The sequence below is a fragment of the Nicotiana tomentosiformis genome, chromosome 2 (genome assembly GCF_000390325.3).
Source record: "Nicotiana tomentosiformis chromosome 2, ASM39032v3, whole genome shotgun sequence".
NCBI classification, from domain to species: domain Eukaryota; kingdom Viridiplantae; phylum Streptophyta; class Magnoliopsida; order Solanales; family Solanaceae; genus Nicotiana; species Nicotiana tomentosiformis.
In genome coordinates, this window is record NC_090813.1 from 122,339,681 (window position 1) to 122,411,769 (window position 72,089).

Here is a 72,089-nt window from a genome sequence, read left to right on the forward strand (position 1 = left end):
ACCTCTTGTAAGACTCCAACCACATGAAGGCAGCCCCAGAAAACTAAAAAGTAGTGAATGAGACCCCACTGGTCTCTAGAATACCCGCTGTCCGAAGCATCCGCTGACACTTATCCAGAAAACCATGGGCATCCTCTAACTCAGCACCGCTAAATGGTGGAGGTCGAAGCCTCTCAAATCTCTCAACTCTCCTCTGCTCATCATCTACCATAACAGGAACTACAGGGGCCTAAGCAGCTGCAACCGGCTGGGCTGGTTGTGCCCCCGGTATCTGAAGTCCCTGTACTACCTGGTTTGGAGTACGTGCAACAGGGGTATGAGTACCTCCCCCAGCATGAGAAGTGGCAGGTGCGGCCTGAGCCGAAACCACCTGAGCCAGACCAGTGCAGGCTGCCAATATCTGGGCCAAAGTCTCTTGAAGGCCTGGAATCTCAATGGGCACAGCTAGTGCCTGAGCTGATCCTGTCGGCTCAGCTATATCCGAAATCTGCTCCTGAGCTGGAGTAACTGGTGGTACTACAGGTGCTGGTCCAACTGTGGTACGAGCTACACCTCGAACTCTACCTCTGCCCCGGCCCCTACCACGACCCTAAACTCTCGTGGCCCTAACTGGTGGAACTGGTGGCTGACCCTCCGATCTGATAGTACGTATCCTCACCATCTGTGAGAGAATAGAATAGCAAAAATTTAGTTTCTAGAATCAACAAATTCGCACGACACAATGCAAGAAAGTGAAATTTTCCTAAGGGTTCTGCAACCTCTCGAAGATAAGTATAGACGTCTCCGTACCGATCCGCAAGACTCTACTAAAACCTGCTCATGATTCGCGAGACCTATGTAACCTAGGCTCTGATACCAACTTGTCACGACCCAAAATCTCACCTGTCGTGATGGCACTTATCTCAATACTAGGCAAGCCGCCACTCTCAATAAACTCCCATATCTTTTGAGTTTGAAAACATAATATCTAAATTTAGCGAGAGAAAACTCAAAAATACATATATAAACACTCACAAAACCCGGTGTCACTGAGTACATGAGCATCTAATATAAATAAAAGTCTTGAAAATACAATCTATATTAGTCTGAGACCAAATACAGTAAAACAAGGAGATAGGGAAGGAGAGCCAAGGTCTGCGGAATACAGCAGCTACCTCAAAATCTTCTGAAAATCAACTACCCTAAATGATCAACACCCGCTATGTCCGGGAACACCTGGATCTGCACACGAAGTGCAGGGTATAGTATGAGTACAACCAACTCAGCAAGTAAAAATAATAATTAAGGAACTGAAGATAATGATGAGCTACACAGTTACAGTTCACTTTCAGTAATTCCAACAAAGAATAGACATGATTTCAAATTCGGCTGTTTAAGTCAATTCAATTTTTATACAGTTCAATTTCATGTAATCCGGATATAAAATCTTTTAGAGATTTCACAACAATGATAGATAGCAATCAAGTGCAATAACAAATGCAAAGCAAGTACAGCTTCTCACGCAACAATCACTCAACTCATCACTCGGCTTTCAGCCCTCAGCACTCACACTCAATGGGTACCCGCTCTCATTGGGGGTGTACAGACTCTGGAGGGGCTCCTACAGCCCAAGCGCCATAATCCGCACGGACAACTCACGTGCTGCACGGATAACTCACGTGCTATAATATCCTGCACGGACAACTCACGTGCCATATATCCTTACCTCATCGACAGGCCCTTGGCCTTACTCAGTCCTCAACCTCTCTAGTCTCTCGGCTCTCGAAAATCACAAAGATCAGCCCAAACAAAGATAACATAGTAAATCAACAAATATCAAGAAAGACTGAGGTATGATACACAAGTAAAATCATGACTGAGTACAAGACAGCAATTAGCAAATAATTCAACAAGTACGCGACATCTGAGGGTCCCAACAGTACTATCACATAGCCTTAGCATGATTTTTAACATGATTTACAAACAAATTTCTTCAACACAAAGAGAGCTTATAGCTAACAACAGGTTATTCAACTTTACAGTATCACGGGATGGACCAAGTCACAATATCTTCGGTGCATGCCCACACACCCGTCATCTAGCATGTGCGTCACCTCCAAAATAATCACAGGACACAAAAAAATCCGGGGTTTTATACCCTTAGGACCAGATTTAAAACTGTTACTTACCTCAAAACATGAAATTCTTTACTCTTCTATGCCTTTGCCTCGAAAATCGGCCTCCGAATGCCTCGAATCTAGTCACAAATAATTCTTTTCAGTCAATAAAATTTATTGGAATTAATTCCATAAGAAAATACTAATTTTCCATAAAAATCCAAAATTTAGCTCAAAAATCGCCCGTGGGGCCCACATCTTGGAACTCGACAAAGGTTACAAAATCCGAAAGCCCATTCAACCACGAGTCTAACCATACCAATTTTATCAAAATCCGACCCCAACTCGACCCTCAAATCTACAAATCTTATTTCCAAATTTCTAAGTTCCAATCTCCGATTTACACCTCAAAATCATGTAATCTAGTCGGATTATTCGATAATAACACAATATTATGGAGTAGAAATAATTACAAGGGACTTACCTCAAGTTTTTCTTGAAAATCTATCAAAAATCGCCTCTCCTCAAGCTCTAATTTGTCAAAAATGGCGAATGGGACGAAGTCCCTATTTTTATAATTCTGCCCAGTCAGCCTCGGTTCTGCCTTGATCTTGGCCTTCGATCGAGGTCCTCGATCCTGGGCCTCAATTCTGACCCTCGATCCTGGCCCTCGATCATGGCCCTCGACCCTGGCCTTCGATCATGTCTTCGACCCTGGTCTTTAACCCTGCCTTCGATCGTGGCCCTCGATCCTGGGCTCGATCGTGGCTCTCGACCCTGGGCTCGATCGTGGCTTCGATCCTGATCCCCGACCCTGCCTTCGATCGTGGCCCTCGACCCTAAGATCAATCGTGGCCCTCGACCCTGGGCTCGATCGTGGCTTCGATCCTGGGCTCGATTTTCTGGCAGAAGAAATTTCCAACAAAAGAAAATTGCAGCAGCTGTTGTAGTTCAATTTTTGATCTGTTCACCATCCGAAACTCACTCGAGGCCCTCGGGACATCAACCAAATATAATAACAAGTCCTAAAACATCATAGGAACTTAGTCGAATCGTCAAATCACCTCAAAAAATGCTAAAACCATGAATTACGCCCCAATTCAAGCCTATTGAACTTTGAAACTTTTCATTTCTACAAACAACGCCGAAACCTATCAAATCACGTCCGATTGACCTCAAATTTAGCACACAAGTCATAAATGACATAACAGACCTATTAAAATTTTCAGTATCAGATTTCGACCCCGATATCAAAAAGTCAACCCCCGGTCAAACTTCCCAAAAATTAAACTTTCGGCATTTCAAGCCTAATTCCTCTACGAACCTCTAAATAATATTCCGGACACGCTCCTAAGTCGAAAATCACCATACGGATCTATTGGAATAATAAAAATTCAGATCTGAGGTCGTTTACATATAGGTCCATATCCGGTCTACTTTTCTAACTTAAATTTTCAGTTATGGCACTAAGTGTCTCATTTCACTCAGACTCCCTGCCGGACCCGAACCAACTAACTCGGTAAGTCATAAAATAACTATAAAGAATAAATTGAGCGGTAAATGGGAGAACGGGGTTATAATACTCAAAACGACCGGCCGGGTCGTTACAGTTTGTGACTTTCTGAGTTCCACCCTTAAAAGTAGTGGTCAATGTCAAATTAATATGCTTTTGGTTTATTTGATTAGTTTTGTTAATTTACTTTTATCGTATAGGATGTCTATGAATAATGGTGATAAAAGTTGGATGAATCTTCTGAGATGGACAGATGAGTATATCCGTGGAGTGAATGATTTTCTTGATAAGGCATTTGAACGAGCCGCCCAAGGAAATGAAATATTATGCCCTTACAAAAAGTGCATGAATCGCTATTGGTATTATAAAAATGTGGTGGAGGATCATTTGGTTGTTCATGGATTTGTTGATGGTTATACCAAATGGGTTTTTCACGTGGAAGGATTTTTCTCGAGAGTTAACTCTTACTCTGCTATGCAATGAGTAAGAGTTAGCACTGTTTTAATTAATTCTCATCTTGTAAGGTTCTCTTATCAACAGTTCTGTTCTTGCTTTCTTTTGAAGTTTGAGAGCTAGATTTGGTGCAAATAAACTAAGCTAAACAACAATTACCAACTGTGTTTCTCCTTCTTTTTTTTGAGCTTATACTCTTTAAACAAAAGTTGTACACTTGTTTATACTCTTTGCAAAAGTTAACTGGAGTTAATTGTTGCTAATATTATGCACTGTTACCGTCAGTTCTGCCTTGTTTGAGCTACCATGTTTGTGCTGTATAAGCTGATTGTCTGCATTGTTTTGAACTTCAGAGTTGTGATCATTGTTTGAGCTGCAACTTAACAGCAGAATTGTAGCAACTAAAAGTTGAAATTTAGGTTGCTTCTGATCAGTTTTATGCAGCAATTTTGGCAGCAAATCTGCACAGGTGAGCTCTCAAGTTAGCTGTTGTTTGGTTTAAGTGTTCTGCACAACTGAGCCACAAAGTTTCTGTGCTGTTTGTTCCTCTGTTATCTGCTAAGAATCTGCAGAATTTTGGACTGATGAGGGTAAGATTAAATTTAACTAATATAGAGAAGAGAACAAATGGATATGGACTTTTATTTCTTTTCAACTAAAGAATCCTCTTCTCTTTTAATTTCCATATGAGACATCTTGGGAATTTGAAAGGGAAAATGTCTTGACGATTAGTTCATTACCTATTTTTTTGTTGTTGCTTTTGCTAACCTATATTGTGTTTGCTTTTCAGAATCTGAAAAATATTTGAATAGTCATGAATCAAGAAGGGTGCTCAAGCAAAAATAAGAAAATATCCAACCGCATTCCAGCCGGATCACTTGCATCTTTGCGAAATCAAAGGGTTTCGTCGTTGACAACAAAAAGAACCTTCCAAGCTACAAGGTCAAATGAAAATGAAGAACGACAATCAGAAGGTGGATTACCTTCATCTTTGCGAAACCAAAAGGTTTCATCGTTGTCAACAAAAACAGTCTTGAAAGCTATAAGGTCAAATGCAAATGGAGAATGGCAATCTAAAGGTGGATCTCAATTGCAAGAACAAGTGCAACAAGTTCCACAAAATTCCACCTCTTTAGCAACACAAGGAGTACATGAACAAGTGCAACAAGAGAATATGGATTCCATCACTCCTGCATCACAGAGAGTACATGAACGATCTGATGATTCTACCAATCATGAAACAATTGAACAATTTGAGGAACAAGGCAAATATATATAAATTTTAATCATAAGATTAACTAAAAATAGAGATTGATGGTTATCCTTGCTTGTACTATTGCAGGCCCCTCCTCGCCAAAAAGAAAAAGAGGTTGCACTCAAATGCCAAATGTTCATAGTAGAAAGGAGCGTAAAATAATCATTCTAAATGAGTATAATCAACCCGTTGGTCCTACTAAAGAAGTAGTAAAAGAGTTGGGTAGCTTCCTCGGCACATTGGCAATGAGTGGGACTTTTTGTCCTCTTAATGTATTTAATTGGAGAAAACTAGACACAAAAGATGATGTGTGGAAATATATCAAGGTATGAAGTTCCCAATGTCAAATAAACGTGGAAGATATTTCTTATTTCTTACATAACCCAATTGCACTAAATTTTTAGGAAACATATGACATTCCTGACGAGGCGAAATAATGTATTTTTGAATCAGTTTGTACTTCTTGGAGAAAGTATAAGAATCAATTGAAGATAAACCACTTTAAAGCCTATGAGAATGATGCGTTTCGAATGGAGAATACGCCAGTAGATGTTCCGAAATCTCACTTTAAGGATCTTCTTAAATATTGAAACTCTACTCCTTACAAGGTAATTACATCCATTTTTTCTGTGACCTATTCTCTATTTGTTTCTTGTTTTACCTTATGTGAAGGAATGTAGGTTGTCACCCAACTTCTCCCTTAGCTAGGTAGTCTCTATATCAATTTAGAAGATCACTATATGAAGTTTACTCAATCTATAAGTCGCCTTTTCTTTCTCTGTGGCATTAAATTTATAAGTTGACTATTTGCAGAAAATGTCTGAAACCAATACAGATAATCAAAATAAGTTGAAGTGTCCGCACAGTGCTGGCAGAACAAGCTTTGCTCTAATTCGCGAGGTTTGATGTTTTCTCTTCTTCTATTTTTTTTTAAATTATTAACTTGCTAACTTTACATGAAAAGATTCTTATACCTGTTTTCATGTAACTAGGAAAAAAAGAAGGAAATCTCTGATACTTCAGATACTCTATCAAGTAAGGACATCTTTGTGGCTACAAGAAAAAGAAAACTTGGCTGAGTATACAAAAGCTCATATGACAATACGATTAGTAAAATTGTACGAAATTTCTAATTTAAAGTTTGTCGTGATTATTTATTTGTTCTTAATTATTGATTCAATTTTATTTACTTAAACTCTTTTCTCTCGCATTTGGGTTGTACACTGAAAAGGAGAGAATACAATCAACTCAAGAATGTGAAGATGCCAGTCATTTAGTTGACGCTTTTGCATCAGTCATGGGACCTGAACATCCAGGTCACGTGATATTGTATGGACGAGGGGTTACCAAGACTGTATTAAAAGGGTAAAAAGGGAATCTTGGATCTTCTTTAGATGCTACTGATGAGAGGATGCAGCAGAAAATAGAGAAAATGAAAGAGAGGATGCAACAAAGAATGCAGGAAAAGTTGAACGAATAAAAGGATACTATGGAACAAAATATTATAATGAACGTCGTCGCACGACTTCAGCATCTGAACCCAGATTTGTGACTTGATCCTAACATGCTAAGGTTCAGTGCACGTTCACCTATAGAAGCTTCCTCCACACAACAAGCTGATGTTCAACTAAACAATCGACCATCTGCTGGTAGTAACAATCAAGGTCAGTACGTACCAAATATTATAAATCTTCTTCTATTTTTTGCTTCTTCTCCTCCTTCCTTGTGCTGCTTATTCTACCACTTCTCTCTTTCTCTCTCTCGCAAAGTCTGAATAGTCTAGTAATTTTTTACTTTGCCTATGGCACTTAGTCGCTGCGTAATTCTGTGGTTGCCTAGCTAGTGTCATTACTATGATGCATATTTTTTTATGTTACCTTGCTGGCTCTTTGTTGTTGTACAGTCGCTGTGTAATTCTGTGCTAATTGGTAAAGTTGTTGCATGAGGGAGAAGATATTCTGGGTAAAAAGTCTGATTTATATTCAGTTATTACTATAAAGTTAATTGATTTTAGAATATCCAATTTACTATGGTGGAAAGTTCGATTGGGGGAGTGGTATGCATCAACATAGTTGCTTCGGATTCCTTGAACATTTTAGCTAATTCTGGACTCGAGAATTGCAGTGTTGGTGTGGCTTCAGTAGCTACCACTGTCTTGGTAACACCAACTGGAATATGACTTTTGACACATCTACTGGAACACCAGAATTGTTCACGATTTGCTAGGTATTTGCACTGCCTGAAAAGCTCTCTTGCCTATTTTTTGAACTTGCACTTACCTCCTTCTACTGCAAAATCCCCACAACATCTTCCTGCTAATTGTTCAATGTTTAAAAAGAGCATCTGATTTATTCGAATCATCATATTGTGTAGCTGTTGAACTTGCTGCACCAATCTGATTTCTATTCCCTAGGGTCTTTGCTGTGCTAGGTGGTGTATGAGAATGATTAACCACTGTCCAATCTCGACCTTTGAGTTGTTGTACCTGTTGGGACATTGATGCTACTGTATCAGTGGCCCCTTATCAACCACATTTATAGTAGAAATTTTCAAAACCTTGTCGCGACTAGCAGAATTTAGTGTTGCATTAGTCTTTTTACAAGCTAATGTGGTCCAGCCTTCCTCCATATTATTCTCCTTATTGTTGCCCAATTTATAGGCATTCAATCTAGGTACAGATGCATCAAGATTCCCAACAGAATTGCTACTGGAATTTGTAGCAATTTGAACACTTTCATGTCCAGCGTTTTTAAAAAATCAATTGCTTCAGCTGTAATTGCACCAGATTGCAAGAATTAGTAAACATCAATTAGTTGAATGCTTGAAAGAATTAGGAAGTAAAGTAAAGGACTCAGCAAGAAAGACTGCATTTTTAAGTTCCTCATAAAAAAGACTACATTTTTAAGTTAACACCTCCCACCTCACTTATTATTTTAACATGAAGTTATTGTTTTATTGGTTTTGTCTTAATATACAATCTTTGTGGTGGTTGCCGATTGGTATAACAACTGCTTATGCAGAGTTTCTGGAAGCATCTATAATGAGATTATCTGCATTAGTGTAACTTTGTCATAAATTTGGATTTTATATTTCAATAGCGATCAATATCTGAATGTGATTTTGGGAACCATCCTATTACTTGGTGAGGCTTCACTGCTGGTAGTGGGTTGGTTTTAATCAAAAAGATTTTGGAACTCTCAGATGTTATTCACGTGTGTTTTTAACATTTGGTTTCTCTTATGGGTTGGTCATGTGATAACAAATCATATAGGAGGTTGATTCTTATACTTCTCCAAGCATTCTGAATTTTTTATGTTACCTTTTCATGTTTTTTTCTTTTTTCATGGTAATTTGTGCTATGAGTATTCTTAGACCGGATTCTCTTGAAGGGTAATGACTTTATTTATCCTCTTTTGTAGGTGGAGTAGATCAAGAAATGGATGATGAAGGCAGTGAAGAACTAGACCTTACTTGAGATGAATTTTGAATTGTTATAGATGAATGTTCTAGGAATCTTTTGTTATCAATATTTTTGAAACTTACTATCTTGAAATGTACTAAACTTATGCACTTGGGGTAGAACATTTGCTTTATGGATATTATTTGCTTGATGGATAGTTTTATATTATTAATAGTTTCATTTTATGATGTATTTAAATTTTAGTGTTATTATAATTTATTATATATATAAATATTTATTTATAACAGGTGCTATATTTTGATTTTAACTGAACTGATACAATAGCCTACCAGAACCGTTGCAATAGGACACAAATGATGTTCCATTAGACAATGTAAACCGTTGCAATAGGTCCTATAAACTGTTCCAAAATGATCTATAAATCGTTCTAAATACAAATATAACCGTTACAATAGCTTAAAGAAACCATTGTTATATCCATACATAAACGTAACAATAGCTTACATAAGTGTTGCATTAAATAATAACGATTAAGAACCGTTGTATAAATAATATAATAACGGTATTAAACCGTTCCAATTGGAAATAATAATGATTCCAACAGAGAAAGGGAAAACCGCTGCGATAGACGTATCTATAGTCACGACGATGCAAACCGTTGCAAGAATCGTTCCTATAGATCTATGGGCACGCGGGTTGATGGAACGAGCTGTAAAGAGTTCCAATATCGCTATGGCAATGGTTTAACAGTCTGTGGGAACGGTTTTTCACACGTTACCGTAGACCAATTTTTCAGTAGTGTATGTGAATAGTTTCAAAATTCGAGTCCAAATCCACTTTCAAAACTCAATTTCTTATTTTGCAAAAACTTAGCAAAGTTTCACAAATTTGTACTTTGATTCACATGATTTTGATGTAAAAATATAAGATAAATTGATAGAATATGATTAGAAATATATTAGAATTACTTACCCAAGGTTGGTAGGTAAATATTTCCTCTCCAAATCGCCTCATATCAAGTCTAGCATTCAAAAATGTGAGAATGAGTTCAAAAATCCCGTCTCCCAACACTTTAACCAGCTGCATATGTCACATTTGCGACACAGGGTTCGCATTTGCGAACCAGGGCATGCATTTGCGAACCCTGACAGGCTCAACATACATCGCAATTGCAATAAAGCCTTCCCAGTTGCGAACTGGAGAAACATCGCAAAAGCGGACAATTGTTCGCAATTGCGAACTCTGTACAGTTCCTACTGGCTTCTCAAATGCGAAGGTGAGGTCGCATTTATGACAACTGCCCATCACCTGTCGCCTTCGCAAATGCGAGCCTAGTGTTCGCATTTGCTACACCAAAGCACCGGACATCAGATTTTTCCATTTTTCAATCCAATCCACTCCGGAACATGTCTGAAACTCATCCGAGCCCTCGGGGCTCTATCAAAACGTCTACACAAGTCTAAAACATCATATGAACTTGCTCGTGCAATCAAAACATAAAAATAACATCTAAAACTACGAATCGAACACTAAAACACATGATTTTCAAAGAAATTTTTGAGAACTTCTAGAATTATAACTAAGCGTCTGAAACCTACCAAATAAACTCCAAACGACACTAAATTTTATAGACAAGTTCTAAATGCCATAACACACCTATTCCAAGTCCCAAACTGAAATTTCAAATTCGATAGCGAAAAGTCAACCTACAGTCAAACTTTTCAACTTTAAATTGTCAAATTTCAGCAAATCAACACTAATCAACCTACGAACTTCCAAAATCAATTCAGGGTATACGCCCAAGTCCAAAATTATGATACGAAGCTATCGGAGTCATAAAAACACCATTCTAGGGTCGTTTTCACAAAAGTCAAAATTTGAACAATATTTTCACATAAAAATTTCTAAGTCAAGAATCAAGGGTCCAAATTAACCCGAAAGCTTCTCAGGATAAAACTAATCAACCCCGCAAGTCATAAAAGCATAAACACATAAGTGTGAAGGAATAAAAGGGGTAATGGGCGCAATTACACAAAACGACCGATCGGATCGTTACATACAAGCACATGTTACTTGTTAGAAATATTGGCAGAATAATTCATCTCACACGTATTATATTTCTCATTATAATGATTAATCCACAATTCGGCACTATATGTGGAAACTGATATTTCATACACCTACAAATTGCGAGAACCAGACAAAGACACAATATTTACTCGTAAATTCAGTAGCTTTTTCTCAAGAGATTTATTGTATATCTATTAAGAGATTTGTTGTACAGTAAAATCTCTCTATAACAGCATTATTTGTTCTAATATTTTTGACTTTTATAGTGAATAGTTATTATACATGAATAACAACAATTGACACTTAAATGTATTTTGGCTATTATAAAAACATTATTCAAAAACAACTTTTTCTATTGTGATTATTTTGGCGAGTTCGGTAAGGAGGGACAAAAGAGAGATGATTTCTATCAGTCAAAAGCAGATATCTCCCCCATGCTCCCATGGTCCGCATACCGAGGAATAGAAAGGAAGGACCCGGGGCCAGAGCAAGTTAGGTTAGGGTGTAGAGCCGTAAGCGTGGTGGGGGGTGACAGAGGATGTGCTCGTACGGTTCATAAAAGGATATGAAAAATTACTTATTTGTTGGGAATTTTCACTCTATATTCGAAATATGCCTCTCTAGGAGCATTACGATCTGCAGCACAAATGGTCCCTTATGAACGAATCGACATCTCGATGTGATACAACCCTTTCGATTAGAACAGCCACTCTTGGTATTGGCTAACATGATGGAGCCCCTGATTAGAGACTTGGCGAGGTTGTGATTGGATAGAATCGCCTTTCCTTTTGCTATAAGCCTCGGTCTGTGGAAGCCTTAACGACTTGTTCGCTTGATGAGTTCAGTCTTTAGTGGATTAGCGTCAAGCTTTTCTTTGTTCCGTTTCTACATTCCTACATGACCTAAATTTCAGGTATGCCCATTGACCTCAAGGAACTCACGTCCTTCTCTCGTGACTTCAGGCGCTCAAGTTTGCGTCATTCATCCGGTGCTAACGGGTCACGTCATCCACAACCTCTTGCCCTACCCATGCTTTCCACTTTCCTAGTATTACAGCCCTTCATGTAGGAAGGTGTAAGAGCGAAGCCACTCTTGCCCTTTCTTCCACTAGTCTTAGAGTTATTGAAAGGTCTGAATGATCAACTCTGCAATCAGTTGTTAGAATCAATGGGTCTTCAAATTGTTCATTTGAAAAAATTGAAACTCTTCTTATTAGACGATCATGATACTTCCCAAAAATTGAAATTCTTGATCAATGGAGGAACAATGTCATCATTTTTGTTCAATAAGATACCAAAGTAGATGATTGACTCATTCCATACTAGAAATAATCGCAAGAAATCCTTTGATAACTCGGATTCCTATTTCTCAATGATATTTCACGATCAAGACAATTGACTGAATCCCGTGAAACCAGTTCATAAAAGTTCATTGATATCTTCTTTTTATTAAGCAAATCGACTTCAATTCTTGAATAATCCACATCACTTCTGCTTCTATTGGAACACAAGATTCCCGTTTTCTGTGGAAAAGGCCCGTATCAATAATTCTGGTTTTACGTATGGATAATTCCTCAATATCTTGTTCATTCGTAACAAAATATTTTCTTTGTGCATCGGTAAAAAAAAACATGCTTTTTGAGGGAGAGATACTATTTCACCAATCGAGTTACAGGTATCTAACATATTTATACCTAACGATTTTTCACAAAGTGGTGACGAAATGTATAATTTATACAAATCTTTCTATTCTCCAAGTTGATCCGATCCATTCGTTCGTAGAGCTATTTACTCGATCGCAGACATTTCTGGAACACCTTTAATAGAGAGGCAAATAGTCAATTTTGAAAGAACTTATTGTCAACCTCTTTCAGATATGAATCTATCTTATTTAGAAGGGAAGAACTTGCATCAGCATCTCAATTTCAATTCAAACATGGGTTTGATTAACACTCCATGTACTGAGAAAGATTTATCATCCGAAAAAAGGAAAAAACAGAGTCTTTGTCTAAAGAAATGTGTTGAGAAAGGGCAGATGTATAGAACATTTCAGCGAGATAGTGCTTTTTTAACTCTCTCAAAATGAAATCTATTCCAAACATATATTCCATGGTTCCTTACTTCGACAGGGTACAAATATCTAAATTTGATATTTTTAGATACTTTTTCAGACCTATTGCCAATACTAAGTAGTAGTCAAAAATTTGTATCAATTCTTCATGATATTATGCATGGATCAGGTATATCAAGGCGAATTCTTCAGATAAGTGAGATCTCGAGTAAGTGTTTACATAATCTTCTTATGTCCGAAGAAATGATTCATCGAAATAATGAGTCACCATTGATATCGACACATCTGAGATCGCCAAATGCTTGGGAGTTCCTCTATCCAATCCTTTTCCTTCTTCTTGTTGCTGGATATCTCGTTCGTACACATCTTCTCTTTGTTTCCCGGGCCTTTAGTGAGTTACAGACAGAGTTTGAAAAGGTCAAATCTTTGATGATTCCATCATCTATGATTGAGTTGCGAAAACTTCTGGATAGGTATCCTACATCTGAACCGAATTTTTTCTGGTTAAAGAATTTCTTTATAGTTGCTCTAGAACAATTAGGAGATTCTCTAGAAGAAATACGGGGTTTTGCTTCTGGCGGCAACATTCTTGGTCCCGCTTATGGGGTCAAATCAATACGTTCTAAGAAGAAAAATTAGAATATCAATCTCATCGAGATCATCGATCTCATACCAAATCCCATCAATCGAATCACTTTTTTGAGAAATACGAAACATCTAAGTCATACAATTAAAGAGATTTATTCATTGATAAGAAAAAGAAAAAATGTGAACGGGGATTGGATAGATGATAAAATAGAATTCCGGGTCGCGAACAGTGATTCGATTGATGATGAAGAAAGAGAATTCTTGGTTCAGTTCTCCACCTTAACGACATGTTTTTACTTTTTTAATTATTACATATAAAAGATAAAAAGTAATTCAAATTTGAGTATCAAAATATATGCATATTTTACTAATTAATTATTAAAAAAGCGAATATTTTTTAAAAAAAATCATAACTAAACGTGCAAAGATTTAAACTATAAGGCTTGGGGAGTTGTTAGCAAAGAGGTTTGCCAGGCCAAGTGTATCGCCTTGGGGTGCACCAGTGTTATTTGTGAAGAAGAAAGATGGGACTATGTGGACGTGTATTGATTACCGCCAGTTGAAAAAATTCACCATTAAGAAAAAGTACCCACTGCCGCATATTGATCATTTGTTTGACCAGTTCCAGGGTGCCAAAGTGTTCTCAAAAATCGACTTGAGATCGGGTTACCATCAATTGAAGATTCAGGATTCGGATGTTCCGAAGACTGCTTTTCAGACTAGATATGGCCATTATGAATTTCTAGTGATGTCCATTGGTTTGACTAACACCCCACCAGCGACTATGGATTTGATGAACAGGGTGTCCAGGCCACATATTGATTCATTCATCATTGTGTTCATTGATGACATTTTGATCTACTCGCGTAGCCTGGAGGAGCATGAGCATCATTTGAGAGTGGTACTTCGGACCTTGCGGGAACAAAAACTATATGCTAAGTTCTCAAAGTGCGAGTTTTGGCTAGAATCTGTGGCCTTCTTGGGACATATTGTATCGAGGGAGGGTATTAAAGTTGATCCCAAAAAGATCGAGGCAGTTTAGAATTGGTATCGTCCCACTACGTCGACTGCGATCAGGAGCTTCTTGGGGTAAGCAGGTTATTATCGCCGATTTGTGGAGGGTTCTCATCTATCGTGACACCATTGACTAGATTAACCCAGAAGGGTGCTCCATTCCATTGGTCCGAAGATTGTGCGGTGAGCTTTCAGAAGATGAAGACCGCATTGACTTCAGCACTGGTATTAGTGTTGCCTTCCGGCTAAGGGATGTATGTAGTGTATTGAGCGTTGGCCTAGGTTGTGCATTGATGCAGGATGGGAGAGTTATTGCATATGTTTCACGTCAGCTGAAGCTCCACGAGAAAATTACCCGATACATGATTTAGAATTGGCCGCGATAGTTCATGGTCTTAAGATCTGGAGGCATTATCTTTATGGGGTGTCCTGTGAGGTTTACACTGATCATTGCAGCTTGCAGCATTTGTTCAAGCAGAGAGATCTAAATTTGAGGCAGCGCAGGCGGCTTGAGTTACTGAAAGATTATCATATTACCATCCTTTATCATCCGGGCATAGCGAATATAGTTGCAGATGCCTTGAGCAGAAAGGCGGAGAGTATGGGTAGTTTGGCCTTCTTCTCAGCAGAGGAGAGGCCTTTGGACATTCAGCCCTTGGCTAACAGACTTGTGAGGCTAGATATTTCAGAGTCCAACCGAGTTCTTGCATGTGTCGTTGCCCAGTCTTCACTATTTGAGCAGATCATGGCTCGCCAGTTTGATGATCCACACTTGTTGGTTCTCCGAGAGACGGTACTGCGGGGTAGTACCAAGGAGGTTACTATCGGCGAAGATAGTGTTCTACGACTCCAGGGTCGTCTATGTGTTCCTAATGTGGATGTGCTGAGGGAAACGATCCTAGATGAGGCACACAATTCTTGATATTCTATTCATCCAGGTGCTACGAAGATTTATCGCGACTTAAGGCAGGATTATTGGTGGCGGCGGATGAAGAAGGACATAGTTGAGTATGTATCTAGGTGCCTAAATTGCCAGCATGTTAAGTATGAACACCAGAGGACAGGTGGCCTACTTCAGTAGATGACTATACCAGAGTGGAAATGGGAGCGCATTACTATGGACTTTGTAGTTGGGTTGCCGTAGACCTTGCAAACGTTTGATGCAATTTGGGTCATTGTCGACAGGTTGACCAAGTCGACACACTTCATTCCGGTTGTGACCACGTATACTTCAGAGAGGTTAACCCAGATTTATATCCAAGAGATAGTTCGGTTGCACGGTGTGCCCGTTTCCATCATATCAGATAGAGGCAATCAGTTTACTTCACATTTCTGGAGAGCAGTACAGAGTGAATTGGGGACCCGTGTAGAGCTCAGCACAACCTTTCATCCGCAGACCGACGGATAGTCGGAGCGGACATTTCAAATCTTGGAGGATATTCTCAGAGCATGTGTGATTGACTTTAGAGGGCAGTGGGGTTGTTTCTTGCATTTGGCCGAGTTTGTTTATAACAACAGTTACCAACCCAACATCGAGATGGCTCCATTTGAGGCTTTATATGGTCGGCGATGTCGTTCTCCCATCGGATGGTTTGAGCCCGACGAGGCTAAGTTATATGGTACTGATTTGGTGAAGGATGCCTTGAATAAGGTACAGCACAGTCTAGACAGAAGAGTTACGCAGATCAGAAAGAACATGATTTATCATTTATGGTGGGTGAGAAAGTTCTCTTAAAGGTTTTGCCAATGAAGGAAATCATGAGGTTCGGGAAGAAGGAAAAGTCGAGCCCAAGGTTTATAGGCCCATTTGAGGTGTTGGGAGGAGTTGGGGAGGTTGCTTACGAACTTGCTTTGCCTCCCAGTCTATCGGGAGTTCATCCGACTTTCCATGTATCTATACTCCGGAGGTATAATGCCGACCTGTCGCATGTGTTAGACTTTAGCACGATTCAGCTGGATGAGAGCTTGGGTTATGAAGAAGAGCCAGTTGCCATTGTAGATAGGCAGGTTCGCCAATTGAGGTCCAAGAAGATTTCCGCGGTAAAAGTTCAGTGACGGTGCCAACCAGTCGAGGAGGCGACTTGGGAGGCTGAGGAGGACATGCAGAGCAGATATCAACACTTATTTGACACTCTAGGTATGATTCTAAACTCGTTCGAGGATGAACGTTTGTTTAATAGGTGGATAATGTAATGAACCAACATTCATTTTTCCTTTTAGAACCCTGTTCCCCTAAATAAGACTCCCCGTATGTGCTTTTACTATTTTGTGACCTGCAGGGATGGTTAGTTCGGGATTTGGAAGAGTTCGAGTTGAAATCGGAACACTTGGCCGCTAAGTTTGACTTAGGTCAAAATTCTGAGTAAACGACCTCGGAATCAAAATTTGACGGTTCCAAAGGGTTCGTATGATGATTTTGGACTTGGGCGTATGTTCGAATTGGGTTTTGGATGACCCGGGAGCGTTTCGGCGCCTAATAGTGAAAGTTGGTTGTTTGAAGGTTTTAAAGTTCTTTAAATTTGGTTTGAAGTAGGATTTGTTGTTATCGAGGTCCAATTGGGATTTCGAGCTTAGGAGTAATTCCGCATGGTTATTTAAGACTTGCCCGCAAACTTTTGTGTCATTCCGAGTAGTCTAAGTATGCTTCAGCGCGTTTGGAGCAATTTGGAAACTTGAAGTTCATATTTTGATTCGATTCAATTTTGGGGTGCGATTCTTAGTTTTGTTGTTGATTTATGCGTTTCGAGAGTCTGAGAAGGTCCATATTATGTTTATATACTTGTTGGTGCGTTTGGACGGGGTCCCGAGTAGCTCGGGTGAGTTTCGGACCGCTCGTAGCAATGTTGGAAAAACCAGAAATTCTAGTTCTAGTTTCCTTCTTCGTTAACGCGGAAGGACTCTTGCGTTCGCGATGTAGGAATTGGGGCTAGGGGATTTTGTGCTATACGTTCGCGATAGCCAGCCCGCGTTTGCGAGGGTCTGAAACTTGTGACCTTCACGTTCGCGTAAGGTGACTCGCGTACGCGTAGAGGAGCCTGGGCTAGGCTTTGGGCCGCTATTATTCTTCACGTTCGTGAAGGGTAGGCCAAGCTAGCCACCGCATTCGCGAGGCCCCTGTCGCGTTCGCGATGAGTCATTTCTGGGGGGGCCTGGGCCGTTTGCCTTCACGAAAGCGAGGCCTCTTCCGCGTTCGTGAAGAAGGGGTCAGAAGTGCTGGGCAGAACGTTTTAAAAACGGGGCTCAACCATTTCTTAGCCCATTTTCTTCATTCTTGGGCGATTTTGGAGCTTCTTGAGAAGGGTATTCACCTAGTAACTTGTAGGTAAGTTAATTCTGCCTATTGCGAGTTAAATACATAGATTATGGGTAGATTTTAACATGTAAATTAGTGAAAATTGTGGGTTTAGATGAAAAACCTAGGTTTTGATAAAAATGATATTTTAACCACGAAAATGGTTATGGAATGAGATAAAAATTATATACTTGAGTTCTTAGGGTTATGGGTGACCATTTCCTCCAAACATTTCCAGAATCCGGGCACGTGGGCCCGACGTGAATTTTAGAAATTTTACTAATTTGGGGTGGGTAATTAATCTAATAATTTAATTTCGAATTTTTGAGCATGTATTGACTAAATTACATAACATTTGGCTAGTTTCGGATTTTTCGGTACCAAATTGAGGCTTTAATATGAAATTGTGATCGGAAAGTGAACTTTGAGACGAGGTAACTCTCTTGTCTAATCTTGTAAGAGGGAAATTGCCCCATAAGTGTTTTAAATAAATATTTGCTTCTAATTGTTGGGGCTACGTACGTACGAGGTGACGAGAGTCCGTGCGTAGCTACTAATTATGCTTATGTCCGGGTAGTTTAGGACTCATAGCATGAACTACTTGAAATATTTATACCCTACTTGTTAATTAAAGTGCCAGAAATTATGCATAACGTGCTAAAGGAAATTGTATTACTTTGTATATAAATCATTAAAAACGTTTAAGGCAAATACCTATAAAGTATCATTCTCTTCTTGTGGAGCGGGTCGAACGCCTCGGCAGTAGATAGATGCAGCTATGGTTCGTGCCGCTCGACCCTCGCTAGTGTACACATTATTCTGGATCGGGCCGTACGATCTCGGCATAAATCGTGCTTAATAATAATAATTACTCGGTGCTTTGATATTTTTTTTATTGCAGCTTATGAAGGAAAATGACTTATTGGAAATTATTAAATTGTGAAATAATTATTTGTTCCTGCTTGTTAAGGTAACTTGTCATTATTCATATAACCCGTGTTTATTTAAATATTTCTATCTTAATATCATTGGCCCATAGTAAGTGTCGAAGTCGACCCCTCGTCACTACTTCTTCGAGATTGGACTTGATACTTACTGGGTACACGTTGTTTACGTACTAATGCTACACTTGCTACACTTTTTGTGCAGGATCTGAGACAGGTGCATCAGGCGGTCCCTTCCGGCGCGCATCCTAGATATCACGAGGCCTAGTGGTGAGCTGCTTTCTGAGGAGTTCTGCAGCCTCTAGAGTACTCTTTTTTATTTGTTTTTTGTCTATTTTTATGTTCATACGGTAGTTAAAATTTTGTATAATCTACTAGATACTCATACACTTGTGACACCAGGTCTTGGCACACACACTAGTAGAATTATGGTTTTGAACTATTACTTTGGTTTTACTTATTTAAACCTTTTATTTTCTTAAATCTTGCAAATAAGGAAAGTTTAATTACTCGGAAACTTATTAAAAGAGGAATAATATGTCTAATTCACTAGTTGGCTTGCCTAGTGGTAATGTTGGGCGCCATCACGACCTATAGGTAAAATTGGGTCGTGACAGTTGGAAGTTTGACTCCCATGATAAAATCCGACTAAACTAGGAGTGTTCCGACTCACAATGCAAGAAGGGGCACAGAACTTAAGAAGTGCGGTCCGCAGAAGGATTTCTGTGGCCGTAGAAGAAAGTGTGAACCGCAGAATTCCGTCTGCGGCCGCAGATCAAGTAAAAGAGCCCAGCAGAGTTTTAGCCAATGTATGGACCATATATTAATTATGCGGCCACAGAACAATGTATGCACTGACAAATAATTCAAAGTTCAAAGAGTGCGCAAAAGACCAAGACCTGAAGCCTTGCTGAAGTGCGGACCGCACATTTGCAGCCGTAGTCCAGAATTGTGCTTTGCAGAATCCAAGATCTTGCCAGCTGAAGCAATCTGCGGACCGTACATGAAATTGTGAGGCCACAGAACCTCCCTATGGGTATTTTTGTTAGTGAATTTTGGGCCACTATAAATAGACGAGTTTCACATTTTCAGGTCAATTTTTGAAGTTTGAGCTGCTGTAACCGTTATATTTTGCCATTTTAGGAAGTTTGTGATTATTTTAGGTCTTAAATTTTATATTTTATCATTTTGATCTTAGATTATGAGTTTAATAAAAATTTCTTCTTTTTTTTTTCTTCATTTCTCACTATGAGTAGCTAGATTTTTACTAGGGTTGTGACCCAACCCCAGTGTGTAAACCTTATGGGTATTTAATTTAATGCTTGTTTATGATTGGATGTTGATTATTTAGCTTAGTTTATGCTTTAATTTTAGAATTAATGGTAGCAAACATTAATTCATGCCTTTTTGGCTTGGTCTCTACTTGAGAAAGGGACCTAGTCTAGGATAACTAGGCTAACAAGAAATTAGGTTAATTGAGGGTTTGATATGCCTAATTAAAGGGTTCAAACTAGAGATAGTGAAAACCTGACTTGAGCTCATATCAACTATTTAGTTTGATACCCATTTGGGCTTGAGAAAGCCAAATTGGAAAAATCACTCTTTGACCGAGAGGTATTGAGTGGGTAATGTAGAGTTGAGAGCTATAATATACCCAATTGACAAAACAAGTATTAACGCATTTAACCCATTAGGCGAACACCTAGGTTACGGTCACATCCCTAGAGTTTTTAACTATTTGAAAAAAATACCAAAAACAATCATTCGCTTCTAGTTTCTTTTCTTAGCTTATAATTGCTAGAGTAAAATTAGAATTAGAAATCAAAACTTTTTGTGGAAGTGCAATTTAGTTATTCCATTCGCTTTCGTCAAGTGTATACTCCTAACACCCCTAGTAACTCCCTGCGGAAATCGACCCTGACTCTTGTTAGGTACTATTCTTCCAATGATCGTTTTCACTCACTATTGAGTCTGGATTGGACATGGATCAATTTTTGGCGTCGTTGCCAAGGAGTTAAAACGGTATTAGCTATATATTTGGGTTTGTTTTTTGGAATATCTTCTTTTCCTTTTGTGTTACTAACTAGTGTGAGAAATCTTAGGTACAACCATGGCGAAATCTGGTAACAACAATGAGATGATCCCTTTAAAACCTAACTTATGCGGTTTATGAGGGAAATAAACACCCGAATGGATCAAATTCCGGGTGCACCGCCAGTATTGAAAGGACCAAATTCAAAGAAATACACCGAGATGCCGTTCAAACCAAGCACGACACCAGATTTAATCCCGAAGTAGTTCAAGATGCTAGATGCGCCAAAATATGATAGGACTTCAGATCCTCAAGAGTATATCACCACTTATACAACAGCGGTGAAGGGGAATGAGTTAGATCCGCACGAGATTGAGTCAGTCTTATTGAAGAAATTCGGGGAGACCCTTACGAAAGGGGTATTCACTTTTACTCGAGTACTCAATAGATTCCTTTAAGATGCACGCAGATTCGTTTATCAAGGCCCATACCGGGGCCAATCATATACTGGCCCGAAAGGCCAACATATTCAGGATTGCACAAGGAGAACCCGAATTGCTGCAGAAGTTCGTGACCAGATTCTAGAAAGAAAGGATGTTGCTACCGGTAGTACCAGACGAATGGGGAGCTGAAGCATTTACTAAATGGTTGAATCCGAGAAGTTCCGACGCTTCCCAGAAATTGAAAGAAAGTCTTCTCAAGTTTCAGGCAATAACATGGGCGGATGTTCACAACCAATACGAGTCAAAAGATAAGAATTGAGGATGACCAACTCAGTTTTCCGACATTAACCAAGGGTCGGCACCGGGAGAAGAATAAGGAGAAATCGAAGGATGATTTTGACACAGATCGACAGTCTTCTAGAGGTCGATTTTTGTCCTATGAAAGGGCCGAAGGACACGGCAGAGGTTTTCGGTCGACAGATAGATTCTCTACCGATAGGAGAGTTGATCACGGCCGGAAAAACAAATCAATTCAGGACAAGGAGATATCGGGTTCCCGAGACTCTTCCTACCACAGGCTATCCAAATACAACTTCAATGTCAGCATAATGAAACTAGTTTCGATTATAAGGAACATTAAGGAAGCACGGTTCCCGAAGCCAATGAGATTCGATCCTAGTCAGATAGATCCTTATGGTGCGAGTACCATGGGACCAACGGTCACCGGACTGGGGATTGTCGGTATTTGCGCAAGGAGGTGGTGACATTGTTATAAAACGGCCATCTCAGAGAATTCTTAAGCGACCAGGCTAAGAACAACTACGGTCGTAACCGGGATAACGCAAAACCCTCGAAAGCAGGAGAGGATCCTCCTCGTCTGATGATCAACATGATTTTCGGGCAGAACGAGATTAATGGTGTGATCTTTTTAGCAGCAAAAAAGGCGAAGGTATCAGTAACCCACAGTAAGAGACTCTGAGAAGTCGCTGAGGACGACATTACTTTCAGAGAGGAAGACGCAGATGAACTACTGCTACCGCACAACGATGCCCTGGTAATTTCCCTTAATGTTTTGGATTTTAAAATTAAACGTATTTTGGTGGACCCAAGGAGTTCAACCAATATTATCCAATGGAGAGTGCTAGAACAAGCCAAGCTAACCGGAAGCATTATTCCGGCCACAAAGCTCCTCATCGGGTTCAATTTGTAAGAGTAACAACACAAGGGCAAATACTGCTGCCCACGAATGCCGAGGGGGTAAGAAGATGACCCTTTTTGAAGTAGTAGATGGCGATATGGGTTACAATATCATTCTTGGAAGACCATGGCTGCACGAGATAAAGGTTGTGCCGTCAACATTTCAGCAACTTATGAAATTCCCAACTCCAAAAGGAATTAAGCAGATAAAGGGAGATCTACCGGCAACAAGAGAGATGAACGCGAACTTAGTTTCCAGTAGCAAAGGGAAGGAGCATGCATCTTAGCAATTACAGGGACCGACGCCTGCTCCCGAGCCGAACGAAGTCAACCAAGGGGAGGGGTCGTCGGAATCCTATCAGGTACCAAGATATTTCCATGTTCTAGAAGAAACGGATGGAACAAAGTCCACAATACAAGAACTTGAGCAAGTCGCGCCGTTTGAAATGTTCTTGGAGAGAAAGTTCCACTTGGGGACAGGACTAAACCCTGATCTCAGGTCAAGATTCATAGAATTTCTTAAATTTAACGTTGATGTTTTTGCATGGTCGCATGCGGATATGACATGTATCCCACCAGAAGTTGTCGTACACAAGTTAAGTCTAGATCCTAACATCCATCTAGTGAGGCAGAAAAAATGCCCTATTGCCGAGGTTAAAAACAAATTCGTCGAAGAAGAGGTAACTCATTTGCTTGATATCGGTTCAATCTGGGAGGTAAAGTATCCTGACTGGTTAGCTAGCGTAGTAGTATTTCTCAAGAAGAATAATAAATTTCGCATGTGCGTAGACTATAAGGTTCTAAATAAGGCATGCCCCAAAGACTCGTTCCCACTGCCAAGCATTGATCAAATGATTGATGCGACGGTCGTGCACGAGTTAATGAGTTTCATCGATGCTTAATCCGGGTACAATCAAACTAAGATGAACCCAGAGGATCGGGAAAAAACTTCGTTCATAACGAACTTCAGCACATATTGCTATAATGTGATGCCTTTCGGGCTAAAGAACGCCGGAGCCACTTATCAGAGACTTGTAAACAAAATGTTTGAGAAACAAATAGGAAAGACCATTGAAGTTTACATAGATGATATGCTGGTTAAGTCTTTGAACACATGTTATCATCTTAAACACCTATAAGAAACCCTTGACATCCTAAGGAAGCACAACATGAAGCCTAACCCCGAAAAGTGTGCATTCGAAGTCAACTCCGGTAAGTTCTTGGGGTTTCTTGTGTCGTTAAGGGGGATTGAAGTCAACCCCGATAAGATTAAAGCCGTCGAAGACATCCCTGACCAGCTATCAAACGTAAAAGAGGTTCAAAGGTTGACAGGAAGACCGACCGCTTTAAGAAGATTCATTTCCCGATCTTCGAAAAAATGTCATCACTTCTTTTCACTTCTCAAAAAGAAGAACAACTTTGAATGGACTCCGGAATGCCAACAGGCTCTGAAGGATTTAAAAAGGTATTTGTCGAGCCCTCTATTATCATCGAAACCGGAGGAAGGCGAACAATTACTCATTTACTTAGCAGTCTCGGAGGTAGCGATAAGTGCCATTTTAGTCCGTGAAGATGAAGGTACACAATCTCCTATTTATTATGTTTGTAAAATTTTAACAGGAGCGTAAACTCGCTACCCACATATGAAAAAATTAGCCTTAGCTCTCGTGGTCGTAGCTCGGATGCTTAGGCCTTATTTTCAATGTCATCCGATAGTCGTAGTGACAACCTTTCCCCTGCAGAATATCCTTCATAAACCTGAACTTTCAGGTCGGCTATCCAAGTGGTTTATTGAAATGAGTGAATTTGATATAGAGTATAAACCTAGAAATGCGATTAAGTCACATGTTTTGGCCGATTTTGTGGCCGATTTCAGTCCAGGACTGCTGCCTTTGGCTACCAAAGAAGCAGTGATGGTGACAGAATCGACAAAGGGAGTTTGGACCTTGTTCACGGACGGAGCTTCTAATGTGAAAGGGTCTGGGCTCGGTGTAGTATTAATCACAACTTCGGGAGAAACCCTAATGCAGGCCATAAGAACTGTTCCTCTGACTAACAATGAAGCCAAGTATGAGGCTTTGATTGCAGGACTCGAGTTGGCCCGGGGACTGGACTCCGAGGTCATAGAAATCAAATGTGATTCCCAATTGATAGTAAATCGGGTCTATGGGATCTTCGAAGCCAAAGAGGAACGCATGCAACAATATGTAATGAAAGTCCATGCTCTGCTCGCACGGTTCAGGGAATGGTCAATTACCCACATCTCGAGGAAAGCAGAAGCAGACACATTAGCCAATCTGGGATCGTCCACGGAAATGAAGGGATCGGACTCTTGTACAGTCGTGCAGCTAATGAATTCGGTATTGGACATAGACGACTATTATGAAATAAACGCGACCAATTTGGTCAGGGACTGGAGAAATGAGATCATTGACTATCTCGAGCACGGAAAGCTACCTGAAGATCCCAAGGCATCTCGGGCGCTGTACACGAAAGCAGCTCGATACTGCTTTAGGGAGTTCAATTGTTTAGAAAATCTTATCAAGGCCCGTTGGCTCGAGGCTTAGGAGCCTCCAAAGCTAATTACGTCATGAGAGAAGTTCATGAAGGGATTCGTGGAAATCACTTGGGTGCAGACTCATTGGTAATAAAGCTGGTTAGAGCAGGATACTACTGGCCCCGGATGGAACAAGACGCTAAGGAATATGTTCAGAAATGCGATACGTGTCAAAGCCATGCACCATTGGTACACCAACCGGCAAAGTTATTGCAATCGGTTCTATCACCTTGGCTATTTATGAAGTGAGGAATGGACATAGTCGGCCCGCTGCTGCCGAACCCCAAAAAGGTAAGATTTCTCTTGATTTTAACTGACTACTTTTCTAAGTGTGTTGAATCAGGTCCTTACCAGAAAATTGGCGAGCGTGAAGTGGTAGACGTCCTGTGGGAGAACATAATTTGCAGGTTCGGGATACCAAAAGAGATAGTCTGCGACAACGGGCCACAATTTATAGGCGCAAAGGTCACAAAATTCCTTGAAGACCTGGAAATCAGAAGAATCAAATCATCACCGTACCACCCGAGCACAAACGGTCAAGCAGAATCAACAAACAAGGTGATTATCCAAAATTTCAAAAAGAGATTGGAAGCAGCCAAAGGCAAATGACTCGAAGAGCTGCCGAGTGTACTATAGGCGTATCGAACAACGGCCAAATCAAGCACGGGGGAGACTCCTTTCTCTCTTGTATACAGAGCAGAAACCTTGATCCCGGTTGAAGTAGGAGAACCTAACATGAGATACTTCCGGGAAGATGAAGAGACAAACGACGAAGAACTATTGATTAGATTAGAGTTGCTCGACGAACGCAGGACTTGGTGCATATAAGGATGGCAGCTCAAAACAGAGAATTGAAAAAATATTATAATCGAAGAGCCATCCTCCGTTATTTCAAAGTAGGAGACTTGATTTTAAGGAAAGTATCTCAAAACACCCAGGAGCTCAACGTGGGAAAGCTAGGTATGACGTGGGAAGGCCCCTACCGGGTTTCAACTGTCATCGGGAAATGATCATATAAATTGGAAAGTCAATACTGAGTAAAGTTGCTAAGCAACTGGAATGTGGCACCTGAAAAGATTGTATTGCTGATGAGCAACGCCTATACTGAAAGTATGTGCTGCACTCTTTTTCCCTTCGTCCAGATTTTGTCCCAATTGATTTTTACTGGCAAGGTTTTTAACGAGGCAACAACGGAAAGCATACTACGAAGGAAACATCGTCAGCAGAAGTAAGAACTTTAAACAACAATGCATGGAAGCGGAGAATTGCTACGGGATGATTAGATAATCTATTGATCGGTAGCAAAGTTCCTACCGGGAAGTAAAGTTTGCTATCAGGTCAAAGGTTACCCGACCGTTCACGAGCGCAAGCCACTGGGGGTGGTTAGATAGTATTTGGCTCTATAGCAAAGTTCCTAATGGAAGTGAAGTTTGCTATCGAACCAAAGATTATCCAACCATTCACTGGTGGAATCTTCAAAGGAGTGAGACTTCCGGCGTTCAAATTGATGTCACAATTTAGTGTCAATATAACATGGTCTAATTCAAAATGTGGAAACTTGACATATTTGGCTCATGTATTACCTAAAATATTTCTCATTAGCCGAAAACTATTCAACCAAAAGTTCAAGGTTTAATTCCGTGATCTTCGTGCTATAGCGTATTTGAAGTGCACATCATAAACAGGATCCTTCTGTAAGAAAACACACTGTTTCTGACTGATTATAAAGATATACTGATACTCTGTAGTTTTTTCTGTTTAATGTTAACCGCATATAAAGTTGCGGAATATCCGTGGCAAAGGCATCATCTTTGCTCAAGTGCAAGAATTCGAAGAATTTAAGCTGCTGTTAGTTGCTAATCATATTCGTTTGAGCTAGTTTTAGAATAGGGAAAATTTCAATTTTGGTCCCTTAATTATTGCTCGTTCTGTCCCATTTATGTGATGCGCAGCTATCTTATGACTTGTTTTAGATTACAAACTTAATTTTTTTCCGCTTAAATTTTATGTCCAATTAAACCGCATCAATTAAATGGGAGGAAAAAGTAATAAATATTAGTTTGAGTATAGGTATATCCTACTAAACATATTTAATCTTCATGCTGGTAGTCCCTTTGCGCGCTGTCAAAGATTTTGTTAACAGAAAGACCAAAATCGTCTAATTGTATTAATTAAAGGTAAATAGTTTTTAGTCGGATATTACAAGGACTAAAATCGAAATTTGCTAAGGATAAGTAGCACTATTATCCCTTCTTTTTGTGTGTGTGTGGAGTAATATGGCAATATATTTGCTGTGTAAATCTCATAATAAAGGCAAACAAGTATTTGACCATATAAATCCATCAGAATTGATGACCTCTTCATGGTTTTTGCTCTTGAAAGCCACTTTAATTGTATTACTATAAACACTCCAATACACCAGTATCATACCAAAACTACACATAACCAAAATAATAATAATAATAATAATAATAATAATAATAATAATAATAATAATAAGAAGAAGAAGAAGAAGAAGATTGCTATTTAAACTCCTAGCTAACTTAATTTCCATATATATATATATAGCACTCAATTTACTTTTTGGATCCTACGTGAGTCCTGAACATTCAAAAGCAGTCGCAAAATCTTAATCTATTTGGTGAAAGTTTTCATCGTCTTCATATATTGAAAATCCACAAAACATCCCGCCCCACCTGGGGAAATAGATAAGGGTAATCGGCAGAGTAAAGACAAGCATCATTAGTCCCATAATAGATATGCTCGTTTGGGTTGAGAATTTGGAGGAACCTGAAAATAGTAGTAATTGTGTTATCACTGCTCCTAAAGTCCCACCACTTCCCGTCATCCCTGATATCACTCCTAATGACCTACAATCACAAGAAAATATATCAAATTGGACCCGTAAACACATATCAAATCAATAAACGCAATCGTAAGTCAATCTTCTCAAAATTTGGGCTTAAAGAACTGAATCAACACAGGTCAAAATAATACGTCATAACTCAATTCCTCTAACATGACCCAAGCATCCTCCCTTGTTAGTTTGCTTTAAGAAAATGTGAAAGTGGATATAGTTCTTCAGTTCACATCATTCTCTCTCTCCAAATATAAGTTTATATGTTTGAATTAGAGTAGCATTTTGACTTGTTATATTACACTATTTTTGTCCGTTTTAATATAATAGTTTAATGAAACATTTCTGGTCAACCTGTTATGTCAAGTCAATAAACAAGTCATAATCCACCCAGCTAGACAAATTACTAAAACTATATTGATTTTACCACCTCTAACATTAATCTTGGAAACAAATGTGAGTATCAATCCATTGAGCTGGTTTCTTGCTCCACGTTAGTCTACGTACGTGTCCTATTGTGACTCCTAATAGTATGACTATGCTTTTAAGATCGACTTGCTTAGATACATTTGCTAGCCTCTGTCTGTACCTGCCCTGTCGAGTCTTTTGTCAGCAGTCCTAGGAATTGTTGAACTGTTCTAAAGAGGAAATATGACAAAGACTCTTGGCCTTACGGTGCACTCAACAGTCCTAGTAAGTCAGGGATCGAGGAGATGCACCTTTCTTAGCTTGTGCGAAAAATATTTATTTATATTTTAAAATGGTTGGATTTGCCTATTCCCAATAAATTCAGGTGAACATTCAAGGGAGTTACTGTATCCTTTATCATTGAGGTAGGGTCCCTCTCATGTCCTAATGGAATAATTAGTAGGAGTTTGGACATAAATTTTCTTTTAAAACAAAATATTTAGAGTTAAGTTAAAAATATATATATTTAGAATTTAAAATTATATTTGAACATTTATTTCACTTGAAAATATTGCACTTCTGTGAGAGAAAAAAATATTTTTTGGAAAATTTTTAAAAATTGGTCAAAAGCACTTTTTGATTTTGTAAAAATCATTTTCGCAAATTTTTCAAAAACTTACAAAATTTCATTGACAAACACTTTTTTTTTTTGAATTTTATAGGCAAACGGGGTCTTAGTTTGTTGCAGTTGAAAGAGGAACAACAACAAACCCATTAGAGTTACACAAGTGAGGTATGTGGAGGATATATACATACATTATCCCTATCCTTAGAAGATAGAAAGAATATTTCCGGTAAACCCTCGGCTCAATAAGATAAAAAAAGTTAATGAACAATATCAACGTCTACAAAAGCGAGAAAGATAATAACAACAATCTAAGAACCCAAAAAATAAACAAAGGAAGCAATAACAACAAGCATCCGAAAAAACTTGTACATTATGATATCTGGAGTGATGTAATTATTTGTAAATAATGACTTGAGCATTCACAAATATTGAACCGTCAGTATATAAAATACTAATAAAAGAAATTAAGATCAGGAAATTTGTGGATTTACCTTTTGGAAACAAAAGGCACAATACCAAATGTGAGGCCTGAAGCAGCTTGAACAAACAGAGAAAAACAAGCCATTACCAAAACAGACACTCCAACTGTATTCACTCGCCCAAGCAGTACACACAACAATCCAGCCACCGTTTGCACCACCCACAAACTCCATAACCTCCCTCTCATCCCAAATCTCTTCCCCATTTTATCTGAAATAATCCCACCTACTGGCCTCGACACACAATTCGCCAGCCCAAAACTCGCCGCAATCGCCCCTGCTACATCAATATTTACATGAAACCTATTGTAATAATACTCCGCTATTATATTATCTGTAGTTAATTCAACTCCAAAGCAAAATCCATATGTTAAACCCAATATCCATCCCCTGTAATTCTTTAGCCCATTTAAAAGTATGCTCAAAATATTTTCACTAGGCTTGTGGTAATTAGTTCCTGTTATTTTCTTGCGCTTGTAGTTACCATCAGGCAAGTCTTGGCCGTACACTAGGACCATAATTGCTGTCACGGCTTGAAATATTGCAGGGAAAATAAATGCAATACGCCACGAAATAAATGAAGGTATGTTTAAGCAGCTTGTAAAGAGTGAATATACGAGTGGCATGGCTAATTGGGTCAGACCAGACCCAACATTGGCCCAACCCGCAGCGAAACCATTAGCAAGCCCAACAACACATCCAGAGAACATTGAACTCATCCAAAATTGGCTAGCCACGAAATTTCCCAAGCAAAATCCGATTAAAAACCGAACCAAGATGAAGCCTTGTGGGGAGGAGATGAGACAAGTGGAGAGAACTATTGGGGCAGTGAGGAGAGACAGCGTGGCAGAGGCAACACGTGGACCGAACACGTCACATGCGGGGCCCATAGCGAGGCGAGAGAAAATGGAACCAACGAAAGAAGCAATTCCAGCTCTTCCTATGTCAATTTCAGTGAGATTAAGGTCTTTACGAATGACTTCAAGAAGTGGGGGGATAGCAAAAGTGGAGAAGAAACAAGAAAATAGAGAGAGCCATGCAAGGTGAAAAGCTCGCATGTGAGGTGAAGATAATGAAAATGGATAAAATTCTGTGGCTTTCTGATCATAATCTACTGCTATAGAAAAATTAAGGGACTGATCAATTTTGGAGTTTGATGGTGTTTGTTCCATGGCAAATTGTGAATAAGGAATTAATATCCTGAGAAGTTGGAGCTAGCACTTGAGCTAGGGGGTTACTAATAGTGAAGGGAAACGTGGGTGGATTGGAAAATTAATGCTTCAGTCATACTACATAGGAGTATATATTTGTTGGGAAAACAGAGCTTCGAAGCAATTACTAGCAAGTGTATTGTGAATTTTGATTTCTTGCGCTATTTGACAAAAAATATTTATTATATTAAGGTTACATGGAGGAGTTAAACTTGTCGTCTTTTTCTTTTGACTCCATCAACTTTTGTACTATTAATTAGTCTAAGACTTCTAATAGTCGCATATTTGAATTTGTTTGAACTTTTAACTTTATATGGGGACTATAGATTCTTAGTTTGGGACGGAGCAAGAAAATGAAGTAACAAATTTAGTAGCTTTTGCTTAGATCGTATTAGAAAATTTAATTAAATATATATATAAATATTTAATTAAATTTAATAATTAAGACGAACTATGAGTTCGATAACAAATTCAAAATTCATAAACTTTAAATTTTAACTCGCCTTTATTCTGAGTGTGTTAAATTATGTGAATAGTTATAAGAACTTAAACTAATGAAAGAAATTATACTTTTTTTTAATTTATTTTAAGTACGTAACACGTGCTCTTATAACATGCAGCTTCACTTTTTTCTTTTCCATTTGTCCGAGCACGTAAGTTTTAGTGGTTAGTAATGGGATTTGAATCAAAACATTATTATGTTGAATTATGTGAATTGTCTAACTTAAAAAGTTAAGATGACACAACGAGAATGCGTTTATCTATTTATTTTAAACCACACCAAAGGAAAAAAATTAAATGGACCTTGTTGACCGACTATTATATATTCTTGTAATTTGTTCTCTGTTCCTCTCTTCAATTCTTACAATCCTTATGGTTTGGGCGGGACGGGGGTGGGGCGGGAGGAGAGAGATTAATTATTCACACTCGATATTTATAATAAATAATTAATTTAACTTAAAGAGTCACAAATTGAAATATTGAAGTGGGAGAAGATTTATTACCTAGTTATAGTTAAAGTTATAAAAATTTATATGTAATTAAGACATAGTTTTGTGTTTATTGGTATGATGTAATAAATTGATATGCATATGTTCCCTAATTTCTGGACGTCGTGTTATAGCCAATTGGTGAACAATCATCAATTATCTTATAAATATAGAGATGCATCATATTACAATCATTAGTGAAAATATATAGTGGTAATCAGATTAAGGATAATGGCATGCTTATGGGAAGAAATAATACTTTAACTCATAATGTTGCGTGGAGCCGCGGATTAATCCGGACGAAGATTTATGGCGCAAGTAAATCTTCCCATATATTCCCATTAAGAGACAAATTATTAGAGAATAATATTATTTCATACACTATTTTGTACTAGTGACAAGTTTAATTTCTATGCACTACATGTATAACATTTTTTGCACTACCGAATTAGTGTGACCTGCAATTGCATATTAATGTGTATTGCACGCCTATTTTAATAATTCGGAAAATAAAATAAAGGGTACCACTTCCTCTATTTCATTATTTTATACTTTTTTTTAATATTTAGAAACAATTTATATTTTAAACTTCTCATTTAACCTTAATCTAATGATATAATTTTATAACATAAAAATATTATATAAATTATTTAAGATCATAAATTTTAAAATTGTACATCTATGCTTATTGGTATCCACCAATGTTAAATGCAGTTAAGTCAAGTTAACTCATACACCACGATTATAAAAAAAATATTAAATGCAATTATGCATCCATAACTCTAAAATCACGGGGACCGCCACAAGGCAAGCGGAACCACCAAGCATGTCTGTTAAATATCATGTTGTGACCATTCAAACTTTGTACTTAGATACAAGTACATATTTGAGTTACCATGATGAGGGCAACCCAGAATCCGCATATGTGGAAGATTGGGGGCACATGCGTTAGCGCATAAGCGAGAGCCATGGTCACAGGTGCGGCTAGGCTCGCAGATGCGGCCCTCCTTGTCCGCAGAAGCGGAGCCCGGCCAGGTGAGGGAAAGGTGTACCCGCGAGGCATTTGCTGCAGGTGCGGGACCGCATATGCGGCCCAAATCACCGCATGTGCCAAAGTCATTAGGAAGTGAGGGTTCATTTAATACGGGACTTAGGCCATTTTTATCACATTTTCATTCACTCTTGGGCGATTTGAGAGCTTTCAAGGAGGGGATTTCGACCTAGCTTTGATCGGTAATTAATTTCTACTTAATATGAGTTTAATATATAGATTATGAGTAGATTGTAAAATGAAAATTGGTAGAAATTGTGGAATTTTGATAGAAAACTTAGAAAATGGTATTTTTTAATTTTGACCACTAATTTGGACATGGAAAGTGAAATAAATTATATATTTGAGTTCGTGAGATTATGGGTAATAGTTATCATCAAATATTTTCAGAATCTAGGAGTGTGGGCCCGAGGGTTGCTTTATTGATTTTTCGAACAGAGTTGGAAATTATTATAAATTGATTATTATGAGTATTAGAGTACATTTTGATTGGGTTGCATCTTAATTGACTAGCTTGGAGTGACGAGCACCAGTTTGAGGTGTTAGAGAGGCTTTGGAGCCGGTTATGGAATTTCGGAGCGAGGTAAGTATCTTGTCTAACTCTGTGAGGGGTAAATTACCCCTAGGTATTGTATATGGATATGTGTTACTTGTTTTGGGGGCTACGTACACACGAGGTGATAAGAGCCCGTACGTAGTTACATTGATGTTATTGTCCGGGTAAGCTTAGGTTCACATCATGCTATTGCTGTACTATTTGAGCATTCTCTCGCTTATTAATTCCCCTGCTTTACATTCTATTTGAGACTAGACTTGCTATTGTATAGACTTCACGGGTTCATGATAAGCCATCAGATAATATTCCTCCTCTTATGGCATGGCTCCGGCATATATATATATATATATATATATATATATGCTTTATCGAAAGTTTTTCATTAAATAAATTATAACTCACACGTTTATTCGTAAGTGGGGTCAGGGACCCATCAAAGCTTCTTATTCTAATGGGATCGGGCCATTCGCCTCGGCAGGATTATGTATTTCACTTCTTATGGGATTGGGTCGTTCGCCTCGGCAGCATTTATGTACCACACTCTCATGGGAGCGGGTCGTTCGCCTCGGCAGGTTAATTGATTTATCATATAGTTCGGGCCGTTCGACCCTCGACAGTGCATAATTTTATGTTTATGTTGGATCGGGCCATACGCCTCGACATTTCCTATATCATATCTACATGAAATCGTGCGTAAGACTTGGCAAGAAGCCAGTATATCGGTGAATTCCCAGATTTGAATTATGGTAAGCTACTTGATGAGGCTCACTAGACCTATATATATATGCTCCGGTTAAGGAGGGAATTTCTAATGAAGAGTTTGAGTTCCTCGTAAAGAGAGGGGATTTGTACCACGTGATCTATATTTGTCTATTTCACTTACTTACTCTACCTCATATTTGCTACCTTTTTATTGTGCCTTATGTTGTTGGACCACTAGTGAGTGTCGGTGTCGACCCTCGTCACTACTCCTCCGGGGTAAGGCTAGATACTTACTGGGTACATGTTGCTTATGTACTCATACTATACTTGTTATATATTTTTCTGTGCAGGTATATATATGTCTAGAGGCCATGTGAGAGCAGAGGCGTGTATACATGCGGGGTCCTAGGTGAGCTGCATTCCATTCATCGTTCCGCAGCCAACAGAGTCTCCTTCATAGTATTTACATTTTTCCCGTCCAATTTGTATTTCGGACAGTTGCTGTATTTTATTTTATACTCCTAGTTAATGCTCTTGCACTTGTGACACCGGATTTTTGTATGACTATGCGTTGTTCTGTATTGAATTTGTTTAAAGTATTATTATTTACTCTGTAAATCCCCATTTTTTACTATTTAAATTGATGGAAGATATGATTTCAAAAGTAACAAAATGAGAATCCAATTAAGTATTTATTGTTGGCTTTCCTTGCAGTGGTGACCGGCGCCATCACGACTTTTATGGATTTTTGGTCGTGACAACATGGTATCAGAGCACTAGGTTCACTTAGGTCTCACGAGTCATGAGCGAGTCTAGTAGAGTCTTGCGGATCGGTACGGAGACGTCTGTACTTATCTTCAAGAGGATACAGGAATGTTAGGAGCACTTCCCTTCTTGATTCCTCATCGTGCGATTTGATTCCTTTGAGGCTTATTCCTTTATTTCCTTACTATTCAATCTTATGCGACGAGAAGCGCTTGTTATAAATTTGGAATCGAGGAATTGTAATGGTACTACAGATGTGGTGCAAGATATTTCTCCTTGCGTATTTGATTGGGCTATTACCGTCGCCTTGCGGAAGGCCGTCCTGTCGTTTCAACTCAACATCAGTATTTCCCATGGTTTTGATATTTGGTATTAATTGTTATGACGATTCGTGCATTGTTATCGCACCGTGGTTTTGTAATGTATTATGTATGTCTATGCGTTGAGGCAGTAAATGACTTGAAAGGAGGATTTACTCAGTGCATGATTCATAGGTTCAACATTTAGTTCCGGTGGAGGAGAGGCAATCGGACTAGGAATGTTTAGATTTGGATTGATGGAATAACGGGACTTGGTATTTTCGAGCACAGTAGAGTTCTCAATTGTGATGTGATGTCATCGTCCTTGTTGAACGCATTAAGGTTCGCCGATGTTATGGTCTTCTTTAATTTTCCTTCGGGGCAGGGTGTTGTGAAATGGTGCCTGAGATGCGGTTTTTAGATATAACGGAGTGTAGTGATTTCTGAATCAAATTGGTACTTCTAGTATTGATGGCTTGAGAAAGATGATCTTCTAAGAGTTTTAGATTTGGCGACGACTCATGTGATCGGATGTTGCAGAAATGGATTCGAGTTGGAGCGACAATTGGGTAGCGAAGGACATGTGGGAGGTGTCTTGCGGTTGTTGAATTGTCAGGAGGTCAAGTGTGAAAAGTAAAAGTTGAGGAGTTTCATAAGGGAGAGGGTTTGACCAAAGTGTGAGAGTGGCAGAGTAGCATATGGGTTCTGTGGTAGGATAGCCACACGCCTTGAGTGAAGCTTAGAGCTTTTTGGGAATCATGATGGGCAGTGACCAGGGCCATGGATTTTATTTGGATGCAACATGACTTTGAGTTTGGAATGTGTTGTTGGACTTTTAGCTGATGTCAATGGGGAAGGAGGAACCTTGGTGGGTCCCAGGGTTATGTAATTATAGCTTCAAGATAAGTGGGAGAGCCCCACCGACTATGATTGGATTGCGTAGTTGTCAACTTGTACGGTTTCTGGTTATCAGTGTATTGATGAGTTATTACGACTAAGGAAAGAAAACATCAGTGGTAACTTGAGGAAAGGATTTGAGGAATGTGTGCTATCTTTGACCTTATTGGTTTATGTTAAGATTTTGGGTAGACTCAGAGTCTGTGCTTCGTGTGGATATGATGTATAAGGAAAGGAATTCAACCAGTTACTTCTTCAAGAGGGTGTTCATGTGCTAGAAGAGATTATATTCGGGGACAAGCCAGAGTGGGTGACTCTCAACAATGGACCTAGTAGGTTCAAAAAAACAAAATTATTAAAGTGCGGTGCCTAAGAATTTCGAGCCAGTAGTATGGTTAAGTATTTTAGATTTTGCAGTGGATTATGAAAGGTAGCTTGGAGTATTCTACATTATCGTCGGCCTGCGGTGTGGCATTTGAGGAATGGGAGAAAATAACTTTGGATTCATAGAGGGGTTTTCAGAATGTGTGTACCAGTCGAAGATGCAAATATGCGCATAAGGAGGGTATTAGATGGTTCGTGGGTTTTGGAGACAACGTGGTATCGCGAAATAAGGTCACTCAGGATGAGTGCGGATTTGGGTTAATGATGTTTTGAATAGGGCTATTATTATTCCTAAGGCAAGTCCAGAGTAAATTAGATGAAGTCAGATTCAGTTAGCTATGGTTGAATTGGAATAATGGTGGCAATGATCAGTTCCTTCAGCGTGTTGAGTTATACATGTGATTTTTGGCAGTACGTGAGAGGTTTGACAGCAACCGTAATTGATTTTATTTGGAGGAATTCGATTATTATGGCCTGTTATGTGTAGATGGATCCCGGAAGAATTATGGTGGTTTAAACCACCACTTGAGGTTTGTGTTTTCTGTGGTTATGGGAATTTAGTCACATGTGGCAATGGTTCTCCTGAAATGAGTTAAGTAAAAGGTTTTTATATGATGAAGTGTTTATCCTATTAGTGGGTCAGGGGTTATTATGAAATTCTGGTGCTCTCACGTATTGGCATGTTAGGTGCAGTAAGCGGAATGGGAAATTGTAAGATGAGGATCAAGGTCGCGGTTCGGTGTTGATAAGAATGTCATGAGCTCGGATGATCAGGGAAGAATTTGGATGTTTAGAATAAGTTGGTATTGCCTTTAGCGTCACCTGAGATCAGTGTCCTGTGTAAGAGGATTTGTGTACTAATTTGCAGCTTCTTGATTTGCTTTACAACATTAGTGTGACTGGTGGTATGGATGTGCAGACTTGTTATCTGGTGGGGAGGGTCATGGGAGTGTATCCCACAGAAAGATTGTATAAATGTGACATGTAGTCACTTGATTGATTAAAGATTTAAAACCAAGTATGGAGATTGTGGTACTATCGCTAATGTGAGAATTTATGCCTAAAGGGCGCTCGGTTCATTTGGTTGTGGAATGTGAAAGTTTGTTCCGGATTTGACGGTTGTTCTTATGTGTCGTGAATAGGTCATTATGGGTCCTTGAGAAGCTATTTAGCCAAGCATGGTATGATCAAAATCGGTTGAGGTCTGTGGATAGATCTACATGTGAATGTGGGCTCTATATCAGGCCGGATGTGCTAATATCAATATAGCATTATTTTTGAAAGGGTCTTCGGGCCTTGGATGTTATTCTTGCTGTCAGCTATTCCGTGTAATCTATATTAGACCAAGTGGGTTGTGAGGTGGTTTGATTATTCGCACTCGTATTGAGATCTAATATGGTTTGTGGTATTGTGTGAGCAAGATGGCTCTCGAGATGAAGGTCATATATCGCACCTTAGTGGTTCTTGAGTTTTATAGCACGTGACGCTACCCGTCTCCCCATGATTTGTATTATGCACTTGGCGTGCATATGGTTGATATTCGGGCATTTCGTTTGTATGAGCGTTACAGCTCGATATGTGTTTTCTTTAGATTATTATGTGTGGATCGGGTGGCATGCCATCACAGGTACATGGTTGGATCGGGTGGCACGCCGCCACAGATATGTCGATTGGATAGGGTGGAACGCCGCCACGGGTATCATGGTTGGATCGGGTTGTACGCCAAAACGGTATCATGTGTGGATCGGGTTGCATGCCACAACAATGTGTTCTTGAGTACAATTTCCCATACCTATTATTGTGCATTTTGCTTCCCATTTCTTAAGGAAGCTTTATAACATCTTTTCGGTTGTTTAAATTAGTTACGTGGGTTGAGTAGATCTTTCTAGAGTTTGTTTCCTTATGTATCACCTTCGAGTTTGTAGCTTGTTGGCACATTGTGGCATCATATGAGACTTTTGGCAGCGTCTGAGGTGGCTTACTGCCTAAGCAGCTTGTACTGGGTGAGACGAGATAATGGTTCTTGTCGAGAGGAGAGACTACATAAATTGTGATTCGGTAGGTGGTTATGAGTTCTACACATCTTCTCTGTCGTGGCAGTATTGCAAGAGTTGGAACAGGACTTATATGAGTCATGAGGTGTGTTGTGAGCATCAGATTCGTGGGTTTTCGGCTATTGTTATCAGGGGATGTTATTATGGTCATGTAAATTATGCGGTGCATGGTGTGGATTCCGCTAAGGTATGCAAACATGTATTAGTGCATCGTGTAGTGATTAATATGGCGTTCGTATGTTGGAAACAGACCTGGTAGAGGATTTCAGATGTTGGAATTTGGCTCTAAGGCTTATTTGACTATATAAAAGGGAGGATTTTCAGGTTTGCTCTGGCAAATGTGAAAACTGGGTTATAGTAGCACGGGTAGGTGCACGAGGTGTTAAGCAGTGATTTCAGAAAACTCCAGAGCAGTTCTTAGCACGTTCGAGGATGAACGTATGTTTAAGAGGGAGAGAATGTAACGACCCGACCGGTCGTTTTGAGCTCTAGCCCGTAATTCAGCGATTTAAGACCCTGGGCAGCTTCACTTCAGGTATTATGACTTGTACGCGTGGTCAGAATTAAATTTAGGGAGGTTCAGAGTTGATTTGGAAAGCAAAATTCTAATTTTAGAAGCTTTAAGTTGTAGGAATTGACTATAGGGTGATTTTTCAGTAAACGACCTCGGAATCGGGATTTGAAGGTTCCAACGGGTTCGTATGATGATTTTGGACTTGGGCATATCTCCGAATCGGGTTTTGGATGACCCGGGAGCGTTTCGGCGCCTATTGTGGAAGTTGGTTCTTGAAGAATGTTGAAGTTCTTTAAATTTGGTTTGGAGCGGGTTTTGGTGTTATCGAGGTCCAAACGAAATTTCGAGATCGGGAATAGTTCCGTAATGTCATTTAAGACTTGCACACAAAATTTGGTGTCAATCCGAGTAGTCTATGTGCGCTTCGGCACATTTTGAGTCAATAGAAGAACTTGAAGTTCATAAGTTTGATTCAATTGGTTTTGGGGTGCGATTCTTAGTTTTAATGTTGTTTCGGGCATTCCAAGAGTTCGAACGAGTCCGCTATATGATTCTAAACTTGTTGGTATATTCGGGCAGGGCCCCGAGCGCCTCGAGTGTCAATCGGACGAGGCTCGGACCAAGTCGGAAGCTTGGAGTAAAAACTGAAGCTCCCAGATCTGTCATAATCGCACCTGCGCTTGGCCAGCCGCAGGTACAAGCCACGACCCGCAGAAGCGAGAAATGGAGGGCAGCCCAGAATCTGCAGATGCGAGAGTCATCGTCTCAGGTGCAGCTACGCCCGCAGAAGCGGCGCTCCTTGTCCGTGGATGCGGAGCCCGGCCAGGTGAGGGAAAGGCGCACCCGCGAGGCATTTGCCGCAGGTGTGGGACTGCAGATGCGGCCCAAAGCACCGTAGGTGCGAAAGTCACGGGGCAGTGAGGGTTCATTTAATACAAAACTTAGGCCATTTTTATCACATTTTCATTCACTCTTGGGCGATTTGAGAGCTTTCAAGGAGGGGATTTCGACCTAGCTTTGATCGGTAAGTAATTTCTACTTAATGTGAGTTTAATACATAGATTATGGGTAGATTTTAACAAAAAAATTGGTAGAAACTGTGGGATTTTGATAGAAAACCTAGAAATTGGTATTTTTGGATTTTGACCACGAATTTGGACATGGAATGGGAAAAAATATTATATATTTGAGTTCGTGAGGTTATGGGTAATAGTTATCTTCGAAAATTTTCAGAATTCGGGCACATGGGCCCGAGGGTTGCTTTATTATTTTTTCGAGCGGTGTTGTAAATTATTATAAATTGATTAATTATATGTATTAGGGTACATTTTAATTGGGTTGCATCTTAATTGACTAGTTTGGAGTGACGGGCATCGGTTTGAGGTGTTAGAGAGGCTTTGGAGCCGATTATGAAATTTCGGAGCGAGGTAAGTCTCATGTCTAACTCCGTGAAGGAAAAATTACCCCTAGCTGTTGTATATGGACGTGTGTTACTTGTTGTGGGGGCTACATACGCGTGAGGTGATGAGAGAACGTACATAGCTACATTCATGTTATTGTCCGGGTATGTTTAGGTTCACATCATGCTATAGTTGTACTATTTGAGCAGTCTCTCGCTTATTAATTCTCATGCTTTACATTCTATTTGAGACTAGACTTGCTATTGTAGACACTTCACGGGTTCACGGTTAGCCATCAGATAATATTCCTCTTCTTACGGAATGGCTTGTGTATATATATATATATATATATATATATATATATATATATATATATATATATACACACACACATGTTTCATCTAAAGGTTTTCATTAAATAAATTACAACTCACACGTTTATTCGTGAGTGGGGTCAATGACCCATCAAAGCTTCTTATTCTAATGAGATCGGGCCGTTCGCCTCGGCAGGATTATCTATTTCACTTCTTATGGGATCAGACCGTTCGCCTCGGCAGGGTTTATGTACTACATTCTCATGGGAGCGGGTCGTTCTCCTCGGCAGGTTAATTGATTTATCATATGGTTCGGGTCGTTATACCCTCGACACTGAGCAGTTTTATTTTTATGTTGGATCGGGTCGTACGCCTTGGCATTTCCTATATCATATCTCTATGAAATCATGCGTAAGACTTGGCAAGATGCCAGTGTATCGGTGAATTTTCATATTTGAATTATGGTAAGCTACTTGATGAGGTTCACTATACCTATATATATGCTCCGGTTAAGGAGGGAATTTCTAATGAAGAGCTTGAGTTACTCGAAAAGAGAGGGGATTTTTACCACGTGATCTATATTTGTCTATTTCAGTTACTTACTCTGCCTCATATTTGCTACCTCTTTACTGTACCTAATGTTGTTGGACCACTAGTGAGTGTCGATGTCGACCCCTCGTCACTACTCCTCCGGGGTTAGGCTAGATACTTACTGGGTACACATTGCTTACGTACTCAGGCTACACTTGCTGCACATTTTTCTGTGCATGTATATATATGTGTAGAGGCCGTGTGAGAGCAAAGGCGTGTATACATGTGGGGACCTAGGTGAGCTGCATTCCATTCGTCGATCAGCGGCCAGCAGAGTGTCCTTCAGAGTATTTACATTTTTTCTGTCCAATTTGTATTCCGGACAACTGCTCTATTTTATTTTATACTCCTAGTTAATGCTCATGCACTTATAACACCGGGTTTTGGGATGATTATGGGTTGTTCTGTATTGAATTTGTTAAAAGTATTATTATTTACTCTGTAAATCCCCATTATTTACTATTTAAATTGAAGAAAAATATGATTTCAAAAGTAACAAAATGAGAACCCAATAAAATATTTATTGTTGGCTTGCCTGACAGTAGTGTCTGGCGCCATCACGACCTTTATGGATTTTAGGACGTGACATTCACTTACATGTCTATTTGATGTAGGAGATCCCTAAAGTTATTTGTAATCTAAGACAACTTTCTTGAGTTCGTTTATATGTCTAATTAAAGTAGAAGACTCTTAAAGTTATTTGCTTTCCAAGACAACTTTTTAGTCGACGTTTTAGTACATTAGCATAAGAAGAGATAATTTATTTAATTTTTAAAATAAGTGTATATAAGTCTGTCAACATTATAGGTTATAGATATATAGATAAAAAATATTATTGTTAGTGGACTTCAAAATTCTAATTTTTAAGTACAATTCTAAACGTATAATTTTATCCAGCAAAGATTATCTCTTTGAAATAACACTTTAACTTTCAAAAATTTAGTAGATAAAAATTGAGAAGAAGAAAAAGTTGAACGATTAATATGAATAGGAATATTTTTCCTAAAAAATCCGGAAGATTTGGTGCAAGATTTTTTGTTCTTAAAAAGAAACTTTTTATAGATGTGCATTCTTAATCAAAGTTGGATTCGATTTACTTCATAATTGGTGGCAAGTATCTATTCGGTACATCATATATCCTATCCTATATATTAACTCATCCAAAATTTAATATTATATTAGAAGTGATTACGATTCCGTCCTTATATAACTTAAATGTTTAAGGCTATTTTCATCTTCCAACATTATATTTCTACTTTTATAATAACTAGTATCTATGTTCGTGTGTTGCACGAGAAATATGCATTAAAAATAATGAACTTTCAATTGCTTACACCGTTGAATATGTAAGAAGTATGAAGTTAATAATCAATTCCTTAAAATAAAATAATCTAATATATAATTCGAACCAAGCCATTAATAATATTTTTAACATAATAAAGGACGACAAAGTTGAATTAATTAAATATGTTAGAATCACAACAGTATGTGATTAAAGTTGTAAACTCACTTAAAAATACACTATTATTTACTATTTTATGTGAAGCGATACTTTACTTTAATTAAACCTGTATACGAAAGTCTAATCAGTTAAGCATTGAACTTTAGGTCATGTCTTCCATAAACTTTTTTTTTTTTTTTTTGTTTGTGTGTGGGACGTTAGTCCGTTTCAATTATTATCAATTTTTATGTCTAAAAATATTAGATTTCTTAGCCACACATTCAAAACACATTTGTTTTGTTATACATAAGAAATCATATTATACAAAAGTTGTTGCTATAAATCATCATGTGTCAAATATTACAAACGCGTACCAAAAATAATAAATTTTCAATCGAGATAAGTATTTTAAAATCACTTATTACTGAATATGTATTTTAAAGTTTTGTAATGACCCGACATATCGTTTTGAGTATTACAGCCCTGTCCCCTTCATTTACTGTTCAATTTGTACTTTACATTTGTTATGTGACTTGCCGAGGTGATTGGTTCGGGTCCGGTGAAGTTTCGAAATGAATTGAGACACTTAGTCTCAAAGATGAAAACTTAAGTTGAAAACATTGACCGGATATTGATTTATATGTAAACGACCCCGGAATAGAGTATTGAGGATTCCAATAGCTCCTTATGGTGATTTTGGATTTAGGAGCGTGTCCGAAAAATTATTTGGATGTCAGTAGTTAAATTAGACTTGAAATGGCTAAAATAAAAATTTAAGTTTGAAAATTTGACCAGGGAGTTGACTTTTTGATATCAGGGTCGGAATCCAGTTCTGAAAATTTTCATAGGTCCGTTATGTTATTTACGACTGGTGTGCAAAATTTTTACTCAATCGAAATTGATTTGATAGGTTTCGGCATCGAATGTAGAAGTTGAAAATTCTTAGTTTCGTTAAGCTTGAATTGGACTATGATTCGTGGTTTTAGCATTGTTCGATATGATTTGAGGCCTCGACTAAGTTCGTATGATATTTTAGGACTTGTTGGTATATTTGATTGAGGTCCCGGGAGATTCGGGTGAATTTCGGATGGTTAAAGGATCAAATCTGGACTTAGAACAAAGCTAAAACATTTCTGCCTTTTGATGCAACCGCACCTGCGGAAATTGGCTTGCATGTGTGAGTTCGCAGAAGTGAGATGTGCATCGCAGAAGCGGACAAAACCTCGCAGAAGCGACATCAAGGTCGCAGATGTGGAGGCAAGGGGAAGCTGGGCAAAACTGAGAAGCAGACGCTTCTTCGCAGAAGCGGACTTCTTGTCCGCAGAAGCGGTTCCTTCACTGAAAAAGCGGAACCGCATATGTGTGTTTTTTTAGGTGTAATTCGAGGATTTGGGCCTAGGGATTTCAAAATAAGAAATTAAAATTTCAAGGTCGAGTTGATGACGGAATTTGGTAAATTTGGTATATTTTACAACTTTTATCGGGTTTTGAGTCGTGGGACCCACGAGCAATTTTTGTGTGCAATTTCGTATTTTATTGAAAAATTAGTATTTTCATATGGAATTGAGGTGTTTGGTTTTGAGATGACGCACATGCTAGGTGACGGGCGTGTGGGCGGGCACCATAAGAGTTGTGACTTGATAAATTCCATGGAACTATGTAGTTGAATAAACTGTTGATATCCGTATATTTTTCACGTATTAGAGAAATCGAACTATAAATCATGTTTAAAACATGTGTTGACACTGTAGGGACCCACAAAGGTCGTGTACATGTTGAATTACCTGCTAAATTATTGTTTTGCACTCAGTCACAGTTTTACTTGAACATTACATCTCAGTCTCTATTGTTCATTATTGATGCATCGTATCGTTGTTGTATGAGAGCCCAAGAGACTAGAGAGGTAGATGACTGAGTGAGGCCGAGGGCCTGATTGTGAGGATATTTATGAGATCGGGCTGCACGCCGCAACATATTTCATTGGTTTATGCCATGATTAGCTTGTTATAGCGCTTGGGCTGGAGGAGCCCTTCCGGAGTCTGTACATACACGCAGTGAGCGTAGGTACCTATTAAGTGTGCGTGTCGAGTGCCTAGTGCCGAGTTCTGTGTGATTGAGAGGAAAGAGTGATTGTGAGGTTGGAGAGAATGAGAGGACCGAGCGACTATTGCTCTGAGATGATGCATTGATTTCATTATTTTTGCACTTCAGCTGTCATATATCACTATTTTGGAAATTTCTGAGCGACTATAGGCGCCATCCCGACAGGTTAGGATTTTGGGTCGTGACAAATTGGTATCAGAGCCTAGATTACATAGGTCTCACGAGTCATGAGCAAGTTTAGTAGAGTCTTGCGGATCGGTATGTAGACGTCTGTACTTATCCTTGAGAGGTTGCCTAACTTTTAAGAAAGTTTCACTTTCTTATATTTTGTCGTGTGAATTTGTTGATTCCAAAAACTAAATTTTTGTTATTCTATTCTCTCACAGATGGTGAGGACACGCACTACCGGATCAGACAGCCACCACTGCCACCAGTTAGGGCCGCGAGAGGCCGGGGCCGTGGTAGAGGCCGGGGCCGAGGTTTAGGTGATATGCATTTGGTTTTGAGTTGACGCACATGCATGGTGACAGGCGTGTGGGCGTGCACCGTGGGAGTTGTGACTTGATAAATTCCATGGAATTGTGTGGTTGAATAATATGTTGATATCCGTATATTTTCCACGTATTAGAGAAATCGAACTATAAATCATTTTTAAAATATGTGTTGATATTGTAGGTACCCATAGAGGTCATGTACATATTGAATTGCCTGCATAATTGTTGTCTTGCACCCAGTCACAATTTCACTTTCTTGTATTCTGTCGTGCAAATTTATTGATTCTGGAAACAAAATTTTTGTTATTCTATTCTCTTACATATGGTGAGGACACGCACTACCGGATCGGACGGCCAGCCAGCAAAGCCACCAGTTAGGGCCACGAGAGGCCGGGGGCGAGGTAGAGGTGATATGCGTTTGGTTTTGAGGTGACGCATATGATAGGTGACAGGCGTGTGGGCGTACACCGTAAGAGTTGTGACTTGATAAATTCCTTGGAACTGTGTGGTTGAATAATATGTTGATATCCATATATTTTCCACGTATTAGAGAAATCGAACTATAAATCATTTTTAAAATATATTTTGATACTGTAGGGACCTATAGAGGTCATGTACATATTGAATTGCCTGCTAAATTGTTGTCTTGCACTCAATCACAATTTTACTTGCACATTACATCTCAGTCTGTATTGTTCATTATTGATGCATCATATCATTGTTGTTTGGGCTGCTTATCATGATATCTAAGAGCCCAAGAGACTTGAGAGGTTGATGACTCAGTAAGGCCGAGGGCCTGATTGTGAGGATATTAATGGGATCGTACTGCATGCCGCATCATGTTTCATTGATTTATGGCATGATTGGCTTGTTATAACGCTTGGGCTGAAGGAGCCCTTCCGGAGTCTGTATACACCGCCAGTGAGCGCAGGTACCTACTGAGTATCGAGTGCCTAATGCCGAGTGCTGTGTGATTAAAAGGAATGAGTGACTGCGAGAAAAGAGTGATTGTGAGGTTGGAGAGAATGAAAGGACTGAGCGACTATTGCTCTAAGAGGATGCATTGATTTTATTATTTTTGCACTTCAGCTATCATATATCACTATTTTGGAAATTTCTAAGAGATATTATCTTCTGGTTCAGTTGAACTTGATATCAAATTACTGTTTGGGTCTTAAACATGTTGAACTTCAAAGCATACCTACATTCTTATGTTGAAAATTACTGTAATTGGACTTAGTTGTGAAGCTCGTCACTAATTTTAATTATTCATTTAGTATTGTGAGTTACTGAGTTGGTTGTACTCATACTACACCCTGCACTTCGTGTGCAGATCCATGTATTCCCAGACACAGTGGGTGTTGATTTCTTCATGCAGTTGATTTTTTGAAGATTCCGAGGTAGCTTACGATGTTTGGAAGATCTTGTCTCTCCTTCCCTATCTTCTTGCATAATATATTTAGTCTCAGACTATTATAGACTGTGTTTTTCAGACTTCTAATGTAAAGATGCTCATATAATATGTGACACCCCGATAGTTGGAAATTTTGCGTTGAGTCTTTGGGTTTTATCCCTGATCATGAGAATGTTTGTTATTTAATCTGCTTTAATTTTTTTTCTGTTAAAAGTGTTGTATTTATGTATTTATTTCGTAATGTTGTCCTTCCTAGTACCACGATAGACGCCATCACGACAAGTTAGGATTTTGGGTATCAGAGCCTACATTACATAGGTCTCACGAGTCATGAGCAAGTTTAATAGAGTCTTGCGGATTGGTATGGAGACGTTTGTACTTATCTTCGAGAGGTTGCCTAACTTTTAGGAAAATTTCACTTTCTTGTATTCTGTCGTGCGAATTTATTGATTCCGGAAACAAAATTTCTGTTATTCTATTCTTTCACAGATGGTGAGGACACGCACTACCGGATCGGACGGCCAGCCATTAGTGCCACCAATTAGGGCCACGAGAGGCCGGGGCCGAGGTAGAGGTGATATGCGTTTTGTTTTTAGGTGACGCATATGATAGGTGACAGGCGTGTGGGCGTGCACCGTAAGAGTTGTGACTTGATAAATTCCATGGAACTGTGTGGTTGAATAATTTTTTGATATCCGTACATTTTCCAAGTATTAGAGAAATCGAACTGTAAATTATGTTTAAAATATGTGTTGATACTGTAGGGACCCATAGAGGTCATGTACATATTAATTGCCTGCTAAATTGTTGTCTTTCACTCAGTCACAGTTTTACTTGCACATTACATCTCAGTCTCTATTGTTCATTATTGATGCATCATATCATTGTTGTTTGGGCTGCTTATCATGATTTCTGAGAGCCCGAGAGACTGGAGAGGTTGATGACTGTGTGAGGCCGAGGGCCTGATTGTGAGGATAATTTTGGGACCGGACTGCATGCCGCATCATGTTTCATTGACTTATGGCATGATTGGCTTGTTATAGCGCTTGGGCTGAAGGAGCCCTTCCGGAGTCTGTACACACCCCCAGTGAGCGTAGGTACCTACTAAGTGCCGATTGTCAAGTGCCTAGTGCCAAGTGCTGTGAGATTGAAAGGAATGAGTGACTGCGAGAAAAGAGTGATTGTGAGGTTGGAGAGAATGAAAGGACTGAGCGATTATTACTCTGAGAGGATGCATTGATTTCATTATTTTTGCACTTCAGCTATCATATATCACTGTTTTGGAAATTTATGAGAGATATTATCTTCTGTTTCAGTTGAACTTGATATCAAATTACTGTTTGGGTCTTAAACATGTTGAACTTCAAAGCATGCCTACCTTCTTATGTTCAAAATTACTGTAATTGGACTTAGTTATAAAGCTCGTCACTACTTTTAATTATTCATTTAGTAATGTGAGTTACTGAGTTGGTTGTACTCATAGTACACCCTGTACTTCTTGTGCAGATCCATGTATTCCCAGACACAGTGGGTGTTGATTTCTTCATGTAGTTATTTTTTTGGAGATTCTGAGGTAGCTTACAGTGTTTGGAAGATCTTGTCTCTCCTTCCCTATCTTCTTGCTCAGTATATTTAGTCTCAGACTATTATAGACCGTGTTTTTCAGACTTGTGATGTATAGATGCTCATGTAATATGTGACACCCCGATAGTTGGGAATTTCGCGTTGAGTCTTGGTGTTTTATCACTGTTCATGAGAATGTTTGTTATTTAAACTGCTTTAATTTATTTTCTATTAAAAGTGTTGTATTTATTTTATAATGTTGTCCATCCTAGTACCACGATAAACGCTATCATGACAAGTTAGGATTTTGGGTCGTGACAAGTTGGTATCAGAGCCTAGATTACATAGGTCTTACGAGTCATGAGCAAGTTTAGTAGAGTCTTGCGGATCGGTATGGAGACGTCTGTACTTATCTTCGAAAGGTTGCCTAACTTTTAGGAAAATTGCACTTTCTTGTATTCTGTCGTGCGAATTTATTGATTCCGGAAACTAAATTTCTGTTATTCTATTCTCTCACAGATGGTGAGGACACGCACTACCGGATCGGACGGCCAGCCATCAGTGCCACCAGTTAGGGCCACGAGAGGCCGGGGCCGAGGTAGAGGTGATATGGTTTTGTTTTTAGGTGACGCATATGATAGGTGACAGGCGTGTGGGCGTGCACCGTAAGAGTTGTGACTTGATAAATTCCATGGAACTGTGTGGTTGAATAATTTGTTGATATCCGTACATTTTCTAAGTATTAGAGAAATCGAACTGTAAATTATGTTTAAAATATGTGTTGATACTGTAGGGACCCATAGAGGTCATGTACATATTAATTGCCTGCTAAATTGTTGTCTTTCACTCAGTCACAGTTTTACTTGCACATTACATCTCAGTCTCTATTGTTCATTATTGATGCATCATATCATTGTTGTTTGGGCTGCTTATCATGATTTCTGAGAGCCCGAGAGACTGGAGAGGTTGATGACTGTGTGAGGCCGAGGGCCTGATTGTGAGGATAATTTTGGGACCGGGCTGCATGCCGCATCATGTTTCATTGATTTATGACATGATTGGCTTGTTATAGCGCTTGGGCTGAAGGAGCCCTTCCGGAGTCTGTACACACCCCCAGTGAGCGTAGGTACCTACTAAGTGTCGATTGTCAAGTGCCTAGTGCCGAGTGCTGTGAGATTGAAAGGAATGAGTGACTGCGAGAAAAGAGTGATTGTGAGGTTGGAGAGAATGAAAGGACTGAGCGATTATTACTTTGAGAGGATGTATTGATTTCATTATTTTTGCACTTCAGCTATCATATATCACTGTTTTGGAAATTTATGAGAGATATTATCTTCTGTTTCAGTTGAACTTGATATCAAATTACTGTTTGGGTCTTAAACATGTTGAACTTCAAAGCATGCCTCCTTCTTATGTTCAAAATTACTGTAATTGGACTTAGTTATAAAGCTCGTCACTACTTTTAATTATTCATTTAGTAATGTGAGTTACTGAGTTGGTTGTACTCATAGTACACCCTGTACTTCTTGTGCAGATCCATGTATTCCCAGACACAGTGGGTGTTGATTTCTTCATGTAGTTGTTTTTTTGGAGATTCTGAGGTAGCTTACAGTGTTTGGAAGATCTTGTCTCTCCTTCCCTATCTTCTTGCTTAGTATATTTAGTCTCAGACTATTATAGACCGTGTTTTTCAGACTTGTGATGTATAGATGCTCATGTAATATGTGACACCCCGATAGTTGGGAATTTCGCGTTGAATCTTGGTGTTTTATCACTGTTCATGAGAATGTTTGTTATTTAAACTGCTTTAATTTATTTTCTGTTAAAAGTGTTGTATTTATTTTATAATGTTGTCCATCCTAGTACCACGATAAACACTATCACGACAAGTTAGGATTTTGGGTCGTGACAAATTGGTATCAGAGCCTAGATTACATAGGTCTTACGAGTCATGAGCAAGTTTAGTAGAGTCTTGCGGATCGGTATGGAGACGTCTGTACTTATCTTCGAGAGGTTGCCTAACTTTTAGGAAAATTGCACTTTCTTGTATTCTGTCGTGCGAATTTATTGATTCGGGAAACTAAATTTTTGTTATTCTATTCTCTCACAGATGGTGAGGACACGCACTACCGGATCGGACGGCCAGCCACCAGTGCCATCAGTTAGGGCCGCGAGAGGCCGGGGCCATGGTAGAGGCCAAGGCCGAGGTAGAGGTGATATGCGTTTGGTTTTGAGGTGACGCACATGCTAGGTGACAGGCGTGTGGGCATGCACCGTAAGAGTTGTGACTTGATAAATTTCATGGAACTGTGTGGTTGAATAATATGTTGATATCCGTACATTTTCCACATATTAGAGAAATCGAACTATAAATTATGTTTAAAATATGTGTTGATACTGTAGGGACCCATAGAGGTCATGTACATATTAATTGCCTGCTAAATTGTTGTCTTTCACTCAGTCATAGTTTTACTTGCACATTACATCTCAGTCTTTATTGTTCACTATTGATGCATCATATCATTGTTGTTTGGGCTGCTTATCATGATTTCTGAGAGCCCGAGAGACTGGAGAGGTTGATGTCTGAGTGAGGCCGAGGGCATGATTGTGAGGATATTTATAGGGCCGGGCTGCATGCCGCATCATGTTTCATTAATTTATGGCATGATTGGCTTGTTATAGCGCTTGGGCCGAAGGAGCCCTTCCGGAGTCTGTACACACCCCCAGTGAGCGCAGGTACCTACTAAGTGCTGAGTGTCGAGTGCCTAGTGCCGAGTGTTGTATGATTGAAAGGAATGAGTGACTGCAAGGAAAGAATGATTGTGAGGTTGGAGAGAATGAAAGGACAGAGCGACTATTGCTCTGAGAGGATGCATTGATTTCATTATTTTTGCACTTCAGCTGTCATATATCACTGTTTTGGAAATTTCTGAGAGATATTATCTTTTGTTTCAGTTGAACTTGGTATGAAATTGCTGTCTGGGTTTTAAAATTGTTGAACTTCAAAGCATGCCTACCTTCTTATGTTGAAAATTATTGTAATTGGACTTAGTTATGAAGCTCGATACTACTTTCAATTCTTCATTTTGTATTGTGAGTTACTGAGTTGGTTGTACTCATACTGTACCCTGCACTTCATGTGCAGATCCAGGTATTCCCAGACATAGTGGGTGTTGATTTCTTCATGCAGTTGATTTTTTGGAGATTCCGAGGTAGCTTACGGTGTTTCGCAGATCTTGTCTCTCCTTCCCTATCTTCTTGCTTAGTATATTTAGTCTCACACTATTATAGACCATGTTTTTCAGACTTGTGATGTATAGATGCTCGTGTAATCTGTGACACCTCGATAGTTTGGAATTTCGTGTTGAGTCTTGGGGTTTTATCCCTGTTCATGAGAATGTTTGTTATTTAAACCGCTTTAATTTATTTTCTATTAAAAGTTTTGTATTTATTTCGTAATGTTGTCCATCCTAGTACCACGATAGACGCTATCACGACAAGTTAAGTTTTTGGGTCGTGACAAGTTGGTATCAGAGCCTAGATTACATAGGTCTTACGAGTCATGAGCAAGTTTAGTAGAGTCTTGCGGATCGGTATGGAGACGTCTGTACTTATCTTCGAGAGGTAGCCTAACTTTTAGGAAAATTGCACTTTCTTGTATTCTGTCGTGCGAATTTATTGATTCCGAAAACTAAATTTTTGTTATTCTATTCTCTCACAGATGGTGAGGACACGCACTACCGGATCGGACGGCCAGCCACCAGTGCCATCAGTTAGGGCCGCGAGAGGCCGGGGCCATGGTAGAGGCCAGGGCCGAGGTAGAGGTGATATGCGTTTGGTTTTGAGGTGATGCACATGCTAGGTGACAGGCTTGTAGGCACGCACCGTAAGAGTTGGCCTTCCTAGTACCACGAGAGGCGCCATCACGATAAGTTAGGATTTTGGGTCATGACAAGTTGGTATCAGAGCTTAGATTATATAGCACACGAGTCATGAGCAAGTTTAGTAGAGTCTTGCAGATCGGTATGGAGACATCTGTACTTATCTTCGAGAGGTTGCCTAACTTTTAGGAAAATTTCATTTTCTTGTATTCTGTCGTGCGAATTTATTGATTTCAGAAACTAAATTTCTGTTATTCTATTCTCTCACAGACGGTGAGGACACGCACTACCAGATCGGACGGCCAGCAACCAGTGCCACCAGTTAGGCCGCGGCCGTGGTAGAGGCCGAGACCGAGGTAGAGGTTATATGCGTTTGGTTTTGAGGCGACACACATGCTAGGTGACAGGCGTATGGGCGTGCATCGTAAGAGTTGTGACTTGATAAATTCCATGGAACTGTGTGGTTGAATAATATGTTGATATCCGTACATTTTTTACGTATTAGAGAAATCGAACTATAAATTATGTTTAAAACATGTGTTGATACTGTAGGGACCCATAGAGGTCATGTACATATTGAATTGCCTGCTAAATTGTTGTCTTTCACTCGGTCACAGTTTTACTTGCACATTAAATCTCATTCTCTATTGTTCATTATTGGTGCATCATATCATTGTTGTTTGGGCTTCTTATCATGATTTTTGAGAGCCCGAGAGTATGGAGAGGTTGATGACTGTGTGAGGCCGAGGGCCTGATTGTGAGGATATTTATGGGATCGGGATGTATGTTGCATCATGTTTCATTAATTTATGGCATGCTTGGCTTGTTATAGAGCTTGGGCTGAAAGAGCCCTTCCGGAGTCTGTACGCACCCCTAGTGAGTGCAGGTACCTACTAAGTGCAGTGTGTCGAGTGCCTAGTGCCGAGTGCTATGATTGAAAGGAATGAGTGAATACAAGGAAAGAGTGATTGTGAGGTGGGAGAGAATGAAAGGACAGAGCGACTATTGCTCTGAGAGGATGCATTGATTTCATTATTTTTGCACTTCAGTAGTCATATATCACTGTTTTGGAAATTTCTGAGAGATATTATCTTCTGTTTCAGTTGAACGTGATATGAAATTACTATTTGGGTCTTAAAATTGTTGAACTTCAAAGCATGCCTACCTTCTTATGTTGAAAATTGCTGTAATTGGACTTAGTTGTGAAGCGCGATACTACTTTCAATTCTTCATTTAGTATTGTGAGTTACTGAGTTGGTTGTACTCATACTGCACCCTGCACTTCGTGTGCAGATTCAGGTATTCCCAGACACAGTGGGTGTTGATTTCTTCATGCAGTTGATTTTTTGGAGATTCCGAGGTAGCTTATGGTGTTTCGCAGATCTTGTCTCTCCTTCCCTATCTTCTTGCTTAGTATATTTAGTCTCGGACTATTATATACCATATTTTTCTGCCTTGTGATGTATAGATGCTCGTGTAATCTGTGACACCCCGATAGTTGGGAATTTCGTGTTGAGTCTTGGGGTTTTATCCCTGATCATGAGAATATTTGTTATTTAAACCGCTTTAATTTATTTTCTGTTAAACGTTTTGTATTTATTTCATAATGTTGGCCTTCCTAGTACCACGAGAGGCGCCATCACGACAAGTTAGGATTTTGGGTCGTGACAAGTTGGTATCTGAGCCTAGATTACATAGCACACGAGTCATGAGCAAGTTTAGTAGTCTTGCAGATCGGTATGGAGACATCTGTACTTATCTTAGAGAGGTTGCCTAACTTTTAGGAAAATTTCATTTTCTTGTATTCTGTCGTGCGAATTTATTGATTCCGGAAACTATATTTCTGTTATTCTATTCTCTCACAGACGGTGAGGACATGCACTACCGGATCGGATGGCCAGCCACCAGTGCCACCAGTTAGGGCCGCGAGAGGCCGGGGCCGTGGTACGTGACAGGCATATGGGCGTGCACCGTAAGAGTTGTTACTTGATAAATTCCATGGAACTGTGTGGTTGAATAATATGTTGATATCCGTACATTTTTCACGTATTAGAGAAATCGAACTATAAATTATGTTTAAAACATGTGTTGATACTGTAGGGACCCATAGAGGTCATGTACATATTGAATTGCCTGCTAAATTATTGGCTTTCACTCAGTCACAGTTTTACTTGCACATTAAATCTCATTCTCTATTGTTCATTATTGATGCATCATATCATTGTTGTTTGGGCTGCTTATCATGATTTTTGAGAGCTCGAGAGTATGGAGAGGTTGATGACTGTGTGAGGCCGAGGGCCTGATTGTGAGGATATTTATGGGATCGGGCTGCATGTTGCATCATGTTTCATTGATTTATGGCATGCTTGGCTTGTTATAGTGCTTGGGCTGAAGGAGCCCTTCCGGAGTCTGTACATACCCCCAATGAGTGCAGGTACCTACTAAGTGCAATGTGTCGAGTGCCTAGTGCCGAGTGCTATGATTGAAAGGAATGAGTGACTGCAAGGAAAGAGTGATTGTGAGGTGGGAGAGAATGAAAGGACAGAGCGACTATCGCTCTGAGAGGATGCATTGATTTCATTCTTTTTGCACTTCAGCAGTCATATATCACAGTTTTTGAAATTTCTGAGAGATATTATCTTCTGTTTCAGTTGAACTTGATATGAAATTATTGTTTGGGTCTTAAATGTTGAACTTGAAAGCATGCCTACCTTCTTATGTTGAAAATTACTGTAATTGGACTTAGTTGTGAAGCTCGTTACTACTTTCAATTCTTCATTTAGTATTGTGAGTTACTGAGTTGGTTGTACTCATACTACACCCTGCACTTCGTGTGCAGATCCAGGTATTCCCAGACACAGTGGGTGTTGATTTCTTCATGCAGTTGATTTTTTGGAGATTCCGAGGTAGCTTACGGTGTTTTGCAGATCTTGTCTCTTCTTCCCTATTTTCTTGCTTAGTATATTTACTCTCAAATTATTATAGACCGTGTTTTTCAGACTTGTGATTTATAGATGCTCATGTAATTTGTGACACCCCGATAGTTCGGAATTTCGCGTTGAGTCTTGGGTTTTTATCCCTGATCATGAGAATATTTGTTATTTAAACCACTCTAATTTATTTTCTGTTAAAAGTGTTGTATTTATTTCGTAATTTCGGCCTGCCTAGTACCACGATAGGCGCCATCACGACAGGATAGGACTTTGGGTCGTGACAAATTGGTATCAGAGCCTAGATTACATAGTTCTCACGAGTTTTGAGCAGGTTTAGTAGAGCCTTGCGGATCGGTACGTAGACGTCTGTACTTATCTTCGAGAGGTTACCGAACATTTAGGAAAATTTCACTTTCTTGTATTCTGTCGTGCGAATTTGTTGATTTCGGAAACTAAATTTCTCTTATTCTATTCTCTCACAGATGGTGAGGACACGCACTACCGGATCGGATGGCCAGACACCAGTGCCACCAGATAGGGCCACGAGATGCCGAGGCCGTGGTAGAGGCCGGGGCCGAGGTAGAGGTGATATGTGTTTGGTTTTGAGGTGACGTACATGCTAGGTGACCGGCGTGTGGGCGTGCACCGTAAAAGTTGTGACTTGATAAATTACATGGAGGTGTGTGGTTGAATAATATGTTGATATACATACATTTTCCACGTATTACAGAAATCGAACTATAAATCATGTTTAAAACATGTGTTGACACTATAGGGACCCACAGAGGTCGTGTACATGTTGAATTTCCTGCTAAATTGTTATTTTACACTCACTCGCAATTTTACTTGCACATTACATCTCAGTCTCTATTGTTCATTATTGATGCATCATATCATTGTTGTTTGGGCTGCTTATCTTGATTTCTGAGAGCCCGAGAGACTGGAGAGGTTGATGACTGAGAGAGGCCGAGGGCCTGATTGTGAGGATATTTATGTAATCGGGCTGCACGCCGCATCATGCTTCATTGATTTATGCCATGATTGGCTTGTTATAGTGCTTGGGCTGAAGGATCCATTACGGAGTCTGTACACACCCGCATTGTGCAGGTACCTACTGAGTGCCTGGTGCCGAGTGCTATGATTGAAAGGAATGAGTGACTGCAAGGAAAGAGTGATTGTGAGGTAGGAGAGAATGAAAGGACTGAGCGACTATTGCTCTAAGAGGATGCATTGATTTCATTATTTTTGCACTTCAGCTGTCATATATCACAGTTTTTGAAATTTCTGAGAGATATTATCTTCTGTTTCAGTTGAACTTGATATGAAATTATTGTTTGGGTCTTAAATGTTGAACTTGAAAGCATGCCTACCTTCTTATGTTGGAAATTACTGTTATTGGACTGAGTTGTGAAGCTCGTCACTACTTTCAGTTCTTCATTTAGTATTGTTAGTTACTGAGTTGGTTGTACTCATACTATACCATGCACTTTGTGTGCAGATCCAGGTATTCCCAAACATAGTGGGTGTTGATTTCTTCGCAGTTGAATTTTTGTAGATTCAGAGGTAGCTGTCGATGTTTCACAGACCTTGTCTCTCCTTCCCTGTCTTCTTACTTATTATATTTAGTCTCAGTCTATTTTAGATCGTGTTTTCTAGACTTATGATGTATAGATGCTCATGTAATCTGTGACACCCCGAAAGTTGGGAATTTCACGTTGAGTTTTGGGTTTCTATCCCTGTTCATGAGAATTTTTGTTATTTAAAGTGCTTTAATTTATTTTCTGTTAAAAGTGTTTTATTTATTTTGTAATGTTGGCCTGCTTAGTACCACAATAGGCGCCATCACGATATGTTAGGATTTTGGTCCGTGACATGTTAGTATTAGAGCCTAGATTACATAGGTCTCACGATTCATGAGCAGATTTAATAGAGTCTTGCAAATCAGTACGGAGACGTCTGTACTTATCTTCGAGAGGTTGCCGAACTTTTAGGAAATTTCACTTTCTTGTAGTCTGTCGTGCGAATTTGTTTATTTCAAAAACTAATTTTTTGTTATTCTATTCTCTCACAGATGGTGAGGACATGCATTACCGGATCAGACGACCAATGGCCAGTGCCACCAGTTAGGGCTGCGAGAGGCCGGGGCTGTGGTAAAGGTCGGGTCGAGGTAGAGGTGATATATTTTTGGTTTTGAGGTGATGCACATGCTAGGTGACGGGCGTGTGGACGTGCACCGTAGGATTTGTGACTTGATAAATTCCATGGAACTGAGTGGTTGAATAATCTGTTGATATCCGTACATTTTTAACGTATTAGAGAAATCGAACTATAAATCATGTTTAAAACATGCGTTGACACTGTAGGGACCCACAAAGGTCGTGTACATATTGAATTACATGCTAAATTGTTGTTTTTCTCGAAGTCACAGTTTTACTTGCACATTACATCTTAGTCTCTATTGTTCAATATTGATATATCATATCATTGCTGTTTGGGCTACTTATCATGATTTCTGAGAGCCCGAGAGACTGGAGATGTTGATGACTGAGGGAGGCCGAGGGCTTGATTGTGAGGATATTTATGGGATCGGGCTGCACGCCGCAACATATTTCATTGATTTATACTATGATTGGCTTGTTATAGCACTTGGGCTGAAGGATCCATTTCAGAGTTTGTACACACCCGCAGTGTGCAAGTACCTACTGACTGTCGAGTGCCTAGTGCCAAGTGCTGAGTAATTGAGATGAATGAGTTACTGGGAGGAAATAGTGACTGTGAGGTTGGAGAGAATGAAAGGACTGAGCGACTATTGGTCTGAGAGGATGCATTGACTTCATTATTTTTGCACTTCAGCTGTCATATATCACTGTTTTGGAAATTTTTGAGAGATATTATCTTCTATTTCAGTTGAACTTGATATGAAATTATTGTTTGGGTGTTAAATATTGAACTTGAAAGCATGCCTACCTTCTTATGTTGGAAATTACTGTAATTGGACTTAGTTTTGAAGCTCGTCACTACTTTCAGTTATTCATTTAGTATTTTTAGTTACTGAGTTGGTTGTACTCATACTATACCCTGCACTTCATGTACAGATCTAGGTATTCCCAGACACAGTGTGTGTTGATTTCTTCGCACAGTTGATTTTTTGGAGATTCTGAGGTAGCTGTCGGTGTTTCGCAGACCTTGTCTCTCGTTCCCTATCTTCTTCCTTATTGTATTTAGTCTCAAATCATTATAGACCGTGTTTTCTAGACTTATGATGTATAGATGCTCATGTAACCTGTGACACCCCGATAGTTGGGAATTTCACGTTGAGTTTTGGGTTTCTATCCCTGTTCATGAGAAGTTTTGTTATTTAAAGTTCTTTAACTTATTTTCTATTAAAAGTGTTGTATTTATTTCGTAATGTTGGCCTGCCTAGTACCACGATAGGCACCATCATGACATGTTAGGATTTTGGGTCGTGACAAGTTGGTATCAGATCCTAAATAACATAGGTCTCACGAGTCATGAGTAGGTTTAGTAGAGTCTTGCAGATCGGTACGGAGACATCTGTACTTATCTTCGAGAGGTTGCTGAACTTTTTGGAAAATTTCACTTTCTTGTATTCTGTCTTGCAAATTTGTTGATTCCGGAAACTAAATTTTTGTTATTCTATTCTCTCAGAGATGGTGAGGACACGCACTACCGGATCGGACGGCCAGCCACCAGTGCCACTAGTTAGGGCCGCGAGAGGCCGGGATCGTGGTAGAGATCGGGGGCGAGGTATAGGTGTTATGTGTTTGCTTTTAAGGTGATGCACATGCTAGGTGACGGGCGTGTGGGCGTGCACCGTAGGATTTGTGACTTGGTAAATTCCATGGTATTGTGTGGTTGAATAATCTGTTGATATCTGTACATTTTCCAAGTATTAGAGAAATCGAACTATAAATCATGTTTAAAACATGTGTTGACACTGTAGGGACCCACAGAGGTCGTGTACAAATTGAATTACCTGCTAAATTGTTGTTTTGCACTCAGTCACAATTTTACTTACACATTACATCTCAGTCTCTATTGTTCATTATTGATGCATCATATCATTTCTATTTGGGTTGCTTATCATAATTTCCGAGAGCCCGAGAGACTATAGAGGATGATGACTGAGTGAGGCCGAGGGCCTGATTTTGAGGATATTTATGGGATCTAGCTGCATGCCACATCATGTTTCATTGATTTATGCTATGATTGGCTTGTTATAGCGCTTGGGCTGAAATAGCCCTTCCGGAATCTGTACACACCCCCAGTGAGCGCAGGTACCTACTGAGTGCCGAGTGCCTAGCACCGAGTGCTGAGTGATTGAAAGGAATGAGTGACTACGAGGAAAGACTGAGCGATTATTGATCTTAGATGATGCATTGATTTCATTATTTTTGCACTTCAGCTGTCATATATCACTATTTTGGAAATGTCTGAGAGATATTATCTTCTACTTCAGTTGAACTTGATATGAAATTACTGTTTTGATCTTAAAAATGTTGAATTTGAAAGCATGCCTACCTTCTTATGTTGGAAATTACTGTAATTGGACTTAGTTGTGAAGCTCGTCACTACTTTCAGTTCTTCATTTAGTATTGTTAGTTACTGAGTTGGTTGTACTCATACTACACCCTGCATTTCATGTGCAGATCCAAGTATTCCCGGATATAGTGGATGTTAATTTCTTCACGCAGTTGATTTTTTGGAGATTCCGAGGTAGCTGTCAGTGTTTCCCAGACCATGACTCTCCTTCCCTATCTTCTTGCTTATTGTATTTAGTCATAGACTATTATAGATCGTGTTTTCTAGACTTGTGATGTATAGATGCTCATGTAATTTGTGACACCCCGGTAGTTGGGAATTTCGCATTGAGTTTTGGCTTTCTATCCCTGTTCATGAGAATATTTGTCGTTTAAACTACTTTAATTTTTTTCTGTTAAAAGTGTTGTATTTAATTCGTAATGTTGGCCTGCCTAGTACCACGATAGGCGCCATCATGATATGTTAGGATTTTGGGTTGTGACAAGTTGGTATCAGAGCCTAGATTACTTAGGTCTCACGAGTCATGAGCAGATTTAGTAGAGTCTTGCAGATCGGTACAGAGACGTCTGTACTTATCTTCGAGAGGTTGCTGAACTTTTAGGAAAATTGCACTTTCTTTTATTTTGTCTTGCAAATTTGTTGATTCCGGAAACTAAATTTTTGTTATTCTATTCTCTCAGAGATGGTGAGGACACACACTACCGGATCTGACGGCCAGCCACCAGTGCCACCAGTTAGGGCCGCGAGAGGCTAGGGCCATGGTAGAGGTCGGGGCTGCGGTAGAGGTCTAGGTGTAGCTCGTACGGTTGTGTGGCCCCCGCCAGCTCAGGAACCAGTTGTGCCTATTGTGATTCCAGGACTTTAGGAGGATCTAGCACATATATCAGTGGCCTTGGTCAGGTGGTTTCGGCTCAGGACGCACTAGCCACTTCTCAGGCCCGGGGAGGTACGCATACCCTGTCGCCCATACTCCAGAGTAGATCGCGTAGGGACTTCAGATACCGGGGACACTACCAGCCCAACCGGTTGCAGCTGCTCAGGCCTAGGTGGTCCCCGTTATGGCCGATGATGAGAAGAGGATACTTGAGATATTTGGGAGGCTTCAGCCTCCATCATATAGCGGTGTTGAGTCCGAGGATGCTCAGTTCCTGGATAAGTGCTAGCGAATGCTTCGCACATCGGGTATTCTAGAGACTAGTGGGGTCTCATTCACTACTTTTTAGTTTTTTGGGGCTGCCTTCATATGGCAGGAGGCTTATGAGAGGCGCAGGTCGGTCGGGGCAGCACCACTTACATGGTAAGAGTTCTCTGTTCACTTCTTGGAGAAGTTCGTGCCGCGGTCTCGTAGAGATGAGCTGCACATACAGTTTGAGCAGTTACGTTAGGAGGGCATGTATGTGATGCAGTACGAGATGAGTTTTTCTAAGTTGGCTCATCACGCAGTTTGACTGGTTCCCACTGATAGGGAGAGGATTAGGAGGTTCATTGATTGCCTCACATATCAGTTGGAGTTGCTTATGACTATGGAAAGGGTATATGGTGTTACTTTTGATGAGGTGGTTGACATTGCTCGGTAGATAGAGATGGTCCGTAGAAAGGAGCGAGGAGAGAGGGAGGCCAAGAGGCCTTATGGACCAGGTAGTTTCAGCGATGTTCCTTCTAGGTGTCAGTTCTACTACGGTAGAGGTCATCCTAACAGGCACGCTCAGACGGGTCGTCCAGTTCACCGTGGTGCATTATCCAGCCATAGTTCATACAGTTCTCATCAGGGCCAGTCATCTCTCAGTGCCCTTCCAGCCCAGAGTTCGTCCCGTACTCCTTCAGTTCAGGGTTCATTTGCACCGGGTGCTTCTAGCAGTTATTCTAGTTCAAGGGGCCCGATTCAACCCCCACCAGCACCAGCACCGGGGAGTTGATTTGAGTGCGGGGAGTTTAAGAATATATGGAGGCAGTGTCTTCGTTGCCCTGGGGGTCCAGTGCAGCAAAGGAGTCAGACTACCACTTCAATACCAGTTACTTCACCACCCACCTAGCCAGCTCGGGGTGGGGCTCAGTCAACTAGGGGTCTCCCAAGAGGGGGACGCCGATCAGGTAGAGGCCAGGCCCGATTCTATGCTTTTTCTGGCAGGCCAAATGTCATTGCTTCAGATGAAGTGATCACAGGTATTGTCTCAGTGTGCCACATGGAACCTTCTATATTATTTGAACTTTGTTCCACTTATTCGTATGTGTCATCGTATTTTACTCATTATTTAGATATGGCCTGTGAGTTCTTAGTTTCACCTATTCGTGAATCTACGCCGGTGGGCGATACTATTATTGTGGACTGTGTGTATTGGTCATGTGTGGTAACTATTGGGGGACTGGAGACTAGAGTTGATATCTTATTACTTAGTATGGTTGATTTCGTTGTAATCGTGGGTATGGATTGGTTTTCTCCATGTCATGTTATTCTAGACTGTCATGAAAAAACCGTGACGTTAGTGATGTCGGGGTTGCCAAAGGTCGAATGGAGAGGTTCTCTAGATTATGTTCCCAGCAGGGTAATCTCTTATTTGAAGGCCCAACATATGATTGGGAAGGGGTGTTTGTTCTATTTGGCCATTGTGAGAGATGTTGATGCAGACACTTCTACCATTGATTCTGTACCGGTAGTGCGAGACTTTCCAGATGTATTTCCTGCAGACCTGCCGGGTATGCCACCCGACAGGGATATTGATTTCCATATTGACTTGATGTCAGGCACTCAGCCCATTTATATTCCTCTGTATCGTATGACACCAGCTGAGTTGAAAGAATTGAAAGAACAACTTCAGGAACTCCTTGATAAGTGGTTTATTAGGCCTAGTATGTTGCCTTGGTGTGCACCGGTTCTGTTTGTGAAAAATAAAGATGGTACTATGCTGATGTGCATCGACTACAGGCAGTTGAACAAAGTTACAATCAAGAACAAGTATCCTTTACCGCATATTGATGACTTATTTGACCAGCTTCAGGGAGCGAGGGTATTCTCCAAAATTGATTTGAGATCCAGGTATCACCAGTTGAAAATTTAGGATTCGAATATTCTAAAGATGACATTCAGGACCCGTTATGGTGACTATAAATTTCTCGTGATGTCTTTTGAGTTGACCAATGCCCCAACAACATTTATGCACTTGATGAACAGTATATTCTAGCCATACCTTGATTCATTTGTCGTGGTATTCATTGATGATATCCTGGTGTACTCACGTAGCTAGGAGGAGCATGCACAACACTTGAGTATTGTATTACAAAGGCTGAGAGAGGAGAAACTTTATGCCAAATTATCTAAGTGTGAGTTCTGTCTTAGTTCAGTGGCATTCTTGGGACACAAAGTGTCCAGTGAAGGACTTAAGGTGGATCTTAAGAAGATAGAGGCAATTCAGAGTTAGCCTAAGCCATCTTCAGCTACTGAGATTCGGAGGTTTCTCGGCTTGGCCAGTTATTATCGTCGCTTTGTAGATGGTTCTTGTCTATTGCATCGCCTTTGACCAAATTGACCTAGAAGAGTGCTATTTTCAAGTGGTCGGATGAGTGTGAGGGGAGCTTTTAGAAGCTCAAGACTGTCTTGACCACAACTCCAGTTCTAGTCCTACCTTCAACTACTGGTTCTTATACAGTGTATTGCGATGCTTCTCGGATCGGTATTGAATGTAATTTTTCAGGAGGGTAGAGTGATTGCTTACACTTCATGTAAGTTGAAATCCCATGAGAAGAACTACCCAGTCCACGATTTGGAGTTAGCTTCCATCATTCATGCATTGAAGATTTGGAGGCATTATCTCTACGGTGTGTCTTGTGAGGTGTTTACAGATCATCAGAGTCTCTAGCACTTGTTCAAATAGAAGGACCTAAATTTAAGGCCTCAGAGATGGTTAGAGTTGCCAAAGGACTCTGATATTACTATCCTGTATCATCCCGAGAAGGCTAATATGGTAGCTGATGCCTTGAGTAGAAAGGCAGTGAGTATGGGTAGCCTTGCATTCATTCTTGTTGGTGAAAGGCCTCTTGCAGTTGATGTTCAGGCCTTGGCCAACCAGTTCATGAGATTAGATGTGTTTGGAGCCCAGTCAGGTTCTATCTTGTGTGGTATCTCGGTCCAGAGTTGGTAAGTAGCTCCTGTATTTTTTAGCCCAAAAGGCATTATATTATAACAATATGTTCCATACTTGGTGATAAATGAAGTTTTTTCTCGGTCCTCCGGGTTCATTTGGATTTGATTGATGTGTTCTATATATATTAATTTGTGTACGGACGAGGACTAATAATATGATGGATATCAATTGGATGTGATAATAAGTGTACGTGGTATATTATAAGTGATGTGGGGCCTAAGGAGAGGCCTAAGCTTAAGTCAAGTTGGAAATTTTATGATAGACTATAGTTCCAAATAAGTACGCACAAGACCAAACTTTGGACGAGCATATCTACATATATATAAGGAGTTATGTGATGGAAAACCCATCAAACGAAATATCTTCAAGTCTAGATTCTAACGCTTCAAACCGTTCATCATTTGGACACTCCTACACGAAGTTATGAAAGATTACCAAAAGCTGGCAGAATTTTACACAATCGCGCCGCTCCACGCGGCGCCCCATGCGCTGCGCCTGTGGAAAATTCCAGAATGTTTCGAAATGTCGTTCCCAGACACTTTTTGTACAGCCACCCCACGGAGCCCCATGTACCGTGGCTGTACAAATTCGGGTTTTTTTTAATAACCCGGCCCTATTTTGATATAGGACCTTCGGGGATTATTTTCCCCACTTAATTTGGACGGGTTTGGAGCTCTTCTCCACTCTCTCAAGACCACCAACTCCTCTCTTCTTCATGGTAAGTAATCCCCATTATCTTTGTGTGAAATGCCATTATTTCTACACTAGTATTGATGAAATCTACACATAAAATACTTAGATCTTCAAGAAATTTCTTCAAGAACTCAAAGGAGGGTTTTGCAAGATTTTTCCCAAAAGATGTCACGAACCAAAATCCCAACCTGTCGTGATGGTGCCTATCTCAATACTAGGCAAGCCGATAATCTCCATAAACCACAATTTCTCTTTAAGTTTGAAAATACAATAATTAAATACAATACAAAAATTCCACAAATAATGAGACGAACACTCCCCAAAACCTGGTGTCACTGAGTACATGAGCATTCTATTATGAATACAAGTATGGAAAATACGGTTTATAATTGTCTGAGACCAAATACAGTAAACAAGTAGATAGGGAAGGAGAGGCAAGGTCTGCAAAAATATGGCAGCTACCTCAGAATCTCCGTAAACTCAGCTGTGCGAAAGAATCAACACCCGCTATGTCCGAGAACACCTGAATTTGCACACGAAGTGCAGGGTGTAGTATGAGTATAACCAACTCAGTAAGTAACAATAATAAATAAGGAACTGAAGATAATGACGAGCTACACAATTACAGTTCATTTCCAGTAATTCCAACAAGGAATAGACATGCTTTCAAATCCGACAGTTTAAGTCAAATCAATTTTATACAGTTCAAGTTCATGTAATCCGGATATAAAATATTTCAGAGCATTTCACAACAATGACAGATAGCAACTAAGTGAAACAACAAATAAAAAGCAAGTACAGCCTCTCAGGCAACAAATACTCAACTCGTCACAACAGCTCAACTACTCGGCTTTCAGCCCTCAGCACTCACACTCAATGGGTACCCACGCTCACTGGGGGTGTACACACTCCGGAGGGGCTCCTACATCCCAAGCGCTATAATCTGCACGGCCAACTCACGTGCTGCACGGACAACTCACGTCATAGTATCAATATCTAGATCCGCACGGCCAACTCACGTGCTGCACGGACAACTCATGTACTATAGTATCAATATCTGGATCCGCACGGCCAACTCACTTGCTGCACGGACAACTCACGTGTTATAATATCAATATCTCACAATCAGGCCCTCGGCCTCACTCATTCATAAATCTTTCCAGTCCCTCGGGCTCTCTATAATCATGAAATCAGACCAAACAACAATGATATGATGCATCAATAATGAACAATAGAGACTGAGATAAAATAAACAAGTAAACTGTGATTGAGTACCAAATAACAATTTAGCAGATAATTCAATATGTACATGACATCTGTGGGTCCCAGCAGTATCAACATATAGCCTAAACATGGTTTCTAACATGCCTTATAGTCAAATTTCTATAACACATAGAGAGCATATAGCTAACAACAAATTATTCAACTTTACAGTTTCACGGGACAGACCAAGTCACAATCCCCTCGGTACATGCCCATACGCCCATCACCTAGCATGTGCATCAACCTCCAACATAATCACATGATACAAAAATCTGGGGTTTTCAAACCCTCAAGACCAGATTTAAAACTGTTATTTACCTCAAACCGCATAATTATTTATTTCGCTATGCCCTTGCCACGAGAATTGGCCTCCGAAAGACTAGAATTTAGTCACAAATAATTTGTTCAGTCTATAAAATTTATTGGAATTAATTCCATAAGGAAATACTAATTTTCCATAAAAATCCGAAATTTAACTCAAAAATCGCCCATGGGGCCCACATCTTGGAATCCGACAAAAGTTATAAAATATGAACGCTCATTCAACCATGAGTCCAACCATACAAATTTTACTCAAATCCGACATCAACTCGACCCTCGAATCTCCAAATTAAACCAAGAGGGTTTTCACAATTTTCCAACTTAATTCAACGATTAAATATTAAAAACAACCATAGATTCGGGTAATTTAACCAATATTGAGTTAAGAACACTTATCCCGTTGTTTCCTCTGAAAATCTCCCAAAACTCGCCACCTCTCGAGCTCCAATCCATCTAAACTGAAAAATGGGACGAAGTCCCATTTTCAGAACTTAAACTCTCTGCATAGACATTTGCTCTACGCGATCGCGAACATTCCCACGCGATCGCGAAGAACAATTTTCCTTCGTCCAGATTTAACTCTATGCGATCGAGGACTTTCCCATGCGATCGCGATGCATAACATCACAGACCTACGCGATTGCAGGCCTAACCAAGCGATCGCGAAGCACAAATGCGTGATTTCCATTTCTGCCACATTTCCTTTACGCGAACGCGACCTTCTTCACGCATTTGCGAATAACAACCTCACATATGTACGCGATCACGTCCCGCTTCAGGCTAACGCGAAGCACAAAATATCACTGCCTCATATTAACCCTACGTGATTGCAGATATCCCCACGCGATCGCGTAGAACAAAAACCTTCACTGACTAACTAAGCCTACGCTATCACAGCCACATTCACGCGATCGTGTAGAAGGAAAACAACATTAGATAACAGAAAATTCCAGCAGCTGTTCAAGTCCAATTTTTTGATCCGTTAACTATCCAAAACTCACCCGTGCCCCTTGGGACCTCAACTAAATATACCAACAAGTCCTAAAACATCATACGAACTTAGTCGAACCCTCAAATCACCTCAAACAACGCTAAAACCATGAATTACACCCCAATTCAAGCCTAATGAACTTTGAAATTTCTAATTTCTACAAATGGCTCCGGAACCAATCAAATCACGTCTGATTGATCTAAAATTTTGCACACAAGTCATAAATTATATAACAAACCTATTAAAATTTTCAGAATCGTATTTCAACCCCGATATCAAAAAGTCAACCCCCGGTCAAACTTCCCAAAAATTCAACTTTCGGCATTTCAAGCCTAATTCCTCCACGGACCTCCAAATAATTTTCCGGACACGCTCCTAAGTCCTTGAAAGAGTTTAGAATAATACCTGGAGTCTCAAATAAGTGTGGGTATTTACTCCGCATCTCCTTCTCAATCTCCCAAGTAGCTTCTCCGACTGGCTGGCCTCTCCACTGCACCTTTACTGATGCTTTGTTCTTGGACCTCAGTTTTCGAACCTGCCGGTCTAAAATAGTCACCGGCTCTACATCAAAAGTCAAACTATCATCCAGCTACACTGTATTGAAATCTAGAATAAGAGACGGATCCCCGACATATTTTTGGAGCATGGATATGTGGAACACTGGATGAATACCTGATAGACTAAGCGGAAAAGCAAGTTCATAAGCCACCTCTCCAATCTCCTTAAGTATTTCAAAAGGCCCAATATACCGAGGGCTCAACTTTCCCTTCCTCCTGAACCTAAACACCCTTCATGGGTGAAATATTGAGCAGAACCTTCTCCCCAACCATGTGAACAACATCACGAACCTTCCTGTCAGCATAACTCTTCTGTCTAGACTATGCCGTGCGAAGCAGTTCCAGAATCACTTTGACCTTCTCCAAAGCATCCTGAAACAAGTCAGTACCCAATAGCCTAGCCTCACCTGGCTCAAACCAACCAACCGGAGATCGACACTGTCTCCCATATAATGCCTCATTTGGAGCCGTCTGTATACTCGACTGGTAGCTGCTATTATAAGCAAACTCCGCAACTGGTAGAAATGTATCCCAAGAACCTCCAAAATCAATGACACAAGCACGTAGCATATCCTCCAATATCTGAATAGTGTGCTCGGACTGTCCGTCTGTCTGAGGGAGAAATGATGTACTCAACTAAACTTGTGTGCCCAATTCTCGCTGCACTGCTCTCCAAAATAGTGATGTAAATTGCGTGCCCGATAGGAAATGATGGACACCGGCACACCGTGTAGGTGAACAATCTCGCGGATATAAATCTCAGCCAACCGTTCCGAAGAATAATTAGTACCAACTGGAATAAAATGCACGGATTTGGTCAACCGATCTACAATCACCCAAACCGCATCAAACTTCTTCAATGTTCGTGGAAGCCCAACTACGAAGTACATGGTAATACACTCCCATTTACCCTCCGGAATTTCAAGTCTCTGTAGTAGTCCGCCCGGTCTCTGATGATCATACTTTACCTGTTGACAATTTAGACACCGAGCTACAAACCCAGTTATATCTTCCTTCATTCGCCTGCACCAATAGTGCTGCCTCAAATCCTGATACATCTTTGTGGCACATGGATGAATGGAGTACCGCGAACTGTGAGCTTCCTGGAGAATCAACTCATGAAAACCATCTACATTACGCACACATAGTCTGCCCTGCATCTGTAATACACTGTCATCTCCAATAGTGACTTCATTGGCATTATCGTGCTGAACCGTGTCCTTAAGGACAAGCAGATATGGATCATCATACTGGCGCTCTCCGATGCGATCATATAAAGAAGACCGAGAAACCACACAAGCCAAAACTCGACTCAGCTTGGAAACATCCAATATAACAAACTGGTTGGCCAAGGCCTAAACATCCAATACTAAAGGCCTCTATGGTACTGGTAAGTATGCTAAGCTGCCCAAACTCTCTACTTTACGACTCAAGGCATCGGACACTACATTGGCCTTACCGGAATGATAGAGTATGGTGATATTATAATCCTTAAGTAACTATAACCATCTTCGCTGCCGCAAATTAAGATCCTTCTCTTTAAACAAATGTTGTAGACTCCAATGGTCAGTATATACCTCACACTGGACACCGTACAAGTAATGCCGCCAAATTTTTAAGGCATGAACAATAGCTGCTAACTCAATATCGTGGACCGGGTAATTCTTCTCATGTACCTTTAATTGTCTGGACGCATAGGCAATCACCCTACCATCTTGCATCAGCACTGCGCCGAGACCAATACGCGATGTGTCACAATACACAGTATAAGACTCTGAACCTGTAGGCAACACCAATACTGGATTTATAGTCAAAGATGTATTGAGCTTCTGAAAGCTCTCCTCACACTCATCTAACCACCTGAACGGGGCACCTTTCTGGGTCAATTTAGTCATAGGTGATGCAATAGACGAGAAACCCTCCACGAAGTGACGATAATAACCAGCCAAGCCGAGAAAACTCCGAATCTCAGTAACTGAAGATGGTCTGGGCCAATTTTGAACTGCCTCTATTTTTTTGGAGCCACCTTAATTCCTTCATTGGACACTATATGTCCCAAGAATGCAACCGAACTAAGCTAGAACTCATATTTAGAAAATTTGGCATAAAGTCTCTCCTCTCTCAGCCTCTGTAATACAATACCCAAGTGTTGTGCATGCTCCTCCTGACTACGTGAGTACACCAGAATATCGTCAATAAATATTATGATAAATAAATCAAGGTATGGCTGGAATACATTATTCATCAAATGCATAAATGTTGTTGGGGCATTGGTTAGCCCAAATGACATCACAAGAAATTCATAGTGGCCATAACGAGTTCTGAATGTCATCGTTATAATATCTGAATCCCAAATTTTCAACTGGTGATACCTCGATCTCAAATCAATTTTGGAGAACACCCTCGCTCCTTGAAGCTGGTCAAATAAGTCATCAATACGCGGCAAAGGATATTTATTCTTGATTGTAACCTTGTTCAACTGCCTATAATCAATGCACATCCGCATAGTATAATCTTTATTCTACACAAACAGAACCGGTGCACCCCAAGGTGACATACTAGGCGTAATAAACCCCTTTTCAAGGAGTTCCTGAAGTTGCTCTTCAATTCATTTAACTCAACTGGTGTCATAGGATACATAGGAATAGAAATGGGTTGATTGCCCTACACAAAATCAATACCGAAATCAATATCCTTGTCGGGTGGCATACCCGGCAGATCTGCAGGAAATATGTTCGGAAAGTATCGCACGACCGATACTGAATCAATAATAGGAGTATCTGTATCAACATCTCTCACAAAGGCCAAATATGACAAACATACCTTTCCAACCATACGTTGGGCCTTCAAATAAGAAATTACCCTGCTAGGAACAAAATCTAGAGAACCCCTCCATTCAACCTTCGGCGACCCTGGCATCGTCAACGTCATGGTTTTTGCGTGACAGTCCAGAATAGCATGACATGGAGACAACCAATCCATACCTAAGATTACATCGAAATCAACTATACAGAGTAATAAGAGATCAACCCTGGTCTCCAGTTCCCCAATAGATACCACACACGACCGATACATACGGTCCAAAGTAATAATATCGCCCACCAGTGTAGATACACAAACAGGTGAAACTAAGGACTCTCAGGGCATATCCAGATAATGAGCAAAATACGATGATACATATGAATAAGTGGAACCAGGGTCAAATAATATAGAAGCCTCCCTATGGCACACTGAAACAATACATGTGATCACTGCATCTGAAGCAACAACATCTGGCATGGCAGGAAAAGCATAGAATCGGGCCTGGCCGCCACCTGATCGGCCTCCTAGCTGCCTGACCCCCACCTCGAGCTGGCTGGGCGGGTGGTGAGACTGCTGGTGCTAGTTCTATCAGTCGAGGACTCTCCTGTAGAGCCCCACTCAACAACTTAGGACACTCTCTCTTGAAATGAGCAAATTCTCCGCACTCGAAATAACCCATCCTCTAACGGAACTGCTGCTCCTGATATCCCGAGGAATTACTTATAGAAGCATGAGCGGACGAGGCATGATGAGAACTTTGCGCTGGTAGTGCACTGAATGAAGATTGGTCTGAGTAAGCACAGTAAGAACTGTGGCTAGCTGATGCGCCATGATGAGCTGGACGACTCGTCTGAGCAAACGACCCCTACCGCGATAAAACTGACCCCCTAAAGGAACACTTATGTAATCACCTAGACCACGAGGCCTTTTAGCCTCCGTCTCTCCACGTTCCTAGCTACGAACCATCTCTATCTGCCGAGCAATGTCACCTACCTTATCAAAAGTAGCACCAGACACCCTCTCCCTAGTCATAAGTAACTGCAACTGATACGTGAGGCCATCAATGAACCTCCTAATACTCTCCCTATCAGTGGGAACCAACCAGACTGTGTGACGAGCCAAATCAGAAAATCTCATCTCATACTACGTCACAGACATGCCATCCTGATGTAACTGCTCAAACTGTCTTTGCAGCTCGTCTCTGCGAGACTGTGGCACGAACTTCTCTAAGAAGAGAATGAAGAATCCTTCCATGTAAGTTGTACTGCACCAACGCCTCTCATAAGACTTCCACCATCTGAATGCAGCCTAGAAAACTGAAAAGTAGTGAACAAGACCCCACTGGTCTCTAGAATACCCGCTGTCTGAAGCATCTGCTGACACCTATCCAGAAAACCCTGAGCATCCTCTGACTCAGTACCGCTAAATGGTGGAGGTCGAAGCCTGTTAAATCTATGAAATCTCCTCTGCTCATCATCTGCCATAAAAGGAACTACCGGGGCCTGAGCAGCTACAACCAGCTAGGCTGGAATTGCCCCCGGTATCTGACGTCCCTGTACTACCTAGTCTAGGGTACGGGCAACAGGGGTATGAGTACCTCCCCCAGCCTGAGAAGTGGCAGGTGTGTCCTGAGCCGAAACCACCTGAGAAGGACCAGTGTAGACTGTCAATATCTAGGCCAAAGTCTCTTGAAGGCCTGGAATCTAAATAAGCACAGCCGGTGCCTGAACTGGTCCTGTCGGCTTAGCTATATCTGGAATCTGCTTCTGACCTGGAGTAACTGGTGGTAGTACAGGTGCGGGTCAAATTGTGGTACGAGCTACACCTTGACCTCTACCTCGACCCTGGCCTCTCACGGCCCTAACCAGTGGCATTGGTGGCTGACCG

The 72,089-nt window shown here is 40.1% G+C and overlaps 5 protein-coding genes across 9 annotated transcripts; 4 read left to right on the forward strand and 1 right to left on the reverse strand.

Annotated features, from left to right (window-relative positions):
- Positions 1-4,804: 4,804 nt before the first annotated feature.
- On the forward strand, positions 4,805-8,934 carry LOC108947038 (uncharacterized). Of its 5 annotated transcripts, none has more exons than XM_070196060.1 (6): positions 4,805-5,327; positions 5,405-5,643; positions 5,722-5,925; positions 6,131-6,217; positions 6,310-6,981; positions 8,737-8,934. In XM_070196060.1, exons 1-3 carry the CDS (start codon positions 4,877-4,879, stop codon positions 5,752-5,754), a joined length of 723 nt encoding a protein of 240 aa, XP_070052161.1. In that variant the 5' UTR covers positions 4,805-4,876; the 3' UTR covers positions 5,755-5,925; positions 6,131-6,217; positions 6,310-6,981; positions 8,737-8,934. The 5 variants fall into 5 exon arrangements, with proteins under 5 accessions (XP_070052161.1, XP_070052159.1, XP_070052160.1 ...); XM_070196058.1 differs by having other exon boundaries at positions 5,771-5,925; XM_070196059.1 differs by lacking the exon at positions 6,131-6,217 and having other exon boundaries at positions 5,771-5,925.
- Positions 8,935-15,081: 6,147 nt separating this feature from the next.
- LOC138905522 (uncharacterized) lies at positions 15,082-15,402 on the forward strand. Its single transcript, XM_070194045.1, has one exon. It carries the CDS (start codon positions 15,082-15,084, stop codon positions 15,400-15,402), a length of 321 nt encoding a protein of 106 aa, XP_070050146.1.
- A 788-nt stretch (positions 15,403-16,190) lies between these two features.
- On the forward strand, positions 16,191-16,535 carry LOC138905523 (uncharacterized). Its single transcript, XM_070194046.1, has one exon. It carries the CDS (start codon positions 16,191-16,193, stop codon positions 16,533-16,535), a length of 345 nt encoding a protein of 114 aa, XP_070050147.1.
- A 6,299-nt stretch (positions 16,536-22,834) lies between these two features.
- On the forward strand, positions 22,835-24,955 carry LOC138905524 (uncharacterized). Its single transcript, XM_070194047.1, has 3 exons — positions 22,835-23,121; positions 23,632-23,966; positions 24,159-24,955. Exons 1-3 carry the CDS (start codon positions 22,835-22,837, stop codon positions 24,953-24,955), a joined length of 1,419 nt encoding a protein of 472 aa, XP_070050148.1.
- A 2,315-nt stretch (positions 24,956-27,270) lies between these two features.
- On the reverse strand, positions 27,271-32,408 carry LOC104107272 (high affinity nitrate transporter 2.7). The gene is made up of 2 exons (XM_009616028.4): positions 29,330-32,408; positions 27,271-27,815 (listed from the first exon to the last, which is right to left on the reverse strand). The coding sequence occupies exons 1-2, from the start codon at positions 30,487-30,489 to the stop codon at positions 27,575-27,577; spliced, it is 1,401 nt and encodes a 466-aa protein (XP_009614323.1). The 5' UTR covers positions 30,490-32,408; the 3' UTR covers positions 27,271-27,574.
- Between the last annotated feature and the right edge of the window lie 39,681 nt (positions 32,409-72,089).

Bases quoted from the DNA above. Each gene is read 5' to 3' on its own strand.
- LOC138905523 (XM_070194046.1), top strand. From the start codon at position 16,191: ATGGTGGGTGAGAAAGTTCTCTTAAAGGTTTTGCCAATGAAGGAAATC.
- LOC104107272 (XM_009616028.4), bottom strand. From the start codon at position 30,489: ATGGAACAAACACCATCAAACTCCAAAATTGATCAGTCCCTTAATTTT. The intron at 27,816-29,329 runs GTAAATCCACAA...TTGTGATTGTAG, and splicing joins GTGCCTTTTGTTTCCAAAAG to GTCATTAGGAGTGATATCAG.
- LOC108947038 (XM_070196058.1), top strand. From the start codon at position 4,877: ATGAATCAAGAAGGGTGCTCAAGCAAAAATAAGAAAATATCCAACCGC. The intron at 5,328-5,404 runs GCAAATATATAT...GTACTATTGCAG, and splicing joins TGAACAATTTGAGGAACAAG to GCCCCTCCTCGCCAAAAAGA. The intron at 5,644-5,770 runs GTATGAAGTTCC...TTTTTGAATCAG, and splicing joins ATGTGTGGAAATATATCAAG to TTTGTACTTCTTGGAGAAAG.
- LOC138905524 (XM_070194047.1), top strand. From the start codon at position 22,835: ATGTTCTTGGAGAGAAAGTTCCACTTGGGGACAGGACTAAACCCTGAT. The intron at 23,122-23,631 runs GTTAGCTAGCGT...TGTGTCGTTAAG, and splicing joins GAGGTAAAGTATCCTGACTG to GGGGATTGAAGTCAACCCCG. The intron at 23,967-24,158 runs GTACACAATCTC...CTGAACTTTCAG, and splicing joins TTTAGTCCGTGAAGATGAAG to GTCGGCTATCCAAGTGGTTT.
- LOC138905522 (XM_070194045.1), top strand. From the start codon at position 15,082: ATGGGTAGTTTGGCCTTCTTCTCAGCAGAGGAGAGGCCTTTGGACATT.